General features: G+C 36.4%; 3 protein-coding genes across 7 annotated transcripts; 1 reads left to right on the top strand and 2 right to left on the bottom strand.

Annotated features, from left to right (window-relative positions):
• Window positions 1–8,887: 8,887 nt before the first annotated feature.
• On the bottom strand, window positions 8,888–46,447 carry LOC128175873 (S phase cyclin A-associated protein in the endoplasmic reticulum-like). 2 transcript variants are annotated; one of them, XM_052841729.1, is made up of 30 exons: window positions 46,192–46,447; window positions 44,947–45,061; window positions 41,915–42,162; window positions 41,478–41,581; window positions 41,024–41,155; window positions 40,474–40,700; window positions 39,596–40,137; window positions 39,117–39,293; window positions 38,676–38,745; window positions 38,412–38,535; window positions 37,813–37,924; window positions 37,291–37,431; window positions 35,677–35,778; window positions 34,664–34,860; window positions 34,136–34,217; window positions 33,867–34,025; window positions 33,554–33,655; window positions 32,619–32,749; window positions 32,234–32,299; window positions 31,971–32,097; window positions 31,623–31,735; window positions 31,216–31,339; window positions 30,659–30,918; window positions 29,871–30,017; window positions 19,362–19,599; window positions 17,376–17,477; window positions 17,225–17,272; window positions 14,067–14,258; window positions 10,460–10,514; window positions 8,888–9,917 (listed from the first exon to the last, which is right to left on the bottom strand). In XM_052841729.1, the coding sequence occupies exons 1-30, from the start codon at window positions 46,318–46,320 to the stop codon at window positions 9,820–9,822; spliced, it is 4,464 nt and encodes a 1,487-aa protein (XP_052697689.1). In that variant the 5' UTR covers window positions 46,321–46,447; the 3' UTR covers window positions 8,888–9,819. The 2 variants fall into 2 exon arrangements, with proteins under 2 accessions (XP_052697689.1, XP_052697688.1); XM_052841728.1 differs by lacking the exon at window positions 17,225–17,272 and having other exon boundaries at window positions 17,328–17,477.
• LOC128175874 (heat shock factor 2-binding protein-like) lies at window positions 42,214–59,502 on the top strand. Of its 2 annotated transcripts, none has more exons than XM_052841733.1 (10): window positions 42,214–43,424; window positions 47,395–47,514; window positions 48,014–48,152; window positions 50,239–50,342; window positions 51,183–51,332; window positions 51,548–51,680; window positions 52,318–52,441; window positions 52,810–52,913; window positions 53,000–53,100; window positions 59,253–59,502. In XM_052841733.1, the coding sequence occupies exons 3-10, from the start codon at window positions 48,020–48,022 to the stop codon at window positions 59,361–59,363; spliced, it is 960 nt and encodes a 319-aa protein (XP_052697693.1). In that variant the 5' UTR covers window positions 42,214–43,424; window positions 47,395–47,514; window positions 48,014–48,019; the 3' UTR covers window positions 59,364–59,502. The 2 variants fall into 2 exon arrangements, with proteins under 2 accessions (XP_052697693.1, XP_052697692.1); XM_052841732.1 differs by lacking the exon at window positions 42,214–43,424 and adding an exon at window positions 46,638–46,705.
• Window positions 59,503–59,576: 74 nt separating this feature from the next.
• On the bottom strand, window positions 59,577–66,398 carry LOC128178879 (uncharacterized). 3 transcript variants are annotated; one of them, XM_052846265.1, is made up of 9 exons: window positions 65,117–66,397; window positions 64,883–64,975; window positions 64,621–64,749; window positions 64,069–64,298; window positions 62,798–63,908; window positions 62,203–62,374; window positions 61,552–61,838; window positions 60,888–61,073; window positions 59,577–59,909 (listed from the first exon to the last, which is right to left on the bottom strand). In XM_052846265.1, exons 1-9 carry the CDS (start codon window positions 66,284–66,286, stop codon window positions 59,865–59,867), a joined length of 3,423 nt encoding a protein of 1,140 aa, XP_052702225.1. In that variant the 5' UTR covers window positions 66,287–66,397; the 3' UTR covers window positions 59,577–59,864. The 3 variants fall into 3 exon arrangements, with proteins under 3 accessions (XP_052702225.1, XP_052702226.1, XP_052702227.1); XM_052846266.1 differs by having other exon boundaries at window positions 64,895–64,975; XM_052846267.1 differs by lacking the exon at window positions 59,577–59,909 and having other exon boundaries at window positions 60,418–61,073; window positions 64,895–64,975; window positions 65,117–66,398.
• Window positions 66,399–66,698: the final 300 nt, after the last annotated feature.

Raw genomic sequence — 66,698 nt, 5'->3', positions numbered from 1 at the left:
TTGCAACAGTATTCTAAGCTCTTCAGGATTTTTTTCTTCGCACACTGCAAAAAAAAAGGAGAGTATTCGAGACTTGAACGAAGAGAAATGCGTTATTTTGACAACTTTGAACTCTCTGTGTGCAGATATTTTGTCACGGGGTCGTTCTTGGTGGTCCATATGTTAGCATGACAACTGATAAATCTATTTTGAAGATTTTACAGAAATAATTAAATTTACATACATTCATCATTTTACATTCTGTAGTGCATATGCGCATTTAACCCGGCTTCAATTATTCACATGCTTGTTGTGCACAAAATCACAGCAAAAATGTAGCAGACTTTTATTTATTTTATTATGCCGACGTTGTACCGAAATTCATATATACATGTATTAATTATCATAATTCTTTTTAAAAATTCGGTGAGTGTACAAAAAAGAAAGAAAGAAAAACTCCATCAAACGTATTGGAAAAATAAAGATTTCGATCTCATCATGAGCAATTACTTTATAATCATTTTTTATCTTCAATGTTTTAATTTCTATTTACATTATTCCTCATTGATTTTCATCTTTTACTTCAGTATTTACCGTAAATATTACAAATTAGAGGATTTATAAATTCTTCTATGCATGCACACGGATTATCGTTTAGGTTAGTGAAAGTCTGACTAACAACATAATTATGGCCAAAGGGAGTGTATTGGTGTGAAATGCATCTTACAGATTAATTCTGAAGTATTTATTAAAAAGTAGCATGTGTAATGGTAAACACATATAAACACTCAATCAAATCATAATTACTCTAACGAAACATATATAATACGCATTAAAGATATAGTTTAATGAATAAAAAATATTTAAATAAAATAATTTGAAATAACTAAATGACATCTTTTTTCAGATACTTGAATGAATATATGATCTGTATTTGACATGAACACAAATTATGTTTAATAAGCAGTTTTCCACTGCCATCAACTTATTATTCTTTTTAACAGTTTAAAATCAAGGTAAAAATTATTTTCATTTATATCACAGTTGTACAAATTTTTCAAAATTCTTTCTCCTGGATGATGAAGAAATATGTCAGGGGGGTTGACAGATTCGTCAGTTAAGTCACCTTGATTCCAACAGAATCTGAAGTCGGCCATCAATTTACTCCAGTATGCCCGCGTGCAAGTTGTCTATACAAAGTCTATGTACAAATTTCAAGAATGAAAATCGTGAAAGATTATGACAAACTTGAGGAAGATTTTTTGTCGAGCGGGTTTTTTATTTCCGTGTGCAGGAGCAGACGATAAATCAGCTTGGCTGGTTCCCGCCCCTGTGTTGCTACTGTCGGCCAACTGGAGGATGTCTATATTAATTTCTATGACCGTACACATAAAATTACCCGCTCTGATCTTGGTGGAGTAACACCATGCTATTCCTTTATATGCCATATATTATAAATTCTAAGCATGAACTTTGACATATCAACAAAACACCGCATTCTGCATCAAGAAATTTAAGAAAAATGCAATACCGAATAACCTTTCTTGTAACGGCCAACCAACGTCCCTTCAAGAAGCTTGTCATGGAGTTGTCACAGCAGCCAAACTTCTGTACCACCAATGTATGAATCGTCATCATTAAAATTGCCGACGGGGAAAACTAATATCTTCTGAAGGTCACCGGTACTGTAGACTGTGGACGACGTGTCATTCAGTGTAGTCTTGGAGTCAGTGAATATTAAAAAAACAACGAAATATTAAAAAAAAATACTACATAGAAAATGAAAAAAAAAAAAACAATTTAGAAAAATGTCTGGATTTGACTGTTGAGTACCCAAAAATTCCAAGAAGTTCCTAATTTCTAACCTTTTCCAAGATTAAACATCAGAATTTTTCTTTGAAAATACATTACACGAATCCTCTCTCCTTGTCGCATGCGATGGCATTGTCCGCCTGTGTCCAGTTCCTTGTTAAATTTCTGACGGTTGTCAGATACGATGACCTCCCCCATGTTCAGTTTGCTGTTAACACAATCTGTCCCCGTCCCTTACAAGTCTGAACCCTTGTCTGGGGAGGAAGAGCAGACCGGAAGTGAAAGAAAACACCGGGATGACCCCGAGATTTACGGACGCGAAGCCGCAGTAAATCTCAGAGTGTTTTCAGAAAAATAGGGACATGTAGAAAAAAATGTTTATTTTTGGCTTGTAGTATTGTATGAAATGATAAATATATGTGCTCGGTACATGTACAAATATATCATATACGCTAAGGAACTGGTACTTGTTTCGGAGTCGGACACATAATTATATTCTGGCAAACTTGTAAATAAGTAAAATAACGGATCCAATTAAATTCCATACCTATTAACTTTTTTTTAAATTTTGACATAAGAAAATATAGCTACATATATAAGTACATCATACGTCAACAGGTTAACTTTTTACTTTCTGTTTCTTTGATTCGTATAAGTATTCTCTCTCTCTCTCTCTCCCTCTCTCTCCCCCCTCTCTCTCTCCCCTCTCTCTCTCTCTCTCTCTCTCTCTCTCTCTCTCTCTCTGATCTCTCTGATTTGTAATGGACAATCCAGCATACCTTCAATGATAAAGATTCAAAAGTACAGAAGACGAATAGTGTCAAAGTATTGACAAGAACCATCATAACTCTGAACACTATTTATTTGGATACACCTTTATTTGCCGATATAAGTAGTAAAACAGAATTCCAAACCCGTGCGACTGTTTGTCTCCAGAAGCGTGAACGGAAACCAGGGTCCGACATTGAAGACGAATAAACAACGGCTCGTGATTTCTCGCCGAGCGCCATTGTTTGTAGAATTGATCTGTCATTGAAGACAATGGCTGACAAAACAAGGAACAATATTTATTTGTGAATTTATTGAATCACAGAAGAGTTTTGTTTGCGGAGAGTCCCGCTCCGGCCTGTATACGGGACTCTCATCCATTCAGAAGATAAAACTCAGAACCAATATTGTTCCGGCACTTGCCGCTGTATCAGATGTCAATATTTTAGCACCCGATAGTCGTCACCCCTAGCATGGAACGGGAAGACAGAAGAGGAGCACCCCTAACGCCCCCCGGTCCCGGCTCGATACGGCAGTCACGCAGCCATCAATAACGCTCGATCCCGGCCGCTACAGCACTTCCGGCAACCGGAAGTAAGAAAATGACGGACACATTGTGTCCGCTGTTTCTATTTATGCCCATTGTTTGCCTGACCCGGAACAAATACTCTCGTCGGCAGCGATAGATGTTGAATCAAATATCCACATCGCAATTTTTGAGAATTGATAAAACTTAATCTCAGACGAGTGAAAATCGAAGTCATTGTATACCGAATAGATAATATAGATTTCCATCGGAAATTTGCTTTCCATGCGGTATAGAAAACAATCAGCAATGTTTTCCGCAGAGGATTACGTAACATGAAGCCGTTTGGTGCTTGTTGGATTCTGCAGAAGTCGGTCGGGCCGGCTTGGAGAGATCTCCCCTGACGTTTGTTTGTGACGACTCGCCGTCTGACGACAACAACAGGCAATTGTATCACACAGCATCCAGTGCGGGGCACGGCCTGATTGCAGAATTAAACAGCATTACAGAAATACGTAGTCAATTTATTTAATTCACGATCTAAACCTGCTGCATCTGTTTTACAATGTAAAAATGCAACGTAAATTTTTTTTTGCAATATCAATCTTTTTATTTCATTTTTTGAAAATATGATAAAACCTTAAAGCATATTGGAATAAGAAAATATTAATTTAAATTTTTTGGCCTCGAATTTTGAGTGTGCAAACCTTTCAAAATGCATCGACCAAAATTAGGCGCACTCCGTTACTCAGTTTTTTTTCTCTCACTGCAACGGATTAAAAGCAAAGGAGAAACCAAATGTTTCCCTTTATGGGCTCAAACCATCTGCAAACACCATAAAGCACAGTCATTACAGATCTGTAGCATTACTTTAAATTCTACAACGCTTAGGCTTTGAAGTAATTAAAATATCATAATGCCTAATCTAGAAGAAAATATTGTACACGCATAAGTGCTGCAGCCATTTCATACTCCGAAAAAGCTCTTAACAGAGCATCTCCGTGATAACAGAGTTCCACCTGGGGATTTAATGGCGACCAAAAGCATGGAGCTCACGTCACAGGCGCGTCATCAAACTACTCGCGCTGTCGTCTGATAGCGTCATCCAATGAGAATGAAGAGAGGGGCAATGACCAAGAATTCGCCAATGGGGAAAACTCGCTACAAGTGTAGAGATAGTTTGCGTAAAGAAAATAAAGGTTTTTCTTAAAAAAAATTTTTTTGTTTGACCTATATATTTCTAAGGAATTCACAAACTACATTTAGCACCCTGTCAATGTTAACTGTTTATCAAACATTCGAATGGTAAATCAATATTTATAGTCTTTTTGATAATTCTTGTAGCTTAGAATTACATCTGTTTTAAACTGCATTTTAAAACGATATTAATTTTGTTAGATTATCCTATTCCATCAAGATTCCATGAATGTTGATATTTTCTTTATATTTCAGTATTTAAAATGACAATTTTTCAAATCAACAAATTCTTTGCACTGCTTGATTATATAAGTTTAACAAATGCCTCTAGTGAGGAAAAGCATTGATATAATATGCCAATATCCTATTGCAAATTCGGTGGTTTTAGACATATGTAGAATTAAATGCACTTTCCTCGATTAATTATATGCATGTATTTTCAAAGTCAAATTCTAAACATTGATTGTCATGAAGTTTCATTCCAAGAACTATGCTCAAATATGAAATAATATATATTTGTAAAGTGAGTTCTTAACATTGATTTTCAAAAAGTTTCATATTGGACTCTGTTCTTATCTTATTAGATAAGAATATATATTTATTTAAACTCAGGTTATACACCGATAAACATTAGTTCTGATGAGCTATTTCCCGACTATTGCTTTACTGGAGACGAGGTACTAACGTGTTAAAGATGCGCCCCATATACCGGTGTGTGGAAGTCGGATATAGATACACTACAGAGTCGTTATGGGTGTCAAATATAGATATACTACAGAGTCGTAATGGGTGTCAAATATAGATAAACCACAGATTCGTAATGACCGGATAACAATTAGCCTCGGGATCGGACCCCTCATTCCTGCGTCTCCAACCACCGCGGTGGATCGCCGTGTGCGCCCGCCGTGTCAGGAGGGCGAGAGACACCTCGCTATTTACCGTCCTCGGGCGAGTTAAATCGTTCGGCTGAATTTCTGTGATTGCCTTACTCCGTCTGTCGCTGGCCTCAGATGGAGCGCATTAATCTCTACCTCCGTCAATGTACACCCTTTTGCCAGGAGACAGTTATTTACCCACAGATTAAAATCAGATTTCCAAGACTTAAAAACTGAGTTTGACAACACGGATACCACTTTGAAGATCGGCACGGCGCGATGAAGCCGGGACCGCCGATAAATAAAGAGTTCCAAACGGTTTGCAATTTAAGTTAAAATAAACTTAGACCTTTTGTATTTGTATTGAAATTCAATTTATAAAAAATAATCTTGTTTTATTTCGGTCTGCCTTTTTATGCTATATTTCATTAAATGTGATAAAAAAAATCAATAATGCTGTTTCTTTTACATACAAATATGAAAAAAGTTTGGATTTTTTTCATTGCGGTTTTATAACAAAACACAAACAACTTCAAAAGCGATTTGCACTTTAACAGTAAATTCTAATAAAATCTGCTCCGTCACGGCCCTCAGATAAAATAATGTTCGTAAAATCTCTGAGTAATCGATGTAAAAAAAATATGATAAAAAGTGGAATATTGGAGAGGTCACAGTGCTTGCGTGACAGCCGCCGCATTATACTCTCGGGCGTTCAGTCGTTTCAATATATCTGAAAGGCTCGTCTTCCCACCCTGCACTTCACCGGAAGCTAATTTACCAGTCCATGCGTCTACACGAAAATGTAATTTGTGATAGTCTTGCGCTATTTCCGCTTCTTCGCTCACCTTTCTCACATGCTAAAGAAGAAAACAAAGCCCGCTGCGGGTGTTCCATTCGCAGGCCGCCATTTTTCTGTGGGACCGGAAGTTTATTCGGAGTGCATTGGGTGGAACTGATGTCCTCGGTGAATCGGGATGCTTTAATGAGACGTTGTCAGAGCACAGGTATCTTTGATCTGATTACTGCTCCACAGACGGGCTGATGAAACAAATTATTAATTAAACCTGATTTATCTCGCCTCCCCGACCCATCATTTCCGGGTCGTGCGTAACGCCAATCGACCTTTTATCTTTCCAAAACAATGCAATTTGACGTCATTATGTAATCAACGTACCCGTTGTGATGTAAACCTGCTATTGTTTTCCAGTTCACAGTCAAACATAAAGCAACAGGGAAAACGAGATATAATTATACTTTAACTTATTCAGTTTAAATAACTACATGTACAAACCAAAAAGAATACTATTTCATCTTCGTCGTAAAGCTTTAATTTACAAACAGTTCCATCTTCGCTCTCCTGACGTTTTCGGTACACTCTGTTTCCCATAAATGGGACTAAGTGTATTAAAAACCCAACAAAGTTGAGATAGTTATTAAAGATGAAACACAGAAGAACTTAACATAATAATATTTAACCTTTTTATTAGTACTTATAGCATACGGATCGACCTCCAAAATTTTTGGAAAGACTTTTAAAATAACACAAACACCCCACAATCCATTCAAACTGATATTGTGTTTCCGGTACATGATCAACTTCCGGTCTACATTGTTGATGGTCACCAACGAACAGAAGGGCGGCGAAATAATTAGTTGTACATGTATGTTTAATTAATAAAAGAAGTAAGTAAGTTTATCCTGGTTTTCGTTGTTTATTGTTTAGATTTTATTCAATCTGTTAATGCATTAAAAAAAATAAAAATATTCTTGAGAAATAACTAAACTCGTAACATGAATACATGTAATACATACTCAGACCTCGGTACATGTACATTTATACAGGTATGTTCATGTTCTTCTTGTACAAGTACGTGTACATATGTACTTTGATCGAGACAAGTTATGGTATACAAAAAGGCTTGGCGGTCAAAAATTTAAATTTAAATTTCAAATTTTGAAATGTGATATCTTTGGGGCCATAAACTGTTAAGAAAATATCCAAATACGTCGGTTTTAAATTTGAACATCTTTATACAGAGATCTTCCTCTAACGAAGGTAAAAATAGCCTAAAAATGGCTGGGATTATCCAGCTCCCTTAAGTCCTTGTAGTAATTTCGTTGTATATGTAGGACAGCGTGTTACAATATATTGGTCTACTCGACCCACTGCAACTTCAGGATTCCGATAAAGTTAAAACACATTTAGTTAAGCATCAGGATTTTTTGTCATTAAGCGAATTCCTATCAGATTTTTCAGCATCTAGCGACGCAGTAATGTATCGACGTGCCTGCATTCCTCTATAACTCATTCCTAATGAAAGGAATAATAAACTTGGATGTAAATTTAATAAGTTCTATCATTTTAAGGATAATATGGATTTAGAAGCATTGCTTTTAGTCGTGTGATATTTCTTCGTCAAACAACGCTGATACTAAGCCGCCATTAATCTATGATAAATCTTGATCTCCGATCAAACAACAAGAATTTGTCTTTGGAATCGGCATTTCCAATGGCTGGAGAAATGTTATAAACACTTGTTATTAACACATAGAATAATCCAAAATTCCCGATATATCAGGGGAAATTCCCTCTTACATCGGCCTTCCTCCTGAATAGATGCCAGGGACGCCTTATACCCACCCCCAGTCACCGCTCACGATTCACTTACTTTTAACCAATCCCCAATTACCCGATTATCGGAGATTTCTCTCATCTTGCTTGGACAATTTCGTAACAGTAATTGGAAACAAATCTCCCATACTCTCTCTTGGAAAAATGATAATGCATTGTCTTTTAAATTTATTATACTTTCGGCGCAGTGCGAGGATTAAGTGGGTGCGTTCGATTTAAGCGAGCGGTCCCTCCGTCCTCACTGAAATCCCTGCTTCTACCGATGAATAATCCCTTTACCACTGAAGCAAGCGAGTCAGAGATTTATTAAGACTGCATTACAGCACTTTTGTATAACTAACATTCACTATAACGCAAGTACATGTTGGATTTTCGATAAAACTCCCTGGAGGGACAATTGCTCATCATTTAATTCCTCGACAAAATATTATTATCTCAGAGACATGAAAACTTGGTAATCCTGCCCATATAACTACATAGGAAACGTGTTTTATAATATTTTCTGGATATAAAATAGATCTGAACTAATTTGTTTCTTATGCTGTACAGTTTGCTATATTAAACTCAACTTTATCATACATTTTAAAACCATAAATTTAGATAACTTTTGTTCAATGCAATCATTAAAACGAAAACCAAAAACAGATATGAGTCTGAAAACTATCCTCAATAAAGTATGAGTTTCAATTTAGGAATAAGGAAGCATTTTTCAAGTTTTAGGAGGTGATCAAAACCCAAATAATCTTGGAGGGCTTTATGATAGATTTCATCAAGCCTGACCAGATTTAATATCCAGACTCAGACTATTATTGTTCATTTTAATTTAAATAATGGACATTTTTTCCTTATTTTTCATTTTGTATAATTATGCATATCCCGCGTGCGGCACCCAATACATGTACGTCATAAACGATATGTAACAAATTGGATTCTTGGTGTTATCACAGCAAAATGCACTGGAAAATGTAGACATATGAAAATCAAAGACACTTTTGTGAGAATTTATATGCTTGTTACACTCCGTACAAGTATAATAATGTACATACAGCTAGTATACATTGTAGTCTTCTTCAAGATTCTAGACAACAACAATAGAAAGATAATGCAGTATTTTAATACTTCAGAGTGATTGACAAACACAACAATAGCAGCAGGGTCTCCACAAAGTAAAAGATCTCAGTCCACATACACAAAGTAAAAACATAGCCAACCACACACTTCACAACCCTGGAACATTGCTCAGAATCATACATTCACATAAATAAACCCTTCATCTCATACCCATATTTCATCTTATACACACATATTGGATCTAAATCTACAAATATCATATCACAATTCTTTGTTTGGATAATATCATTTGTTCAGATCTGCACATACACATGAACTTGACCTTGATCTCCTCAATCAATGACCTTCAACCTCTTTTTATTCATCGTCACACTTGGCTAGTTTTGGTTTTAGAAACCCACTCAAAACACAAAGGTGTAAAAGAACAAACACAAAACAGCATGAATTCTGATACAGTGCGATGTAAATCATACAGAAATAAGGAAAATAAAATCTTCTGTGATATTTCAACCTTACAAACAGGGTATGCTCTATGGCATACAGTATCTCAACATACATCTATGTTATCAAATAATGTAATATAAAAATAAAAAATCTTCAGTCAAATGATTCTCAAAATCAACAAACATAATTGATACAAACATATTAAAATCAAAACAGCTAAATCAAGTGGAAATAAGCAGGTAAATAAAAACCCACACTACAAATGAAACTACATGTAAAAGATCAAAACTGTGGATTATTACTGATGGACGGATTCAACAAATTGAAATAATTTTGTTACAATGATACAATCAGAACACAAACACCAGATACACAAAATAAGCAGCAAAATAAATGGTCCCATGTAAAAAAATAAATAAATAAGATAAATAAATTAATATCTGACATGGATTGATCAAGTGCTCAGATCTCTTTCAAAGTTCATCCTTTGTGACTTTTGACCCTTGATGATATCACTAGGAGACCTTGAAGTACTCCTGGGCGGCGGTCAGCTGTTCCCGTGGAAACCGAGAGAGCAGGGACATCCGCTGGTCCCCTGCTTCCTTCTCCTGGGCTGATTACAAAAAATATAATATAACTGTTATAGCAAAATAACAATATAACTTTACTGTTATAGCAAAACAAGAATGTGTACAAAACTGCATTTACAAATCTTTACAATTGAACATTGATAAGTACATTAAATACATGTATGTAAAAGTTGGAGGTCCACAAATTTTTCCTAATAATATTTTAACATTAAAAATTGTTCATTTTAGCTTCACTGAATTAAGAAGGTTTGACTGATTATACATGTACATGTAATTGTCCCGCTCTATTACAACTGTGATGTTGTAAGTAGGGGAGCTCTACTGTAGATTGCTTATTTTACACGGTTACTTAATTTCGCGATCACGGTGTTTTGTATCAAAACGTGAGAATATAAAATCCCGAATGCGGAACTTTTATCCTTATCTCTTATAATTCTCAAATCTCAGAAAATAAACGCGAGATTTTAAAATCCGCGAGGGGTGCTTATCGCGATTTTACGCGGATATTTTAATTCCTTGCATTTAATTTGGAATTAACAGTATCTCTGCTATCCCTAGAACTAACCTTTCTTGGATGTGGAACTTGGTGAGGATTTAGCCTGGTTCTCCAAAATTTTCTCCTGAAAAATTATTAAAAAAATTAAAAAATGTGATTGGTATGATTGCTTTTATAAGGACCAGATGGGATGTCATGATCCTCCATATGGGGAATGTCACCGCCTAACCCTCCGAATTTTAATTTGTCGGTGGGTAAAACACAAGTACGCACATCCCTCTCTTCCTGAGGTTTATGATTGCAGTTTTTGAGATTCCACACTTTGTATATACACATCTGGAATCGATACTGTCCAGTAACAACACAATCATTAACGTAAAAACACGGAATAACATTCCAGGCTGGTGTAGAATGGCGTAATAAATACACGACTACGAGTGGGGAGGCTGAGTAGTCAGCTGTGGGGGAACACAACCTCTGGGGGTGGGGGAGTCTGGGTGCTTGACAGCCTCTACACAGAGAGCAATCAATCTGAAGCACTCACTCCAGCAGGCCCTACTCTAATCACCTTGCTTTATTGTTAACATGATGAGGTAATCGTCTCTTTATGAGGGGTTCAAGATTTTAAACAATTTGAAAAATATTATTTGCAAGGTTCCCAAAAGGTATTTACATCAATTTCATTTCTACATACAATTCAAATTTTAAAAAAAATTTAAAGTTCAGTTTATAAATTTTAACTCTAACCTCCAAAATTTTAAATAAATGAATGCAACTTTTAGTGACATACATTTAACTGGAAATTCTAAATAATGAATGCTCCCTCCATTAGCCCCGGTTACAGGGTAATACCATTTTTTACGAGTTTTTGTGGGAAATTAATCAAATATTTTGACACAGTGAAGAAGCTTTGCCGAGAAATCAGAAGTGGATCCCCAGTAAGTATCTAGTGAGCCCGCTTCGACTTGCGACAAATGTGAGAGGCTCTTGATGCAAGATTCAGAGTGTGTATTAGACCAACACTGTAAGTATTTGGTGACAAAAAAACGAAAACAGAAACATGGTATCAAGACTTCACTGTGACATTCATTCATCTGCGAAAAGAAAGACTCTCACAATATGAAGTCTTACAGCTGTTGATATAGACAATGCAATAATCACTAGACTGAAACCAACAAACACGATTCAATACGTTACAATTTCTTATCCTGAGACAGGCTGCAACATCATAAAACAATCCCTGACATCCACCTACTTCTGTTGGTTTCAGACAACAGGATAAAATACTCATCCAAACATTCAAAGAGATTTTCATATTTTGAATAAAAAATCAAAGACCTCTCTATGCATTTGATCATGTACTATTACATATGACAACAGCAAGAGATTTAACGCTTCACAATGATGCATGCATATTTTATGCATTTATGTATTATTTTCAATAAAAATTCTGTTTTGTGACAATACAGCTTTGAAAAAAGCCTAAAATCAACTAATCTGAACTAGCTACCACAATAAATGACTGCTGTACACAAATAAAAATTTGATAAAAATCAAAGTACTATACGATTCCCCGAAGGATCCATGCAAAACACACTGAATAAATATTTGACAGCAATACAAAGAAAACATCAGGTGTAACATTGTCAGAGATTACAGAACATTAATATTGCAGCTAGCTTATTTTTCACTGGCTGATTTCAATATTCTTTACTTTTGTGTGTGTGTGTGTGGGGGGGGGGGGGGGGGGTAATGGGGTAGTATTGTCATCTGAGACTATGATGGAAAACCTGGTCCATAGACAGTCAAAACACACTCAATTGTTGTCAACAAATATCAAAGAGTTATGTAATTTGCAATAGGGCAAATATCTATACAAGTGCTCAAAATTAAGGTAGAAAATATAATTTTTTGGTATTGTCTTGAGAATATCTTGTACATTATCCTATTTGCTGTTACATTTATCTTTTCCATTTTATCATTGTCATTATAGTACAGCAGACTATTTCAGATTGTAAATACTTATACGTCTATATATTTTGGTACAACTTATTTATGTATATACGTTAAACCTATGAACTGTATGGTTCTCGGTAATAAACAATACAATAGGACCAGTGTCTCAATACGCCCCCTCATTATTAGGAAATAAAACAACGACGTGATTGGTTAGTGTTTACACCTTTACAAATATGGATGATAAGAGAAAGCAGCGTAACTCACGGCTGATTAGAAGTCCATAATATGTACAGATGCCTTGCTTTGTCTTTTATCAGATTTTTAAATTTGTGCTGTGTTTAATCAAGTCCTCTGTAATTACTGCTGTAATTAGGCTGAACTGACTGTGACTCTGATTGAGACAAGCTGAGTTATGATGATTATATGACTGAGCTCATCTCTCTCTGTCAGAGTCTGTAGAGTTTAAGTCGAGGCTGTCCAGCAACGGAGGCTGGATAAGATACCAGTCACTAAATCTTCAACAAACAGGATTGAATGCACTAAACACTGATGTATAGAGAAAACTGCATGCCCACTGTGGTAATGCAATAATTATACAGTACCACTGACTTTGGTCAACAAGAATACCCCTGTATGTGCCTCGCTGTATTTGGCAATAAATATACTCTTCTGTCTAGTTCTATAGAAATATTAAATTTTCAGTGCATCAATGAAGTTGAAAAACTTTAAAACCCCTAAATGTACCTCACTAAAATTAGGATGTCTGATTAAAAAAATCAGCTTTTGTCCTTCTGACATTGAAGTAAAAAATTTATTACACTCCAAAAAGTCCAACAAAAATATAAACCTTTTTCGAGACCAATGACACACCCTATACTTCATAGAATTTTAAACAAAGCCAAAACTATGCACAACTTATTGTGTGCATTCAATATGCAGTTTTTTATTTGGATGGAACTCTAGCTCAAAGTTCTGTCAAACCGAATTTCCAGTGGATCTACAGTTCTGCAGCTATTACACACCCTGTACATACATCAGTGACAAACCCTGTATGTTCCTCAGTGATACACCCTGTATTTACCTCAATGACACACCCTGTACATACACCAGTGACACACACCAATGACATATCCTGTACATACCTCAATGACATGCCCTGTACATACCTCACTGACACACCCTCTATGTACCTCACTGACACACCCTGTACGTATCTCAATGACACACCCTGTATGTACCTCAATGACACACCCTGTACGTACCTCAATGACACAACCTGTATGTACCTCAATGACACACCCTGTACGTACCTCAATGACACGCCCTGTATGTACCTCATTGACACACCCTGTACGTATCTTATTGACACACCCTATACGTACCTCAATGACACGCCCTGTATGTACCTCATTGACACACCCTGTACGTACCTCAATGACACACCCTGTACGTACCTCATTGACACACCCTGTACGTACCTCAATGACACACCCTGTAGTACCTCAATGACACACCCTGTACTTACCTCAATGACAAGCCCTGTATGTACCTCATTGACACACCATGTACGTACCTCAATGACACGCCCTATATGTACCTCACTGACACACCCTGTACATACCTCAATGACACACCCTGTACGTACCTCACTGACACACCCTGTACATACCTTATTGACACACCCTGTACGTACCTCACTGACACACCCTGTACGTACCTCAATGAAGTTGGACAGCAGGGCACAGCTGAGTTCCTGCTCCAGGATGACTGTGTTGGACTTGTTGACATAGCAACAGGCGATGAGGGTGGGGAACAGAATGGCGGTCAGGCGGGGGTCACTGAAATACTGGAACGGCAGGGAACACATCTGTTGAAGGACGGTGGGTGACTGGCCGGATTGAATCACTACCTGTAATACACATGTGTACATTTAACATTTACAACTAATACAGGTAATATAGTACTGTGTCTGACTGAAACACTACCTGTAATATACAGATGTACATGTAATATAGATTTATAGATATTACTGGTAAAAAAGTACTTTGTCTGACTTAATCACTACCTGTAATATACAGGTGTACATGTAATATAGATTTACACCTATAAATACAAGTAATAAAGTACTGTGTCTGACTGAATCACTATCTGTAACATTCAGGTATACAGGTTAATACAGGTAAAATTGGTAATACAAATACAGGTATAGAACTGTGCAAGGACTGACAAAAGAAATTGGTTTGATTAGAAACAGTGTATTATTTTTCAACATATATATTTTGTAAGCAAGGTTCAATAACTCCTATAATATATTTCATGAGGTGCTGACATAAATTTATATTTGTAGTGATTCACAGTCTCAAAGATTGAGTATACCATTGCTTGTGACTCTTCACAACGCATCTGATCTTTTGAATTTGAGAGTGTGCGATATGTTTCTGCATTGCTCCTCTTGCATTAACACATCTCACTGACTAGTCTTACAGATCCTGGGGGTCAGGGGGTCTTGATTCCTGTTTAACACCACAGTCAGCTCTCATTAATAAGATGTTAAGAACTAATGCACATTTCATGAACTCCCAGAAACCTTATATCCAGGGTCCTCATAACAGCTTTTCAAACTCAGTGCCTTCCAATTGAGGGGATATTATTCCTGGTAATAGCTGAACCTACTTTTGGAAGTCACAAATCTGAAGAATTGAGCTTGACATTAGGGGGATCATAATGCTATGGAGTTGTGACAAGAAAAGCAAGATGGATGTGTTTCTGAGGCAGATGCACATTGTTCAGTCAGCAGACAGTGTTTGTCCCCAGCGATTCCCTGGACAATTGTTCAGCGCTAGAACAACAGTGACTCCATATTGAGTCAGAGTCATAAGAGCCCTTATTACCCTATATTAACAGCTTGTAAACAGAGACGGGGGTAATGAAGATGGGTGATAGAACAGCAGGAGTTCCCATGATTCATAGATCTCAACTCCGTGGGGACCATTGCTGAGGCTGATTGTCAGTGGACCATCACCATGGTAACCCCTCACAACAAATCACTATGGTAACCCACCTCCATAACACCACCTCAAGATGCCACAATGAACTACCACATCAATCTTGCTACCTACCACAAAATGAGAGTGATGAGGCCACAATGTAAGAAAAGACTGAATGCTGCATCTCTTGGACTACAACCAAATACTACCTCTGTAAAATCTGAGCAAAGGACACCACTTACATCAACTTTGAATTGACCCCCACCTATAGGGAGGGCCACTAGTTTACTACTTACATGACTATACCACTAAAAAGCCACTTAATAGAGGGTTAACGGATACCCATCCATTTGACTTTACTTTATGTTACATAATAATCTGGAGCAAGTTTTTTTGTAAGTCATCAGATTAGTTGACAAAGATACAAAGTCAATGTGCCTTAAATTGCTGTGACTGAAAGACTTATCTAGCAACTCTCTCCCCCCCCCCACCCCCCAGGCCTGCCTGTCAACTCCCACACAACCCTGAAACACTGCAATAGTGCAACTCTGGCACACATCAACATTCATGATAATTTTTATCCCAGGTTCTTACTTTTTCCTAAGCTTTAGAGCTGCTTTCAAGCATGTCAGGTGTGAGATGTCTCAATTATTACCTGACAAAATGGAAATAAATTTGTAAAATTTCTGCACCTTCATAAAATATCATTCAGCAAGTGTGTACATCTCCTAGAGACAAGTAGTAAACACTATTTATCATAGCAGGCCCTTCAGAGTCTACATAAAACTCCTCCTCAACAAATCCTCACCACGCTACAGGATGGGATAGAACCCAAAGATCTCGGGGCAAAACAAAGTGCCTCTCTTGACAACATGTGTCTCAAGTTGTAAAATCCCCAACTTCACCGGACTACTTCAGCTTTCTACAACTTTCCCACAGTTGAAGTAAACTTTAACACAAAATCAGGCATGTACAAAATGTTCAATGATCATTGAGAAAAAAAAATATAAACTGTTAGCAAGCGAACGACACAAGAGGGTCTGAGTACAATATGTTCATGTTTTCAGAGAGAGAGAGAGAGAGAGAGAGAGAGAGAGAGAGAGAGAGAGAGAGAGAGAGAACAAGCATCTAGTGAGGAAACTAGATATAGAGGGATAGAAATAAAGAAAAAGTGTAAGAAATTGAATGAAAAACACCTATTGTTTGATATTTATCTCTTTATTGGGATTAGAGACTTTTTTTTAAATTAAATACCAGGTTTTGCACATGAGATCAGTGTCGGATTGTTATATTTGCCTGTTTTTGGTGATAAGTACCTGGTTTTTGGTGATATATTGATATGTACCTGTTTTTGGTGATATGTACCTGGTTTTGTTGGTAGTATTTTACCTGGATTTCAGGTTTAGGGAGGGTGTAAATGTGCAGCATTCAGGGTTAAGGACTGATATCTACCCTCTAGTGAGTGTTTTTTTATTACCTGGTCTTTGAGTTATTTACCTGGTTTTTCGGGTTTAGGACGGTAGCCCACACACAGAACCACCTTGTGTAGCAGCTCCTCTGAGTTCTTTTTTTATTACCTGGTTTTCGGGGTTGAAGACCGTGAAGTAGCCCACACACAGAACCACCTCGTGTAGCAGCTCCTCTGAGTGTTTTTTTTATTACCTGGTTTTTGAGATATTTACCTGGTTTTCAGGGTTGAGGACGGTGAAGTAGCCGACACAGAGAACCACCTCGTGTAGCAGCTCCTCTGAGTGTTTTATATTACCTGGTTTTTGAGATATTTACCTGGTTTTCAGGGTTGAGGACGGTGAAGTAGCCCACACAGAGAACCACCTCGTGTAGCAGCTCCTCTGAGTGTTTTATATTACCTGGTTTTTTAGTTATTTACCTGGTTTTCAGGGTTGAGGACGGTGAAGTAGCCCACACAGAGAACCACCTCGTGTAGCAGCTCCTCTGAGTGTTTTATATTACCTGGTTTTTGAGATATTTACCTGGTTTTCAGGGTTGAGGACGGTGAAGTAGCCGACACAGAGAACCACCTCGTGTAGCAGCTCCTCTGCGGTGAGGCGGCTACAGTACCAGATCAGGTAACTTGCGATGTGTCGGAACTCCAACGACATGCCCTCCTCACCTAGGGTTTTCTGTCACAGAAAAACAAAACACAAACATTAGTGAATGAATAAGTGATATGCCCTCCTCTCACACAATTTCTGTCAGGCACCAATGAAATAAGAATTAACATTTACCAAACCAGACACCTGCAGTAACATTTTAAACCGGATTTAAGTTTCAATCAAAAATGTTATAATTATGCTTTTAGCGTGTTTAGTGTTAGTTATGATTATGATAGTCTTTTGTCTCAATTCATTAAGTCACCAACTTTAATTTTATATTTTATTTACCGGTAATCACTTTTGATGAAATGATACAACTGCCTAATATATGTATGAAAATTTAAAGGTCATGATGGTGATATGAAATGGGCCTATCTCAAAAAATTGAAAAACGTGTTAAAATTATCAAACCTTTGCAATCTTTTAACATTATATATGAAAAATTCTAGATTGTTTAATGTTCATATACATGTGTTTTCATGGACTGAATTTCAATTGGGAGAAAATTACAGCAATTACATATGGCCTTTATAAACTTCATGCCCTAAATTTCCATTTCATAGGAAATATAATTTTGCGTAAATTTAACTCAGACAGAACCCAGTGATGTATACATAGTGATACAGATATACAATTGATACAAAGTTCTGTACAAGGTGCAAAGACACCCTCCTTGTAATAAATTATCCCTGAGATAAATATAGCAGAACGAAGGCCATTTACTTCCCCTGTAATGTAGACAATATCACCAGGGACAAACTTCAAAGGAAACAGAGTTTGTTTTTCAGAGCATGAGAGTTTCAAGGCCAGATCCATTGAAACTTTAACATTGATTACAAAGATCCTTCCCTGGATGTATACATCAGAGCTATTATAAGGTGGCAATGCTGCTTTCTGCCACTATTAAAGATGACCTTTTATGTAGTTACAATATTCTCTGAAGTTCAGCTCGTGCTACTAAAGACCTAAACATCTCTCCAATCATAGAATGCTTTGTCCAGCTATCAAAATAACCTGTTCTAAGACAATCTACAGATAACCAGATTCCTCATTTAAAAGTTTAGCTGTACATTCTTAATTAAAATTTAAGTGCAGAGAAAATATCGTTTAATTTTTTTTAATTTTTTTTTTTACAAAACAATGTTTTACATACGGTACCCTTTTACATACATTAAAAACATCAGTATTTGAATTATAAAATTGTCCTTAACAATAACCAATAGTGTAAAGAGAAAAATATTATAGTACTTATTAAAAGCTGCATTTTACTTCATTAAACCCTGATTAAAATGCAACTTTTAATAACCATTTGATTTTTACCTATTATGCCCCCTTACCCTCATTTGTACATGTATTTTAAAATCATTATTCAAATGCAATTCAAATGCATAATAACTACAGTGTATTACATTTTCATTTTTGGGATCATCACAAGAGTTTAACAGTTACCAAGAGCATATCTTTATTACAAACTGTAATTCAAGTTACCTGTAACCGGTGTGTAACATTACCCATTGTCTACCTGAAAGTTGTAGCACTTCACCAGTTACTCATTATCTTTACACATTGTTACAGTACACCAGTTACCTGTCATATTACACATTAGTTACCTGTAGCAAAACACCAAAGAGTAACCCAGCTGTAACAGTTGCCTTACATTACACACATGTTACCTATAACAGGTGTCTTACATTACACACAAGTTACCTGTAACAGGTGACTTACAATACACATAAGTTACCCGTAACAGTTGCCTTACATTACACATAAGTTACCTGTAACAGTTGCCTTACATAACACATAAGTTATCTGTAACAGTTGTCTTACATTACATATAAGTTGCCTTTAACAGTTGCCTTACATAACACATAAGTTATCTGTAACAGTTGCCTTACATAACACATAAGTTACCTGTAACATCTCCAGACTAAAGGTGGCCATGTTGTTGAGCATCTTGATGCCGGTCAGTATGACAGCCATGGTGTGCTGGGGGAGTTCGGGCGGGGACAGATCCCCCCTGCTGGGGGCACCCGAGTGGAGCAGCATGCCATACAGCAAGGACACGATGCCCACCAGCTCCGTCGCCTCGTACGTACTAATCAACTGGGTAGGGTCCTCCTGTTTCTTACGCTCAAAGATGGCCGCATTTCTGGGAACAGAAAATAAAAGTTACTCAACTGTACAGTCAATGGAGAGAACACTTACATGTTCTGTAGAAACACTAGAATCTGTCAAAAAGGCTCAATTTTTTTGTGAATTTTTGTGGGTACCCATATTCATTAATGAAAACCTCAAATGAATTATGAAATAGCACTCATTCTAATTTCTAAATAAGTTCTAATTTCTTCAATATCTCAACAGTATTTCAAATATTGTATATGAAAGATATCAGAATTCAACTGTATGATATGATTTGACAATATTCCAACAGAAATCTTGTTGTAATCCTGAACCACTGAGGTTTCATTGACTGTACTGGTCCACTGAATTAGATGAAGATACTTAGGTCTGTTAAAAATGAGTTATTATTCATTCAGGTTTTTTGAAAGTCCACAGCTGAAAAAAAATGGAATCAGACAAAACAACTGAAGTTCCTTTAACAATAATTTACCACAAAATCTTATTATGGTCAGATACAGAAGATAAAATGGGGGGAAATTTCTGTAGAAAAAAAAGGAGATAAAAGGAAATCTTGCATCAGATGTGAGCACAAACTCCGGAGCATAAACCACCGGGAACCGCTACATTATTGGTCTTTATTTACAAAAAATGATAGTCTTAAATAGATTTATCAGATCAATGCGACAGCTATAATTATATCTTGTGGGCCTTAATTATATTTTCAGTATGAAAAACATATTATTTTCTATCCATAAATGAATCATATTTTATCAATATTATATGAATCGTAGTCACTGCTGAAGACTGGTGTCTTGGGAAGATGGAATTGGATTTAAGTCCGGAACATAATCGAATGTTCGGGCCGCAATAAGCCCCCCCAAACGCACCATTAGGCAATCCCTCCGAGACTTGGATGGGGACTTCTAACTGAATCATTCTGTGCAATATAATTTGGTAAATTTAAGGTTGTCATATTTGATAGAGATTAGGACTATAAAGCCGGGAATTATCCTGACAGCCCTAATGTGTTATCTTTGTCAGTGGTCATTTGAGCAGATAATTTAATATCTGCGGTCTTTGGCGGGTACCGTGTTTACAATTAAACTGATTTTCTATCTCGCACAGATTTTGTTTTTTTTCCTTGCATGTGGACGCATGCAACAACGGCCATATCATATGTGTCTGCTTAGAAGCCCATGAAACATTTCCACCACAAGATGCACGATCTGCCATAAATCTGATATGAAACCACTGAATCCAACTGAGTTTAAATTGAATATAATTGGACAGCAGAGGCATATAATTCTGGCTTAAAAACTGCCAAAAATTTATACAAATGCATAGTGTTGTACATGAAGCTCTTTATTTTTAATAAGTGTGTTTATCTGCTTTACAGTTGAGAGAAGTAACATGGGTGTATAAAAAAAAATATATAAATATGAAAATTATCCAATAAAATCTAATGCTGTATCACTGTCAAGAAATGAATTGGCAAAATCAGTGTGGTCTTAAATTTAAAAAAATTCAATTTCTATAGAGAAACATTATTACTCTCTTTTTTTCTTTTCAACTGTACCTTTAATAATATCCCTCTCAAATCATCTTTCACTTTACATACCAAAAAAAAAAAGTTATTTCTTTCGTTTGTTCTGGAAAATATTGCTGACTGATGTACAACCTGGACCATAAATTTACAGGAACATAAGAAAACAAGTTCTGTGGAACCGTGGATTGAAGCCAGAATGGATATTTAATTTATTAACTAAAATGGCCTCAAAAGTGTGAAACTGTAAATTAAATTATAAAAAATTCATGCTTCAGGTACAAACAGAATATTTATCTGCATTGATTTCATTGAACGAGAAAATTGGACGACTAGTTTTGTTTGGTCTACAATTTCTCATTCACCTGCGACGGGATTACATCAATTGAGACATCAACTGTGAAAATACAGGAGAAAACACCTGCATCTCCACGATCTCATCAGTGATTACTGGAGCAACGTTACGTAAATGTTTTGCCTTATGCCACCAACAATACAACTCATTATGTTAGCCCTCAAGTTTTTGTGCCATTGAAAACACATTTACTCAAATTTTCCAAAATTATATTATTTTCTCAATTCATTTTCTCTAAGAGGGGTATGAAATATGAATGGTTTTGGTCACAGAATTGGACGCAAGCTTGACTTGAGCTAACGAAGGCTGGTTAATTGGACAATAAAGATATAGCACACAAATACATTTTAACTCAATTTCATTACAGGAAAAGACCACTCTGACAGATGCATTGATATCGTGGTCATGGTTAATGCTCATCAGAGGGGGAGAAAAAATCACAAAGATTGCAATAAATTAAAAAGATTGAAATATGGCAAAACTTGGAACAGTTGGGATGTAATTAAAAAGCAAACATTTCTCGCTCTTCGTAGCTTTTTTCTCTCATTGCAAATTATGATAAAATGAATTAATGTACATTTTCAAATCTTTCATTTCATTTTTTTGTAGGGATGGGGGATGCCTGCCACCTGACTGGCTGTAGCAATGTATTACCTTTAAGAATTTTACTGTCAGCTTTTTTAGTCAAAATCAATGTGATGTGTTTTTTTTCTAGTTTATAAATAGCTTTCATTTTAATATCATAGAATACATCTTAACCACAGGAAATGTTCCTAAAAGATCTATGTGTGAAATGATTTTTTTTAGCTTAGAATATTTTTTTTAATCTTTAATATTTCTTTTTTTTTGTAACTACATGTATCAATCAATATTGCTGACACAACATCTCAACATTAAATGAGATGATAACGGCTAGGTCGTTGACATCGCTATGAAATGCCCACTTTATGGTTATATATTAAGATATTGTTTCATTTATCAAGAATACATTGCATGATCATTCAATGAGTTGTCAAGGCCACAGTTAATTGAGATCAGGTTTCAGTAACATCTGTCATCATACACTAGTATTTTAAGAGTGTAACAAGTGAAAAGCTGTCAATGTGACAGCAAACTGGGTTTTCTTTTATGTGAACTGTATCCATAATCCACATTAACCCGTATCCAGTGAAATGGATAAGGTGAAAGGGTACCCTATATGCAATATTTTGCCAAAAAATGACTAAGTTCAAAAGCTGGTATTTTTTTCATAAATATGCATACCTCTGATATATGTACAATTGATCTGCAAAAGAACAACTTCCTATCTTGAAAACTGTAGGAGGAGTTATCCGTACATTGAGGGTACCCTATATGCAATTTTTTGCCAAAAAATGACTAAGTTCAAAAGCTGGTATTTTTTTCATAAATATTCAGAAATCAAAATCCTAGCAATATGCACACCTCTGATATATGTACAATTGATCTGCAAAAGAACAACTTCCTATCTTGAAAACTGTAGGAGGAGTTATCCATACAATGAGGGTACCCTTTTGCCAGCCGCCTGCCATTTTCACCATTTTAATAACCGGATTTTTTCGTTGGAAAACCCGGTTAAAAATGGTACATTGTACAGGAAAAATAAGTTATAATGAAAACTGAATAAGGATATACTTTCTAAAAAGGTCAAATAGATAGCTGATTAGTAAGAGTAATTTAGACGTACAATCTTTGTCTGTGTATTCTATTTAGCGCTTTTAGCAGCTACCCCTAAATTATGTACATCGCTAAATGCCATGTATATGTAAGTCTCATATGCTAATTCAAATCCACGCCAACTTGTTCCAAAACTAGTTTTTCGCCAAATATATCATACCCTCCAAATGTAATACATTTACAGTAACCTTGTCCATTTAATCAGGTATTAATTACCTGTACTAAGGTAAGGTAAGATCCCTTTATCTAAAGTCTGTCCCTAGTAACAGCAATTTGAAATTTATTCCTGTACACATTATTTGAGGTACCGTATATACTCGCTTATAAGTCGGTATTTTGGGAGTAGAAATTTGAATTAAAAGTAGGGGTCCGACTTATAGGCGTGACATACAATCAGATAATTTTTCCACTGAGTAAAACTTCGTTTTTGGGTGCCATTTTGCTTCCAACTTTTGACTTGCGATCCATATACTTGACATTTTTTTTTTAATTACTAAAAAGATAAACACTTAATAAATACATTGAATTTTTCAACTGTATTTCTTAAAATATGAACAAGGTTTATTTGATAGTATTTTTTATTTAAACAGGCAATTATTTACGCCTGAGGTGATAATAGCTGTAGGTATAACTGTACTTAAAACAACACAAGCCAACACTGAGTTTAGGAGGCTAATTACCAATCCTAATCAGTCAGTAGGGGATAAAATCACTGTCATTTTATTTCCAATAGCATTTAAAATAGTTTTTGAGCTATAATCAAGTTGTAATGAGTGTTTAAAAAATATAATGGCGTCCAAAATCGTAAGTTACAAACTTCAAGAAAGATAACTCTGTTTACAGAAAACTATTAAAAAACATGGCGTCTAAAAGCGATCTAGTGGGATTACAGAACAGCAATTTCTGTTTAATACTTAAAAATTAAACACAAGAATAATTCCTGGTCTGTTTAAAAAAAAATAAAGATCGATTTATAATTATTCATAATTAATTACACATGAGGTGATAATAGCTATATTGGTGGCTGTAGGTGGCATGTCACCTAAAACAACACAAGCTAACACACCACTTTTAAAAGGGGCTATACCATCTTAATCAGTCAACAGGGGATCAAAATCACTATCATTTAATTTTCAATAGTATTTTAAATATTTTTATAGCTTACACCAAGTTTTCATCAGTGTATCATTAAAAAAAAATGGCGTCCAAAATCGAAAGTTATTCATCCAGGATAGATGTGTTAACTGAACACAACACTTTTAATTAAAATGCATTGCAGCTAGAAATGATAACAGAGGGGTCAAACACCAATATTTTTTATCTAGAATATAGTCATGCTTGATAAAATGTGCTTATTTTATTGGCAATCTGTAGACTGATTATCCAGAAAAAATTACCCAACTTATAAGAGGGTCAATGGCAAAATCTTGAAAATAAACTTGAAAAATGGCAACCGACTTATAGGCGAACAATACTTATAGGCGAGTATATACGGTAAGCTCCATCAAAACATGACCTTCATCTCTGTGGCTCTAGCTTGGGAGTGTAGGACATAAAATAATGACCTTGAAATAGGGATTTTATTTTTTTTGGACCTCTTTGTTTGGTTATTTTGTTTGACCTCTGTGTGGGGTTATTTTGTTTGACCTCTGTGTGTGGTTATTTTGTTTGACCTCTGTGTGGGGTTATTTTGTTTGGCCTCTGTTTGGGGTTATTTTGTTTGACCTCTGTGTGGGGTTATTTTGTTTGACCTCTGTGTGTAGTTATTTTGTTTAACCTCTGTGTGTAGTTATTTTGTTTGACCTCTGTGTGTAGTTATTTTGTTTGGCCTCTGTGTGGGGTTATTTTGTTTGGCCTCTGTTTGGGGTTATTTTGTTTGACCTCTGTGTGGGGTTATTTTGTTTCATGTACTCAATGAGGTTTTGATTCATTACTTTCACACTTAGACACATATAATATGGGTCAAGGACATCAAATTGATATAGGATGCAATATAAAAATTGCCATGTTATGATTTTTATATCATATACTTATAGTTAATATTAAAGAAACATTAAATAACATCATTCGATGAATGATTATTGTTAACAAATCGCTCCGTGTCTATATATTCCATTTCTAACAAACTTCCCTGAAAATTTTGCGCCAGCTGTTTGTATACCAAGTTGACGCCGATGTAACTATTTGACAACATACTTGGAGATGGGTATTAAATGGTGCATACCGAACTCTATGTCATAACAGCCGATGATTAACGGATAGGGATGTGATATAACATCCGAATATTGCTGGAGAGGAGTGTGATATGAATTTTATATCACACCCCTACGGTTTATATCACACGGGTAGGAAAATTTTCGATTTATATCGCACAGGGCGGAAAAGGGTATATTTTCTGTAAGTCTAAGATTAATAATGAGTCATCTTAAGTCAGAAAAATACTAATAAATAACATATAAGTTCAGAATATCAAAAATTAAATGTACCTATTTCAAAATTAAATCACATATTAAACTTATGCCCGCAGAAAAAGAAACTTAAAACAAATAGTTTAAAACAACAGAAAATCACACAATTCAGCAGTAATTCAGACTGCTCAATATTGATCCCTTGCTTTCCTGAGGGACCAGTATTGGGTTTCTTGGTTCCCTCCCCCTCACAATGGTTAATTACAGATCGGTGGAAGCCCTCGCTCATCATTGTCATGACTTGTCACAGCCCTCATCAGATAATAACAGGTCCCCACTCATCTCTGGCCAGATAATTACAGGTCCCTACATGACCCTAAATACCAGACAAATTATACTCACAAACGACCGCTGCTCAGAGAGCTACAGACAGAGAGTGCTTACAACAGCTTAAAGGAAATCCCACAAAATACGACGGGATCCTCATCAGCTCTGAAAAGGAAAGCTGGTCGGGGTAAAGGAAGAGACAAGATGACAGTGAGAGTGGTGTAATGTCAGATCTCTGAAGGACAGAATGGACAGTCTCAAGACAGACGTCTGGCTCTCATGGATTCACTGGACCAACTTTCTACCTTTCTGAGAACTATGCTGAGCCATACCCCGTATTTCTAATAATGAGCAAGTAGACCACATTCTTTGTGTTTACATTTCAACATCCTCTTTGTGATAGTAAATTTGCATGAGTAATACATATAAGAAAATAAAATCAAAATATCTGTATGCTGTATTGAAATTTTTGTAAAACATTGTGACAGTAAAATATTGAATTGAGTGGATGGGGTCCAGGAAGGGCTGAATGAGATTCTATTTCATCATAGGAATGTACCATTTTAATTACATGCAGCTGTTTCATGATCAATCTGGAGTAATACATATAAGAAAATAAAATTTAAAATATCTGTATGCTGTATTTAAATTTTTGTAAAACATTGATATTATTAAAAAGTTGAATATATTCCTGATAGTATGTTTTGAGTGGGCGGGGTGTAAGTTGGGCTCAATGAGATTCTATTTTATCATAGGAATGTACCGTTTTCATTACATGCAGCTATTTCATGATCAATCTGAAAAAAAAAAAACCCTTGTGCGTGGTGATGTGACTGCTCAATCCTACTTGTACACATATGTATAAATCAAAGTGGGTCACTTCCTATGACCTCCCACACCTAAATGGGTGAAGGTTCTTTTTTTTTTGGAGTCAAATGATGGATCGTTAATAAAATCATAGCATGAACATCCTATATCTGTCCAATCAGCCATATTTGTTAAGCCACATTTTCCTTCTGAAGGCTTAGACATTGGCAACTGCTGATCATAAGAGAATCAATGACATTATCTCACAATTATCTAGAAATATCATCTATTAGTATTTGTAAACTTATGCATGAATTCTAAATTGAACTAGAGTTAATTTTATGTGTGATAAACATATATACCAACATTGTTGATTTAAGACAGATTATTTCAATTCTCAGAAATCTTCAAGGCAAATCTTTGTCTCCTGATTGGAATTTCAAATATGCCTATATCTCATAATAAAAAAACCCATTTACAACAAACCGCAACTTTCTTATTTCATTATCACTGCATTTATTTGACGCGTTATAATTTTTGTATGTTATCGTCATGGTGACACAATTTGATAAAGCATCCTTTTTTTCCGGTTGCTGATTTTTTACCACTGACTTAATTGAATATGGACCTAATTTGGACTTAAAGCTGAATACGGAGTATGTAACATATGTATAATTGTCTTATTGTCTGAATCTGATAAAGCCATGTGTTTAATACTAGTAATTCTGTTTTGTTTTGTTTGTCAGTTTCTTTTATTGTTATATTGAATTTATCAAGGGCACACAATAAACTTGAAGATCGGTGTTGCAACAGAAGGGGCAACATTTTTTTTTAATTCCCAAATGTCATGAAACATTTTGCCATGAAAGACATCATTGCTATGAAGATAAATTTTCAAAAGTTGGCATCACTTATTAGAAAAAAGTGAAAACAATAGCCCTCAACATTCTCACCAGACACACACTACCATCCAACAAATGAAGACATACATGTGTAATAAAGCATGGAGCCAGAGAATTGGGGGTCAGGGGTGGGGTTGGTTGGAGGGTCAGAAAATGGGCTGGGGTGGGGGTTGGTTATACCTGTGAGACAATACATGGGACTCTATATGTAGTATTGAGAGATGTGAAGCAGTATATGGCTTCATAGAATTATATCATTAGCCAACTGCAGTGTTCACATCCTCAGATACCCACCGGTGATTGCACTTTTTACTTATCACCAGTGATAAGCAAGACACGATCACCCGTGGGTATCCGACAATGCAGTGTTCAGCAACAACCTCCAACCATCTACACATTGTCTCTGAATCTGTATCTCTTTGCATACCAAGTAAACTACCTTTTGAGATCATATTTCCCAGGTCAAAACAGTACCACATCAATACTTATTTAGCACATGGTACAATATTTATCAAAGCATTTACTACATCTATACAATATAAATGAAAAGTCTCTTTTGTTCACAGTATATTCATGACTAAGACGTTTTTGAGAACCTTTGTTTATATTTCCTAGATGCAACTGATAGTCTGTAAATATAATTCAGGTCTCATCTTGATGAATAAGGATTTTTCATGTCAGAACCCCCGGGCTTCTCCCTGGAGGCCTGCCCTGGGGTTCAGATGATGAGGGATTTGTATGAACTTGTGTTCATCTTTCTGAGAGATCATGAACTGGGATTAATAAACAAAATAAAAATTGTCAAGTTGGCTTTATTTTTGTGTGACTGAGTGATTGTGAATGCGTTAATAGTCAAGTAACGCTAAATAAAGTATGTCAATAATCATTATACCTACTGAAATGGCGACCTGATGCTCAAGATTGGACTTAAACGACAGAGAAAAATGAAGATATCAACAGAATTAAAGCTTTATCTGATTTTATTTCACATTTCATGGCTAATATGCAGATTTAAAGATGGCCACTAAATGGAGTGAAGGGTGAGGGGGAGGTCACATGGCCAATGAGATCGGGGAGATCTGGGATTTACCGACAGATCGGATACATTTATTTATGTTTTCTATTCAAACTTCTAGAAAATCTGATTTAATATTAACAAATGAGTTATAACCGGCTTATTTTCTAGTGAAATCACTGGAGCAAATTATCAATCTTTTCCACATTAAATTCAGACACCTGCAGCAGTTTAGACCAAATAGAACTAGAGATCTAATTATATACGTTCACCTACAGTTAGACGGTTCACTGCTGACCCCTGTCACCACTGATAAAGCTTAACTGCTTACTTTATATCTACAGATCTTAAAATCAGAAGATGATATTTGTTTGTTGGTGTATGATCAGAGTCGCAGATTAAGAACACAGACAGGAAATGACCACAAACTAAAATCACAGGGATCAAGCCTGGCTGATTATCTATACACAGACCATTCAACGTGAGCAGAGGTGCCAATAAAAAAACTGATTTGCTGGGACTTAACCACTTTCTGCTACATGCAGTACCCTAAACCTTTAAACTTTCTGGATGCAGAAATTTATCTCCTCAGACTGTTGTACCCAATGTTTGCCTTCACACTTCACTGCTTTATATCTTACAGCTAACCAGTTACATTTGTGCATAAGCCTAACTGCCCTAATCAAAAGTTAAACATAGAGAAATGATACAAATATAAGATCAGCAGTAAATTAAACAGTCTTTTTTTCATTAAAATTGGTATGATAACCTGCAAATGCTATGCAGGCATACTAATATAATGGTAAGTACCGGTAAAAGTGGCTTTAGATAGGAATACATGTGCAACCTATTTCAAACTGATATGCAACATCAGTATTGCTACAAGTTCCATATAATTTATAAACCATTGCTTGTTCCTCTCGGTCAATGAGAAAAGGAGTTTTTGTCTATTTACTGAGGTAAAGGTTTACACATGTGTAATTTAATAAAAATAAGAGTTCTTTTTGACCTGTGTGGTCTGTAGAGATTGATACACATATATAAATACATATTCACTGTACATACTTTATATACTGATACAAGAATACACTGTCCATACTGAAACAATAATGGCTGTACAGAAATCCTCCAACTTACCTAATGCCATGACCTTTTTCATGGCTACCATGATTTACAGTAGTGGCTATCTCACTACACACCACTCAATAGATAAACTACAATCCCCCATACACTACAATATCCCTTACCGTTTCGACATGATTTTGGTCATGGCGACGAGAAGTCCTAAGCTATGCTGTAAGAACTCGGCTCCGTCTTTGTCATCATCGATCGGGCCCTGGACCTTACGGAAATACTGGGTCAGCTTGTCCACAATACCCACACTGACCACGTAGCTGTATAGAGAACAACATCATCAGTCCATGTGTACAAAGAGCAGTAACTCTGATTTGATACATGTAATCAAACACACATATCAATAAAACAAGGAACCAACTTCAGAGAAAGAAAGACAACTCTGATTTAAACTTTATCTTTGCATTTAACTAATAACTCATCACATCATTCAGGCATCAAATGAAGAAAATATATTGAAACATTGATATTTGATCCAATGGATTCCATTGGATTAATATTATTGCAATATTTGAATCTCAGATTCCAACCCGTACTCTGTGTGCTGCTGGTTGAACTTTCTATGCAGTCAGCTAATGGCAACATTGCATGTTTTAAATATAATTTTTGATTTCTTCAATTGCCATAGTGAAAAAAAAAATAGAGAAAGGTTTTAGACTTCCAAAACCCTCCCCCCCCACCAGATGAGAATACTTTCTTGTCTTGTTCACATCCTCCTCTCACTTGACCCGACTGCCCTCTATATACTAGATAAGGTTATTGCTCTACTTCACCCCTCACTTGATGAAGTGATATAAAATGATATCTTAATCACCTGACCATGTCGTTACTAATGACACACCTGATCATGTTTTTACTAATTATGTGTACTCACCTAATGAGGTCGTTACTTATGACTCACCTAATAAGGTCGTTGCTGCGAGTGGACACCGTATCCACGGTTCCACTCATCCGTTCGGCAGACGCTTCGCTGACGTTAGAGGCGGGGCTGTGCTTAGCTAAGCACGAGAGCACGGTGGCCAGGAGCTGCATCAGACTGACGGCCAGGGGGTCGTAGGGCAGGCGGCTACCTGTGGTACCACTTGTGGTGCTACCACCAGACAGGGAGCTGACAGCTGATTGGCCGGATCCAGGGCGAGGCTGGGCATCAGGTAACAGGTACTACAAGTGTATTTATGTTGATTCATTCTAAAATCTGTGGAAATTTTGCTCAATGACAAAACTATGAAAGAAGTCAGATATCTTTATAAAACAAACGTAGCATCTATCTTTTGTGTGAGGATGTTCTGCTTAAACATTCCTAAAGTAACTACAGTAAGCGTTTCCCCATACTTATTACTAAATATAAGCCTTCAAAAGGACTGTTGATTTAACTGTATTGTTTCTGTATGTGCTTATACACAATATGTATGAGTAGATAATTTTCCCCTATATGAACATTTCAATGCAATAACTGACTGTGAGCCTCTGTATGAGTAGGTCGGCGATGACTCCGATCTTGTTGGTGAACAGCATGTAGTGACAGTTGTCATAGTTACTCTTACACGCCTGTCTACACACGGTGCTGGCCAGGGTCAGAGTTCTAAAACAGACAGAAAAGTCAGTAGGGACAATCATACACTGCAATTTTCATTCTTGGTTTTTTTTTTTTGCCTCAATCCCAGTCAATGTCAGAGAGCAAAATAAATGGAACTAATTATTAACAATAAGTTAATGTTGCAAGCCTTATTAATCCTTAGAGGAATAGTTGAATTCCAGAAAATGCAATATAAATAGATATGAAGTTGGACCACTCATTCCTTACTTATACATGACTTTTTAAAGCATGACCGAATTAAAGTAGGTCAATGTAACATGTGACCTACTTGATAGGGATGACAGGGGGTAGATCTGGGGAGGGGTTGTCCAGGACATGGAGGATCCTACTCAGACTGTTCAGTCCCCCCAACACTCGCAGCGCCCCTTGGTCATTGGCACTCTGTCGATAAAAATAAATGGACTCTAAAAATCATACAAAATGAAATTGCTTTGAAGATTTTGAATTAAATTGCAATAATTCTTCTTATCTTATTTTTATTAAACCATCATTGTTTCCTACAATGTGAAGTGATTTTTTGTTGGACATAATTTCTTCACCTCAATCTGGTGTAAAAAGTTGACCTATAGAATCATTGATATTGCGTTTCCTATCTGCACCTTAGAATTGACCTTACCTTTTTGTCCATGATCCTGCCGATCTCGCCCAGGGCGCGGTCCAGGGCGGACACTTTGTTCTGGGGCCAGGGCCCCGAGTCCTGGGTCTGTAGGTACTTGTTGAGGTCACGCACTATCTTGTGTATCCTGTCAATAACCAATTCAATTTACAGCTTTATCAACAATCAGGACTTGAGTGTGGACTTTGCTCTCTATGACAGTTACAATGTAGATGAGGATCATTCAATGATATAGTGACTTGACTCACATGAGTCTGACTTACTTTGCTTTGTGCTCGGACTCAACTTGCTGCTGTTTCTGGGACAAAGAATTCTCATACTCATGTCCTCTGTAAACAAGAGAATGACTTGAGTCAGAAACTCAGAAGACTTGAATCAGAAACTCGAAAAATGCTTTAAACGTAAAGCTAGTGTTATCAGAAAATCAGACAATGCTTTACAGTTTGTGCTAGAGTTATAAATAATCAGAGTGCAAAATTGTTGATGAAAACACCTATAAAACAAAACTTGTAGGCTTTTGCTGTACTCATGTCAGACATTTATTTTGTGCATCATTTTAAAAAAATTCAAGATGCATAATTAAACAAATCAAATAATTTCTCTTTATAAACAGTAAGCCTAAATGAGGTAATGTGAGAAGAGCTCCACCTAGTGGTCATCCGCTGTCGGAGTTTCTTGGAGCGCTTCTTCATGGACTTGAGCCGCTCTTTCTCCGACACTATCTTGGGGTGGGTGCTGTTTGTGGGAGCATTCACAATGTGCTTCAGGTTAAAGTTCTCCTACAAGACAAGAGATCGATGGTTGTAATCTTGTGAGGTCATGTAACAAATTTCTGAAGATGTTGACCAAAATTCTTCTCATTATTTGCATATAAGTATAAACAAAACCAAACATTTTAAACTTGTTAAACACTTAGGCCCCTTAGTACGACCACACTGAATGTGTATGATACCTTTAAGGTTATTTTGACTTAAGTTAGAAGAGCCCTATTTTCCTGATCTCAAATGCCGAAAAATGAAGTTTAGATTGCTCCATTGATAGAACCAGAGTGGGAGACTTACGATTTCCGATAGAACCAGAGTGGGAGACTTACGATTTCCTGCTTTGACAGAACCAGAATGGGAGACTTACGATTTCCTGCTTTGACAGAACCTGAGTGGGAGACTTAACATTTCCTGCTCCATTGACAGAACCAGAGTGGGAGACTTACGATTTCCTGCTCCATTGACAGAACCAGAGTGGGAGACTTACGATTTCTTGCTCCATTGATAGAACCAGTGTAGGAGACTTACGATTTCCGATTGAACCAGAGAGGGAGACTTACGATTTCCTGCTTTGACAGAACCAGAGTGGGAGACTTACGATTTCCTGCTCCATTGACAGAACCAGAGTGGGAGACTTACGATTTCCTGCTCCATTGACAGAACCAGAGTGGGAGACTTACGATTTCCTGCTCCATTGACAGAACCAGAGTGGGAGACTTACGATTTCTTGCTCCATTGATAGAACCAGAGAGGGAGACTTACGATTTTCAATAGAACCAGAGTGGGAGACTTACGATAGAATCAGAGTGGGAGACTTACGATTTCCTGCTTTGACATGGCTTTTCCCGAGTTGTTGTCCTGTAGAGCCTGCTGATGTTTCTTCCCTCTCAAGTGGCTCAGCAAGTAGACTTCTGACGTAATCTGCACAAAACACATTAAATTTTGTCTTATTCATTTTTTTCATAACCTTTGAAAACGAGCCATCAAATCAAAACATGCCATATTAGCCGAGAATATTTGTTTAAAATAAATTCAAATGATTCCATATCAGAATTTCTGCATATTTTCCCTTTTAATCTCAAGAATGTAGAATAAATCAAACAGGGGAGCAGGTATCCCGAGCTACACCCACCAGTACGTTACAGATAGTACACAGTTTCTTGTGGTCGTACGGTACAACGTTGGGTGCCTCATTGTGTTCTTCGGTTGAATGCTTCAAGATACTCATCTCAAACGCCTTTTCTCGGATCTGCTGTAGATTCTCCTGGTGGCGCTGGCTCGTCTCGTCTTGCTGTAAAAAACAATTCTCTCAAATTATAATACTCGCAATTCAGCATTATCATTGCAAATTTTTCAGTAATAAGGTACATATCAACAAAACTTGAATCCAACTCCTCTTACTTTCTGTTGGATCTTCTTTTGTAACTCCTGTATATGCTGCTGGTGTTGTGCATTCAATACAGCTAACCTCTCCTCTCTTTCTCTGAAGGCAAAAAATTACTTGTTCATTTCATGTTCTTTTAGGTTATCAATATTCTTCTGCATTTAACAGAGCATTTTTAATGATTTTTTGCACACTGATAAAGTAACGTAAAGCCTTATAGCATGAAATCTTATTAAAATTAAAAAAGAACATAAAATGCAGGTTATAACAAAATTCATAACCAACATTTAACGAATATCAAAATTTAATGGGTCTAAAGCACATTTCTATTTTTTGTGCAGAGAAATTTTTTTTAATGTAAGAAGAAATAAACTGACCCTACTTTCCTTTGATTTTGACCCTGACCATTTCTAGGCCTTGATATTTTCCAATGCTTATGTTCCCTATACCCTTCTTAACATTAATATTCTTGCGACCTTCAGTTCTCTGTGTCCTGACCCCTGACACTTCTATGGCCTTAAGTTCCTAATACTCTCACTACTGACCTCTCTTTGGCCCTGATATTCTCCAGTCTCTCCTTTTCGCGCTCCAACTGCTGCTGTTCCGCCCGGGCGGACCTCTGTTTCCGTTTTTCCTCCATCTCCTTTAGCCTGGCCTGTCGGTCCGCCTCCAGAGCTTTCCGCCTCTCTTCCACGGCCGCCTCCTTAGCCAGCTTTTCTTCATGTCGACGCTGACGCTCATCCTGATGTGAAAATGATTTACATGGTCAAATTCAATATGTACTGTGGAGATCTAAGCCTTACAAGAGTTTTAAACATCAGAAACTTCAGTGTACAGTTCTTTACATATATAGATAAATAAGTCTTACAACAACAAAATAATAAACATCAGAAACTTTGTTTTTGTGTACAGTGGATACTTGGTACAGAAGTGTTTAACTGTAACACTGCTCTGAATTCTTAGTACTCTGTCACCAGAGACTGAAATACTTATGAAATCAATTCTTCCTGTTTATGAACATTTATTTTACCTGCATTTAAATTTTAAACAATCTTACACCAGAATTTAACAAGGACAACAGCAAAACTCAAAAGCAGCCATTAACAATTGACCTGGATAAAGCAGATATTATTCACAAAGCAAACCAAATGTTACACATGCAAAACTGTCTATCATACCAGGTATTATAATAGTTAACTTTTTCTTCAGTTCGTACTCAAATCTGGTTGATTAAGTTTTCTGATAACAATATTACATGATAACCAATTTATTTTTAGAATTAAAACTTGAGAGGGATTTGCATATTGTGTATCATTAAGAATTTTTATGCTCACAAACATAAAATAATATCAAGATTCATGTAACTAAAACCCATTCCTTAATCTAAAGGACTGTTTAAGCATGAACAAAACTGATTTTGAACAGTGAACATGAACAATAATGTGATGTGAAAAATAACACACATAGTGTAGGATGAGGAGTTTACTGGTGCCCTCTACATGACGTCTGTGTGACCCGGTGTCAGCCTCTCTCTGACACACACACCTGTTCCACTCACCTGTATGTCCTGTAGCCGGGCCTCAGACACCTGGTGCTTGGACATGATCTCATGCCGTTTGTTCTGAGCCTCCAGAGTGTTGATAAATTCTATTTCTTTGCCCTTAGAAAAATTACAAAGAAAATAAGCCCATCCCTTCCGACACAAACTCAAGTGTTTGCCATGCAAACCAAAATCATGCCGCAAAAGCTTGCAATTCAGAAGCCAAATTAAAAATTTTTTATTGGACACTCTGTAACCTTTCTAAAAATTGAATTTAGGAATATCTTTGGATATTTCCAAACTCATCTAATCAAAGGAAAAATAGTTGCTACACATGTTGTAAAAAATGTGCTCAAGATTGTATTCAACTTTGATATGCATGGATGTACATCTCATCAAACAGCTCAAAATTCAGAAATAAATTTATTTTCATTTCAGTTCAAACTTCTCAAAATAACACATCCACTGTAATTCAATTCTTTGTTCCTCAAAACTAAAGAAATCCCAAATATCAATAAAATTCTTCGACAAAATAAAGCCTAAAATACACTTTTCAGTCAGGGGTGAGACTGAAATCCATCATATTGAAAAATAAATGATTATTGTCATCTCTACAACTATGTAATGTACATAACTTTATTAAGCTTGTAAATTTGAATTATTTTCATCATAATTCCATTCCCAAGTTTAATCTTCTCACCCATATACTTCACAATGAGATAAAGTACACTATCCTGCCATGATCCCATGTGTAGAGAAACGTTTTGCCACACAACTGAAACCAGAATAAAGTAGTGCGCCCCGTAAAACAAATGAGATAATCAAGTGTGCCCAGACTTAATAATTTGATAAAAAAATGATGAAATAGAGTCTTATTTATTTTCAAAATAAACTCCAAATAGATAAAACTGTTTTTCATCATTATTCTAAAAATGATGAATTTCAGTCATTACTAATTAGTTTAATGATCAGAAATCATTTAAAAAAGAAAGAAAGATGAAATTTAGTCTCATTCCTGACTGTTTTTAAACTGAAAGAAACAATAAGTAACTAAGGTTTCTGTCCACAAATATGAAACACAAACCACTTTAAAACGTTCAAGTAATTATTAGGTTAGCAACCTAATGTTGATGTTATTTACACTGGAATTCACTGTTTCTGATACACATTTTCTAGTCAAACTCAACCAGTATAACCTGCTTTATACTAATCTAGTTAAACTTGGTATTTAATGTGTAACGGTACAGTTGGGATTTCGACCTTTCTTTTTTTTCTCATATTCAACGAGTACACTGCAATATGGTATTTGACTTGCATTTTCGTTGTTGAATGCCCTATTCCTAAGAATTGTGATTCGACTCTCCCTTTGTGTGATCCCTGATTGACCTTGATCTCCTATGCGTGACCCCTGACTGACCTTTGCTTTCTATGTGTGACCCCTACATGGATGTTTGACCCCCTCTCCTTACATGAATGTATAAGCATGACCCCTTCAATTAAATGTGACGCGACTGACCTTGGACCCCTTTGTATCACCCTTGACTGACTTTTTGCGACTCCCTCCCCTCCCTCATCGACCTCAGCCTCCTATGTGTGACCCCCTCTTACATGTATATGTGACCCTTGACTAACCTTGGCCTCCTCTTCATGAGCTTTCTGGGCCTTGATCCTGATCTGTAGCTGCCTCCTCTCCTCTGCCTTGGCCATCTTCTTCTGTATGGTTCCCTTCCTCTGCTGGAGCAGCTCATCCTTCCATGCTCGCACCTCCTCAACCTAACAGGAACATGTCAACATTAAACTGTAAATACTACATAACAGACAAACAACAAACAGAATCCTCCACCTGTCAGAGGTACTGGTTAAATACATATTTCAAAGTTACATGATTCCATCAACAAATCCAAATGACAGTGGGCAAATACACATAGTACATACACAACATACTCTGAAATACCTACTAATATCATCAAGGCAAACATGAAACCCAACCCCGTACCTGATCTTACAAATCATTTCAAACAATGGTATTCTGATAATGCATGTACTGTACATAACAGGAAAATCAACTGTCAACAATGTTCTTTAAAAAAATGAATTTTTCCTGTCAACAGAAAAAAAAATCAGTTACATTGATAAGATACATGAATGATGTACCTTTTTTGAGATTTCTTTGAGTCTCTCTGCTTTTTCCTGCATCAGCTTCTCTCTCAGCTGCCTGGCTTTGGCCTGCTTTTGTTCATGCCTCTTTCTCGACTCTGTAGGGGATCTATATTTTTATAAAAAATAAATAATAAAATAAAAATGAAAATTTGTCAAAAGGTCAGTAGGAACTACACAAGCCATGCGTAATATATCACTATAATTAACAACTTATGTCAATTTAAACTTTAAGAACTCAAATAATTTTGAAATAGTCCCCCATTTTCTCATAAAATAAGATTTTTAAAATCTAATATTTTTGAGAAAGCAGTTGAACGAATCTGTAGAATCCTTGAAATTTGAGATGGCTCATGGACCTTGTGGCCTCTACTCATGAATTGATGAAGGTAAAACTCCAAATATTAGGAGAAACGTTTACTGTAATTATTCATTAATAATACAATTTAATCCACTTAGTAACATTACCATAAACCTGTAAAAAATTGACGCTTTACAAAAACTGGCTCCATACAACTTCAGAAGACCATTTTTACCTTTTGCGAGAGGGTATGGACAATATTTACCTTTTGCAAGAGGGTGAGGTAATTTTTTACCTTTTACGGGAGGGAGAGGACAGCTTTTCGTGCATGTGCACGGCGTGGCCAGGGGTCCTGACTTCCTGTTCATCCTCCTCCACCATGTCCCCCCATGACTTGCTCTTCTCACTGTCTGACTGGGCTATAGTAAAAAACAATCCATGGAATATAGAGCTTCAGTAATAAAATAAGACACATCAATGACAGAAGCATATTGTTTTCCAATTCCATTTCTTCAATAAGATAATAAGGTGTTCAGTGTTTGTTGGTTTTGGTTGTTACCTTCATACTGAGCACAGATGGTGTCCCAGTCCAGAGATGGTTGAGAGGATTCCAGGGAACTCATGGTGTTCTATAAATATACCATAACATCAGAGAGCATCAAATGAAGGATAATCTTAACATTTACACAAAATCTAAACAAATACACCACAACATTAGAGACGACCATCAAATGATGGATGTAAGTCTTAATCTCAACAACTTTTACGACTAAAACAGAGCAAGCTCATCGAATAAAAGAAATAAATCAGGGATAGAAATGATTGCTCATTAAATTTAAGAATACATATAGATATCATTATCCAAGCTCTACAAAAAAACCCATCTGGGTAAAAATATTCTTCTTAATGAGATTTTCATGAAATTAATATCAGAGAATGATGTCAGACAAAAGATGATGAACAAAACAACACATGACTATATTGATGGATCTGAACTTACCCCGAGCTCATTCTCCGTCTCTGTCTCGGTCTCGACATCGATGACGGTGTTCTCCTCCCGAGCGAGCTCCTTCAGCCACGACTCCTCCTCCTCGATTGCTGTCTGTAACGCCTGCTGCTGCTCTGCCTCTAGCTCATTGGTCAGTTTCTCTTCCTCGTCCATCACAGACTCCAGCGCCTGCAGAGTTGAATGTAATGTGTTGAAAATGAGTAATTCAGAAAGTTACATCAAAGTTATGGTCTATGATTAAAACTACAAAATTACATTACCAAAGACATAGTTAGAGATAATAACCAGTGATTCTTTTGTCTAATATAAGTCTCCTTAATAGACTCTACTGAAGAGCAAAAGTATTCAATTCTGTGTGAACTTTTTAACAAGAGTTCAAATTTACGATTTTATGGTTTGATCATGCATTACATAAACATTTTATTATACATAATTATTGCTATTCATATCTTAAATGACCTTGACCTGACCTTGTCAATGACCAGAGCCTCCTCGTCCTCTGTAGCAGACTCCTCCATCACCGGGGAAACCGCCTTGACCTCCTCCACCATCTTGTTAACCAGTCCCTCCTGAGCTCTGGGGGGTTCTCTCTCAGGGGCGGGCTTCCTCTCCCCCCTGTTCTCCTGTGTGCTGACTGTGGGTGGGGACTTGCTGCTCTGTGAGACAGAGCTACTGTAGGACTTTGTCAGTTTACTTAGGGTTCCTGTTGACCAACTTTTGTTGTAATCCAGTCTTGATTTGGACAAAGACAGGGTCTGAGGACGGTTTTCTTTCTCGCTGTCTCGGCTCTCTCCAAGTGAGGACCGTGTTTTTTGGGGTGGGGTTCTTCCTTTCCCACCCCCGTGATTCCAGGGCGGTCGCCTCAGACCCCCCGCATGAGGGTCGGAGTAAGTGCGCTGAAGTTTGGCCGGGGATTTCCCCACCCCTGTTAGACTTTCCAGAGATCTCTGAGAGGGAGAGTTCCTGGCCCGACCCTTTGTTGGTCTGACTGTCTCCCAACCCTCATCATCATCTACAACAATACACCAAACATATTATATTTATCCTTTTTGAATGTTCTTACTGTTATTGTTGTGTATTCCTACGTGCCTCTTCAATGTCATCATTTACATTTTTGGTGACTGTCACTCAACGTTTTTATAATTTAATAAAAATGAATTTAATAATTTTTCTTTTGATCAACGTTTCAAAGAAAAAATTGATCAGAAACTTTTTTTATCAATGTGTCATTCAAAAGAAAAATTATTACATTCATTATTTAATTCTATGAACTTTTTACAATATCACAATGCAATAAATTGGTAATTGATTTCTCTACATAACCCACAAATACTAAATAATTCTATACCTTCTATAGTGGTACTCCCATCCGTGTCAACATCGTCCATGTGACCGTTCTGTTTAGGCGGTGGGGAAGGTAGGACTGGCCCCGGGGACACAGGTGAAGAGTTGTCTTGTGTCTGAGGGGAGGAGGTAGAGGGGGATGGGCTCCCTCCTACCCCTGGGGAGTCGGAGGGAGAGACCTTTCCCCGTACTTTGTCAGCCCAACTGTTACCATTCCTCTTGGTCTCTGGTCTGTAACCCCAAATAATGACTTCATGAGAACTTCATGAACATTTTTGGACAATCATTTGGTTAAGAGTTTTCATGGACATTTTAATGATCTTAAGGTCAATTATTTGTTAAAGTTTCATTCCTTATTTTCATCTTATGTTCACGTATCAATATCAAATTTTAACTTCTGTTGTAAAATAAACATTAATGAAAAAAAGTAACAGTAAAATTGAAGGACAACCATACATGTGTTAACAGAATTATTTGTTATATTCATTGAACACTTCTCATGCCAGTGATTTGAAACAGTTCAGACCATTCTAATAAAAGCAACCAATCCCTACTCTGTTTTATTGGTGTCTGTAAATAGTAGCACCCGCTGGGCGGGGCTGGTGGGAGCGTTGACTGGTCCCTGTCCCTGACTGGTGGTCTTCCCTGGAGACATTTTCCTCACTTCCCACGCGATGGAGTTAGGTCTGTAAAAGGTGAAAGGTTTACTGTATTCAGTTGATGAGCACAGGGACACAATTTCTCAGATAAATAAAGTTAATCAACTAGGTAGACACAAAACAAAGATTAATTAAACCAGTTTACATTTTTTCTTAGTCTCCCATATCATGTGGTAACAGTCTTGATTATAATTTCAGATGGGAGTATACTTTGCAGACATACCAAAATCTACTGTACAGTTATGTTTTATCTCAGGCAACGTTGAGAAAGAGGAGAATTAATTCAGTACAAGCTATCTAACTGTCTAGATGGATAGAATACTTCCGCTGACTTCCTCTTGCCTCTCACCTGTCTCCGTCCTTTGTGGCGTCCTCATACGCCTTCATTGTGTGGAGACGCTCAATCAGCGACTTAAAGTCCCGGGTACTGTTGTCCAACATCATGATCACTTCCTGTGTACAGAATCAAATAAATTAAACTTCTGTACATACAAAATCTTGCAATTTACAGAGCACAAACACATCAACACTTTTAATTTAATAATCTTGCATTAGGAACCTGAATTTTTCAGTTTTGCAGATCTCCCCACTGTGGACAGATTTTGTAAGTTAAACTTAGATATTGTGTGCTTTTTCCCAACCCCTCCAGAAACACCTGATGACTTGATACAAAATTGTCAACACTTCATCAATACTGGTGTTTAATACTGTATTTTTGGGAAAAAATTGTTTGTTAATGAGCAGTAGCATGCATACGACACACAAAAGGTTTCCGTAAGCTTTTACCTTGCATTCTACAACACTTTCGTCTGTCTCACAGGTATCATATATGGCATCCACAGCTCGCTGCAGGTTGTCAAACAAGAATTTCCAGTACCGGGCTCGCCGATCAGCTTTCCTGGTGCCCGAGTCGGACTTTGGAGATTTGGTCAGGTCATGGAGACTCTTGGAGTCGGACTCGGACACAGACCGAGACTTGGCTCGGAAATTCTTCTGTGGGGTTTGGTCTTTTAACGGTTTTTTGTATGATGACTCTAAAACAGAAATAAATATCGAAATTGAATCAAAACTTTTGTGGAGTCTGATTTCTCAACGGTGTCTTAAAGGATGTATCTGAAACAAAAAAACAAAATTGAAACCACGACATTCTGTTTGAAGAGCTCCAGACAGAATATGTTACTCTGCACTAAAGAACGATAATAAATTAAGCAAATAAATCAACACTGAAGCTTACTGTTAAATCATCATTGTTTGTGGGCCCCTGGGGGACCAATGTTTGTGCCCTTGCCCACAAATTAACTTCCCCAAGAACATATGTATACAAGCATTTGTTTGATATTTATCAAAATTATCCGGAACTTGCGAAAAACGAAATTACATCCCCACAAACCAGGAAAATTTCGGCTACCAACAAATATTAACCCACATGAATAAAAAAGATTCCACAGTAAATATGTTTGGGAGTTAATTTTGCTCATCCCACCTCTTTCACTAGATTGATTGCCACAACTGGAAGTATCATAAGTAATTATGAACGTTTATGAATAAAATATGATTGCAGGAATTATGTTTCCCGATTCATATTGTAAAGTTAATAGAAATTAGTTTACGGCTTCATCCAACAGTGACTAGCTATACAGAGAACTGCAATTTCAAGACTCAGAGACTTCAGAGATAAATTTGTGATTTATTAAAATCATTTTATTAATAATATAATATCTGAGATAAGAGATTTCCTGACTCAGTCATACCTGACAGCTGAGAATACCCAAGATTTAGGATCCTTGCATGAAAGCAACTGAAGATATCAAATACATTGATCATGTTTGTTAAAAAGATTTGACATACTGAAAGTTTCATTTGAAAAATAGGGTCTGGTTTTGAGAGCCTTACCTGAGATTCGAGATTTTGAGAGCCTCATGACTCATGCTCACAATCCAGACAGTAAACACAGACGGCTCAGTGAGATATGATAATAATATGTCGCACACAACAAATTTCCTGCTATGAACCACTACTGAACTCGAGATTACGACAGAACTCGGGGTTCACACTCAGCAGGCCCTAGACTCACTCTCACAGACCAGATCTCTCTGGGCTACACTGCCACTACAGGGATACGAGACTGAGGCATATCTGTGTGTATTGATATAATAATAAAATCAATATCTCCAAGAATAATGTCCCATACACAGTCTCCACTTGGATCATTCTCTCCTGTTATAATTGGGTTACCGATTCCCCCTGGATTTATTTTATGTGATTGTTTCTTACATCAGAGCTGAATCAATGCCAGGTAGGAAAATTGTGTCAATATAAATGCAGTTTTTATAGCAGTGCATTCATTAAGGGAATAGTCATGAAATATTAATAATTTCTAAGAGAATTTTCAATTCTGGGTAGTGATGTCTAGTAAACAATAGACCACGAAGCCAAAGAACCCACCACTTCAGACACACTGGCTGGGCAGCTCACCTGTCTCAAGTCCCAAAACTAGGTCAAGCTTGAGAAACTAGGTCAGACAGTTATACTTTTGCAATCTGTTAAGTCACAACTATCATCCAATTTTTTTCTTAGCTTGAATTTATTGGATTTTCTTGTATGTTTTGGTTGTGTGTGTATTTTTTTTTATTCTAAAGATTAACTTACTTCATCCTCACCATGCTCAACCTTAAAAGTTATCTTTAACATTTCCTCTATAATAATAACAAATATTTCTATTGGCTATAAGATTTTTTTGAGGAAAGTACAAAGTACAAAAAGGTGATAAATGATGTGTTATGTGCTAGGTTGGGGTCCAGATTCAGATGTAGACTGGCTGCAGAAAAATTACTTGTATGGAGATCTCTCTTTGAAAATCACCAATAATTCTTGTCAGACTAGCGTCTAGCCAGCCCCCACTTATTCATTTTACTGAATAACTGAGGGGCTGGATCTAGTCAGACAGCAGTAATTTGGACAAGTGACTGTTTATCTGTGCGAGTTGTACAGTTACTTGTTATTTGTGAACTGGTCTAGTGTTGTCACAATGATTGAATTTTAAATGATCTGTTGTAAAGGTTGTCAATTTATGAAAATTGACTTGGGATTTATAATCGATTAAAACCAGTTTATTACATTAACATGATTATTACTATATTTACTGTTTTGTTTTTCATCCTGTATTTAATGAAATGAAAACTGTTGCAAAACAGTGTTTTTTTTCTAATTTCAAAGATATGTAACTCTTTAATTGGTCACTATTAAGCAATGCATAAGCGAGAGCAAATAGCATTTACTGGTAAATGTTTCAAATTCAACCATAGCATAAAATTAAGGGCCCCATTTTGATGAATTGAATACAAATTGTTATCAATTTGTTTATTTAGCAATCATCAATTAATCAGGGTCAACCGATTCTGCCAATAAATCCATTTTGATTTTCAACTGATATGACAACACTAGGATGGTCCATTCACCATTGTCACTATTCTGTATGTATATGTATTTAGCTGTGTTAGGTCACTATCTGTGTGTTGTCTGACTTGGATGTTTTACAGAGGTAGTAAAGTTTTTGAGACAGTCCCTCCCTGTGTGTTGTCTGACAGGGATATTATATAGAACAAGACATAGATTGTGAGGCGGTCTCTTCCTGTGTGTTGTCTGACTGGAACATTTAGATTTCTTTGGTAAGACGGTCCCTATTTGTGCGTTGGATGACAGGGATGTTACACATAAGTACTTGGATAAAGTTTGTGAGACAGTCCCTACCTGTATCAGTATGTTGTATGACTTGGATGTTATACAGAACAAGACATAGATTGTGAGATGGTCCCTACCTGTGTGTTGTCTGACGGGAACATTATACAGAACTAGATTTCTTGCAGTCCTTCCTTCTTCTTGAACTATTTTGCGGACATGGTCGTAACTGTTCATTCTTGAGGAGTTATGATGCTGAAAACATGAAAAATTACTTTGAAAAAAGATACATTTTTATGCTTAAACATTCAGTACAATTATTTCTTCAAGAAGCATATCACAAATTAATCATAATCAAGTGACTATGGTGACCCTACTTTACTTGCTAATCAACAAATGCAGATTGGAAAAACAAAGATTTGTCAAAAGAAAGATAACCTCTACAGATTTTAGATCAGAGAGATAGGGGACCTGGGGGTTACTCCACCATCAATATATGCACTACTTGACAGGCATCCTGGGTGGTCACAACTTTATCTATGAACAAGACATGCAAGGTGTCCATGCTTGTGAAAAAAAAAATTAACAACATATTTTGTTTTCTTGGACATTTCATCAAGATTTTCATTTATGTATCATGTATATATACAACCTAAGTTTTTATCATAAATCATTTGCTAATAATTTGCTGTTATTTGATGGGAAAAATTCAATAAAATTTTTACTTGTTTGAAGTGCATTTTAATAATTACTGGGCCAGTTGATTGCTAGTCTATCATATGCATACAAAATTGCTCTTGTTCCTGTGAGAAGGAACGAGATGTAAACAAAAGATGAACACAGTCGAAATTTGGACCCTGTTTATTTTAGGACCTCATCCATACACCAGAGGCACAAGAGTATCTTTATTATTTTACACAGTTTTCATGATAGGTCATTGAATTATACCAGGGCTGAGGCCATTTTAACTTCCAATGGACATATTAATGTTTGTGTCAGATGGTAAGATGCTTTCAGACAAACTGCTATTTATTCATTATTATGATCTATATATGAACATGCATTTTAAAAAACTTTGACAAGTGGCTATTAAAACTAAAATGCAAAAAATGATTTAAACATTATGAAAAAACATAAAATTCATGCTCATGTGCATAAAGCTTTTGAATGTATAGTATATTAATTAAAGTTTCTAACACGTGTGAAGAACGATTTCAAGAAAACAGGTCTGAACATATAATTTATTTTGTACGAGTGCTTATGATGCCACAACTAAAAATATCAATTATACAACCAATCATCGGTGCATTTTCCAGAAAAACATTCAAGATTATTAATTTGCACCTAAAAAGACACTGCAAACCAAAAAACACCCGTCCACTTACGCTGGATTGTGAATTGTTATTCCGACTTGATCCCCGCAGAGGGGCAGACGAGATTCTGTGGTTGTTTTCTCCGTTATCTGGCCGCGTGCGCTGCCCTGGGTTGTATCTTTTTCTTCTGTTATCACTCATAGTGCTATACAGTCATAGACATTAAGGTAAAAATCGGTCATAAGTCATAGGTGCCAAAAATACACCTGATATATAACAACAGTGTTATCGCGATGCAAAATATTTATGCGGAACTCCTCGCGTCTGTTTGAACTTCTGGACCGCAGTGAATGCAGTGCATGCAAATAAAAAAATATTTACAAAGCATGCTAGAAGCATGTAAACTATTTCCATATCTTTACTAAGAAAATATTCATACTGCTCTACAAAATAATTATCGATTAAAAGTTAAACAAGATCGGATATAGGCCTATACATATCATTCGGAGTGCCTCAGTTAATGGAAGTACTTTTTTGTGGGAAATTTAAAATGGAAAAGTTTTCAGATGACATTCAGAAGACTTTGGTCAGTTTCACGTATAAGTTAATTATTAACATCAATAACGATATTTTAGCGTTAAATGCAATGGGATTTCAATGGAAGTTTTATAAGCATGTAGTTACTTGATAGCTCATTAGCCTTTTTCAATTACATGTTATATGTATAGTCTGTCCCAAGATATTTATGCTGCACGTTTGGACGATTTTTAATAAAAATACACATACCTGTGAAAGAATGCAATTGAAATCGATGAAAGAGAAAATTTCCAAGATAACTTCATTCACACATTATAATTTTCCCTCGTAAAAAATCACAAGAACGAAATAGATTTCCTACGGAGATTTATAATGGGGACTGTTGACATCTTTTCTCCATTCGGAAATTACTCGGAATATCTCGCACAATTTTTCAACGTTAACATCTGAGCTTCATTGTGGCTGATGCAATGCAAAATCCCCGTAGACTTTCTATTTTTAGCCGTGTATTGAAACCTGACAAGCTAGAGGGGGCGTTTTAAAAGTAAAATCTTGCGATTTTTTTAAGACTAATGAATGAACATCGTCTGAATCAAGAGGTATTCATAAATATCGAATGATTTTTTAAAGAAAATATGCGTCAAAAATATCTTGGGAGAGACTATAGAGTGTAAGCCAGTCATAAAACGTTTAATGCCACATGTTCATTTTCAACAAGATCATTTTCAATGATTTCAGAATAATTTTATCATCGATGTGAAAAAGAAAAATGAATATTTGCCAGAAGACGAGGAAAGGTCCAAAGAAGGAAAACGTGTTGAAGATGCAACCAATTCTAAAACCGAGGCAAAGAGTTCGGTAAACTCAGAGCACAGGTGCATCTTATCCGCTCTGCTCTCAATGACATGTAACGTTACATGTAATTTAATATATGCATGAGGAGAGCGGATTAGATGCTCCTGTGCCTCTGAGGTTTAGTGACAGAAGCCTTACAGTATACCATACCCCAACAAGTGGCGGGAATTGTGGGGGTTTTTTTACCCATCCGTCAGTCGATCAGTGCTATTTTTTTTTAATTTCGTCGATGTCTAACAGTACATGTACATGTATGTAACTCCCTTTAAACAGCCGCAGAGAATTTCTGGAAGCTTTGTAGGCAATATAAGGAAACAATATAATGTAGATGTGTGTATTTGGAAAATTAATTTATAAAACAACTTGCTTTTGTTTATAAATATGTCTCTGATCTACAGGCAAAACGATTAAAAACTTAATCAATGTACTGATAAATATTTGTTCAAATTAGTTGCCTTGCTAAATTATAGATTGAATTCTTGTTTGTTTATTATTTATTAAGGAATTGATGTCGGTGAGTCAAAGTGATTTGTGTAGGCTTGTCGCCGACATTAGAAATCAGCTGAGGAAGAATTCCCCCAAACCAAAAGTGTCCCCCAGCACCGGTCCCCAGGCACGTGTAACTGAGACCCTGAGGGAGGGTGAGCCACACTGCTGGGTGTCTTGGTTTAGCCCAGTCACACCTCACCGGATAGCGCAACCGGACGTCCGACGGATGGCTGCATTTTTTTTAGTCCGTTCGCATGCGTTTAATTCTTGTCTTTTCTTGTTCGGAAAATGCGTTCATGTTCTAGCTGTGAGGTCCAGCAAACCCCGCTTGACTCGGCAAAGGAATTTGAGAATCCATAAAACTTAGGACCAACTTTAAACCGAAAGGCTATGATGTGCACTTAATTAATGTACGGTATGATGCGTATTGAACGTATGCAGAGCCCAATACGTATTCTATAATCAACATGAACCGCTTCCGTTGATGTTCGTTGATCAATTTGTCCGATTTAGAAACGGACAACGCCGACCGTATACAGGATGAACCGGACTGGTCCGAAGTGAACGGTACAACGGCCGGTCAAAAACCGTTGTGTCGACTTTCTCGTGACCGAAACGAAGAGGTCCGTTAAGGCCTTGTCACACCAAGCTGCGCCCCCTCGGCGTGTTCACGGCGTTGTAAAATTCACGGAATCGCCGTAAGATCGCAAGGAAAATCAAAAAAATGTACAGTTTTATTTGAAAATTTTACAAGTGGAGATGTCACGGCGTCCTGACGGCGACCGAGGCATTCTTACGGAGCTCCCACGGCGTGTAACTGCGTTTCCACGGAGTTCTACTTGGCGATAAACTGCGCTCTCGCTGAGTCTCCGCCGAGCGCTCACGACGTGCTAGGAGTTTTTACAGCGCGTCCACGGCGTGCTCTGCGCGCTGACTGCGTGCACAAGACGTTCTTTACTTCTTGGTAGGTTAATATTAATTTGTACAGTTATATGGTAAACAAATAAGAATTTACAACTACTAAATAAATGACTAAAAAAATGTTTTGATTTTATGAAAAGGTACATTGTAATTGAAACATAACTACTTCTAACCAATTGGTGAAGGACTAGGACAAAACTCTAAGTAGTCAGGTTTACAAAAAAGATCCGTTATTAGTTGTAAGAAAACATAGAAAAGATATGAAAACATCAGAACCAAATGGCATGAATTCCATCTACGTCCATTGATAGATCTTGGAATATTAGCAAATGCTACTTTTAAAATTTAACATAGTCATCTACATCCAGTTTGATAATTATTACATCGCTTGCTATTGTACAACAGCCATTGTTCGATTTTTCGTGGTCTTGATGACAACGCACTGGAAACGCCGTTGGAACGCGGTATAAACACAGAAGAAACGTTACGAGAGCGCTCTTTGGGGTCGCTGTGTATACGCAGCCAAATGAAAAACAACTTGTTCAAACGCTGTGGATGCGCAATAAGAGCGCGATAGAGATGCAGTGAGATCCCAAATGACACCGTGCAAGCGCAATTGACTTACCACTGCGTATACACTGCGGTTAGCTGCGTTTCTTGAGCGCGCCGACGGAGCTCTCTTTGCGCTGTTGGAGATCTTATGGCGCTGTCACGGCGACCTCACTACGCTTCTACGGCGTGTTTATCAGAACGCAGAGCCACGGCGCGTACTTTGTGCAAGTTCAAAGTGCGCGGCGTCGCATGGCGTTCTAAAATGTTCAAGGCGATCCCACCACGACTTACGAAGATGCCGTTGCGTTGTTACGGCGCTGTAGGAGACTCTAATGCGTTTACCTTGGCGTTTTACATTATTTAAGGACGCAGCGGGATCGCCGTGAGGATGCAGCTCCAGTGTGACAGAGGTTTTAGTGGCCGTTGCTTGCATGGGACCGCGATTTGACGCCGTATTTATCGGTCGTTAGACATCTGTTAGCGCTATCCGGTAAGGTTTGACTAAATTACATAAAAAATTAACCTTTACAATTTGAAGTACATATATTATATACATTATACAAATATTGTGACATATATGCTGTATCATAAATTTATAGTAATATATACACGTATTACACATAAAATAAAATTTGAAATTTATGCACAATTGTTCCATTAATCATGCACTCAATAAATAAAATTTAGCAACTGTTCGGTGGTTGTGTTTTTTAAATCAAACGTTCGATCATTAAGAACTGCTGATTTTATTTCATTGACATTTAGAATTGAAGCAGACCAGACAACAGATACAGAATGACCTAGCAGAAATCTCGTATCTAAGGACGCGCTGTGAGACAGCTGTAACCGAGTGTCAACAGGAGAAGCAGGTCAGAGAGAGAGAGAGAGAGCTATCATATTATCGCACTGCATTCAATTTAAAAATCTAGGTTGTTATTTGTGTAATACTATCGTATAAAACGCAATCAAACTAGAACATCAAATTGCATAGAATGCATGCACATAATTCTGCCACAAATGTAGATTGTAGATGAGATGGTGTTCTTCAAAGTTTCGTTTTCAAATCGAGTCCCTCATTAAAGATATCCTATTTAATTACGCATATGGATGAATCTATATTTGTTGCATTAAACACTGACCTTCCGTATATTTTTTTTACTAATAGGTTGTAAGATTCTAACAACATTTTAAAGAAATTATTGTGTAAAATGGCAAAATATATGTTTTCTGCATTTTATTTTAAGAAAAAAATCTTGATCGCAACTTTTCAGGTCAAATGGCAGAACACGAAAAACACCCATGTAAATAATTTAATGAATAATCATTACCGGATGTTGAAATTTAGATACAAAATGGAGCTGCTTTCCATCAATTTAAGTAATGGCTAGACAACCTTGAATGTTTCTTCATTGGTGTATTTTAAATCATGTAGTGAATCATATGAAAATAAAGAAGCTTAGCACAGCCTAAAATCTCAACAGATAAAACAATACCCATCATCTACATTTATATCAAGTTTGTCATAGACGCCTATAACAGATGCATTTGATTGGTTTATCTGCTTGCCTGGATGCGACCGAGAAGTTCTTCATTTCCTCAATTGTTCGAACGGCCTGAGAACCTTAGATTGATATTTACTACAACAATTTGCGCTTTTCAGGCCTTTTTTGTCTTTCATTTTTGTGGACTCAATAGCTGTTTCGTTATAGGAGAACATCCGGTTACGTCACGAGGTTGAGGTGCTGACTCAGCAGTTATCCCAGCAGTCCGAGTACTGCTCCGGTCTGGGGGCCGCGTGTTGCACTCTATTGTGGCGCGTGTCCAGGAGCGAGGACACCATACAGTCCTTACTGATAGGGGTGACCAAGATTATCTATTTATAATCTTCCTCTGATTCCTCTTCACTATTCCTGTACAAATCAATCGAAAAACACACAAGATCAAGACTTAAATGTTTAGTCTCATTTAAATATTTAGCATTGTTCAAAAAAGGTTAAAAATCAAAAAAAAATTATTGGCATGAAGTGCTTTTAATATTTAGATTAAAAATGGGAAAAAAAATTCACTGTTTCAGAGTAAGGTCGAGGAGTTCCTAACGTTAGTTTCGAACACACTGAACAGTTACGTCACCACCTACAAATCTGATTGGCCGGGAATGGACTCGGACGAGAGCCAGTTTGTTCACGCACTTTGTGGTGTCATCACCAGTAAGAACTTGTGTATTAAATCTTGTTAATTACAACTCAGGTAGAAAACTCCAAGAACTTCATATCAGTTTTATGAAAACGCAAGCGAATGCCGTTTGATTTCTTTTAATTAAAACAAAAGTTTATATCCTACATATCGTTACATTGTAACTTTAAATACGACGCCAATAGTTATCTTTCGTTACTCTTTCTTATTTGTTATACTTTCATGTTAAATACTGAAATCTGATTGGTTAAGACGCAGTTAATAATATTTACTATTACCCTCAGCGTTAGCAACGCACTTGGCAACGGGTAACATTAAAAAATGTCACATGCGCTAAAATTATGCGCGTACGGTTCGCTGTAGAATTCACGTTATTCCTATATAAAAGCAGTAAAATTTTCTTAAAACTTTTAAAAAAGACATTCAGTATAACAAAATAAATAGTGCCTGTTTGGGAGGATAACAGTTGAAATTGACACCCCTCGAAAACCATTGTCAACCTCCGCTTCGCGTCGGTTGACAATGGTTTTCTCGGGGTGTCAATTTCAACTGTTACCCTCCCGAACAGGCACTATTTATATAATATCAGTCAATCATTTTATCAACCAATCAATCAATGTTAAAAAAATTAAACAAAAACCTTTTTGCCAGACATTGCTGCCTCTGCGTTTGGTCGTGATTTCCTGATAACCAACCCCCGGGGACGTCAACTAGTGGACACCTTCATCTACGTGCTAGAGGAGGCTCCCCACGGGAAAAGTGCACGACTCAAAAAGTCAGTGAAACAAAATAACAAAAAATAACTAGAAAATATCAGCTTAATAAGTTTTATTAAAAGGAAAGTGTTCGTCTCAAACAGTGAAGTGTAAAAAATTGAAACAAGCAAAAACTCAGCATCAGTCTCAGCAAAAATCTACCTTGCTTCATTCATCATTTGATTTTTAATATAAGAAAATTTAAGAAATTAAACTTACGATATTGTAAAGGGTATTGAGAAGTTCTGGTAAAACTGTAGTTTCATGTATGTGAAATTACGGATTAAACATACAATACTGACTACCTCTAATATTGTAGAGTTTTATGTTATGCGTAGAAAATTTTACACGTAAATGATTTATCAGTTAAAATTAATTTTTTTTACAGCCTAATCCTGATGGCACTGTATAACCTGAGCATTAATCAGAATGGAATCAAGTACTTGTCCTCAAAGCGAGGAATCATAAAACTCCTAGCCTGGCTGCTGCAAGGTATGTATAAACGAAAACATACATGTAGTTGACATAAAATTATCCTTTCAACTGATTAATTAATTAATTTTTGTGTCTTAACAAAGAAGAGGTAGCTACAGAGAACCAGGTGAATAGCCTGAGATTGGTCCAGTCCCTGATATCTGTAGAGGGCAACCTCAACCTCATTCACGAACTGTTAGAAGAGGTATGTAATTGTCTCTATATATATACCTAGGCAAATATATGAACTGTTAGAAGAGGTAAGTAATTGTATCTAAATATATACCTAGGCAAATATATGAACTGTTAGAAGAGGTATGTAATTGTATCTAAATATATACCTAGGCAAAAATATGAACTGTTTGAAGAGGTAAGTAATTGTATCTAAATATATACCTAGGCAAATATATGAACTGTTGGAAGAGGTTTGTAACTGTATCTAAATATATACCTAGGCAAATATATGAACTGTTAGAAGAGGTTAGTAACTGTATCTAAATATATAGGGCAAATACACGAACTGTTAGAAGAGGTTTGTAACTGTATCTAAATATATAGGGCAAATACACGAACTGTTAGAAGAGGTTTGTAACTGTATCTAAATATATAGGGCAAATACACGAACTGTTAGAAGAGGTTAGTAACTGTATCTAAATATATAGGGCAAATACACGAACTGTTAGAAGAGGTTTGTAACTGTATCTAAATATATAGGGCAAATACACGAACTGTTAGAAGAGGTTTGTAACTGTATCTAAATATATAGGGCAAATACATGAACTGTTAGAAGAGGTTTGTAACTGTATCTAAATATATACCTAGGCAAATATATGAACTGTTAGAAGAGGTTTGTAACTGTATCTAAATATATAGGGCAAATACACGAACTGTTAGAAGAGGTTTGTAACTGTATCTAGATATATACCTATCCAAATATATGAACTGTTAGAAGAGGTTTGTAACTGTATCTAGATATATACCTAGGCAAATATATGAACTGTTAGAAGAGGTTTGTAATTGTATCTTAATATATACCTAGGCAACTATATGAACTGTTAGAAGAGGTTAGTAACTGTATCTAAATATATACCTAGGCAAATATATGAACTATTAGAAGAGGTTAGTAACTGCATCTAGAACTGTTAGAAGAGGTTTGTAACTGTATCTAAATATATACCTTGGCAAACATATGAACTATTAGAAGAGGTTAGTAACTGTATCTAAATATATACCTAGGCAAATATATGAAGTGTTAGAAGAGGTGTGTAACTGTATCTTAATATATACCTAGGCAAATGTATGAACTGTTAGAAGAGGTTTGTAATTGTATCTAAATATATACCTAGGCAAATATATGAACTATTAGAAGAGGTTAGTAACTGCATCTAGAACTGTAAGAAGAGGTTTGTAACTGTATCTAAATATATACCTTGGCAAACATATGAACTATTAGAAGAGGTTAGTAACTGTATCTAAATATATACCTAGGCAAATATATGAAGTGTTAGAAGAGGTGTGTAACTGTATCTTAATATATACCTAGGCAAATATATGAACTGTTAGAAGAGGTTTGTAATTGTATCTAAATATATACCTAGGCAAATATATGAACTGTTAGAAGAGGTAAGTAATTGTATCTAAATATATACCTAGGCAAATATACGAACTGTTAGAAGAGGTTAGTAATTGTATCTAAATATATACCTAGGCAAATATATGAACTGTTAGAAGAGGTATGTAACTGTATCTAAATATATACCTAGGCAAATATATGAACTGTTAGAAGAGGTTTGTAACTGTATCTAAATATATACCTAGGCAAATATATGAACTTTTAGAAGAGGTAAGTAATTGTATCTAAATATATACCTAGGCAAATATACGAACTGTTAGAAGAGGTTAGTAACTGTATCTAAATATATACCTAGGCAAATATATGAACTGTTAGAAGAGGTTAGTAACTGTATCTAAATATATACCTAGGCAAATATATGAACTGTTAGAAGAGGTATGTAATTTTATCTAAATATACACCTAGGCAAATATATGAACTGTTAGAAGAGGTTTGTAATTGTATCTAAATATATACCTAGGCAAATATATGAACTGTAAGAAGAGGTTAGTAATTGTATCTAAATATATACCTAGGCAAATATATGAACTGTTAGAAGAGGTATGTAATTGTATCTAAATATATACCTAGGCAAATATATGAACTGTTAGAAGAGGTTTGTAACTGTATCTAAATATATACCTAGGCAAATATACGAACTGTTAGAAGAGGTTTGTAACTGTATCTAAATATATACCTAGGCAAATATATGAACTGTTAGAAGAGGTAAGTAATTGTATCTAAATATATACCTAGGCAAATATATGAACTGTTAGAAGAGGTAAGTAATTGTATCTAAATATATACCAAGGCAAATATATGAACTGTTAGAAAAGGTAAGTAATTGTATCTAAATTTATACCTAGGCAAATATATGAACTGTTAGAAGAGGTTTGTAACTGTATCTAAATATATACCTAGGCAAATATATGAACTGTTAGAAGAGGTTAGTAATTGTATCTAAATATATACCTAGGCAAATATACGAACTGTTAGAAGAGGTTAGTAACTGTATCTAAATATATACCTAGGCAAATATATGAACTGTTAGAAGAGGTTTGTAACTGTATCTAAATATATACCTAGGCAAATATATGAACTGTTAGAAGAGGTATGTAATTTTATCTAAATATATACCTAGGCAAATATATGAACTGTTAGAAGAGGTTTGTAATTGTATCTAAATATATACCTAGGCAAATATATGAACTGTAAGAAGAGGTAAGTAATTGTATCTAAATATATACCTAGGCAAATATATGAACTGTTAGAAGAGGTTTGTAATTGTATCTAAATATATACCTAGGCAAATATATGAACTGTTAGAAGAGGTTTGTAACTGTATCTAAATATATACCTAGGCAAATATACGAACTGTTAGAAGAGGTTTGTAACTATATATACCTAGGCAAATATATGAACTGTTAGAAGAGGTAAGTAATTGTATCTAAATATATACCTAGGCAAATATATGAACTGTTAGAAGAGGTATGTAATTGTATCTAAATATATACCTAGGCAAATATATGAACTGTTAGAAGAGGTTTGTAATTGTATTTAAATATATACCTAGGCAAATATATGAACTGTTAGAAGAGGTTTGTAATTGTATTTAAATATATACCTAGGCAAATATATGAACTGTTAGAAGAGGTAAGTAATTGTATCTAAATATATACCTAGGCAAATATATGAACTGTTAGAAGAGGTTTGTAATTGTATTTAAATATATACCTAGGCAAATATATGAACTGTCAGAAGAGGTAAGTAATTGTATCTAAATATATACCTAGGCAAATATATGAACTGTTAGAAGAGGTAAGTAATTGTATCTAAATATATACCTAGGCAAATATATGAACTGTTAGAAGAGGTAAGTAACTGTATCTAAATATATACCTAGGCAAATATATGAACTGTTAGAAGAGGTAAGTAACTATCTCTAAATATATACCTAGGCAAATATATGAACTGTTAGAATAGGTTTGTAATTGTATCTAAATATATACCTAGGCCAATATATGAACTGTTAGAAGAGGTAATTAATTGTATCTAAATATATACCTAGGCAAATATATGAAGTGTTAGAAGAGGTAATTAATTGTATCTAAATATATACCTAGGCAAATATATGAACTGTTAGAAGAGGTAATTAATTGTATCTAAATAAATACCTAGGCAAATATATGAACTGTTAGAAGAGGTTTGTAATTGTATCTAAATATATACCTAGGCAAATATATGAACTGTTAGAAGAGGTTTGTAATTGTATCTAAATATATACCTAGGCAAATATATGAACTGTTAGAAGAGGTAAGTAATTGTATCTAAATATATACCTAGGCAAATATATGAACTGTTAGAAGAGGTTAGTAATTGTATCTAAATATATACCTAGGCAAATATATGAACTGTTAGAAGAGGTAAGTAATTGTATCTAAATATATACCTAGGCAAATATATGAACTGTTAGAAGAGGCAAGTAACTGTATCTAAATATATACCTAGGCAAATATATGAACTGTTAGAAGAGGTTAGTAACTGTATCTAAATATATACCTAGGCAAATATATGAACTGTTAGAAGAGGTTTGTAATTGTATCTAAATATATACCTAGGCAAATATATGAACTGTTAGAAGAGGTAAGTAACTGTATCTAAATATATACCTAGGCAAATATATGAACTGTTAGAAGAGGTAAGTAATTGTATCTAAATATATACCTAGGCAAATATATGAACTGTTAGAAGAGGTAAGTAACTGTCTCTAAATATATACCTAGGCAAATATATGAACTGTTAGAAGAGGTTTGTAATTGTATCTAAATATATACCTAGGCAAATATATGAACTGTCAGAAGAGGTAAGTAATTGTATCTAGATATATACCTAGGCAAATATATGAACTATTAGAAGAGGTTTGTAATTGTATCTAGTTATATACCTAGGCAAATATATAAACTGCTAGAAGAGGTAAGTAATTGTATCTAAATATATACCTAGGCAAATATATGAACTGTTAGAAGAGGTTTGTAATTGTATCTTAATATATACCTAGGCAAATATATGAACTGTTAGAAGAAGAAGAGGTAAGTAATTGTTTCTAAATATGTACCTAGGCAAATATATGAACTGTTAGAAGAGGTAAGTAATTGTATCTAAATATATACCTAGGCAAATATATGAACTGTTAGAAGAGGTAAGTAATTGTATCTAAATATATACCAAGGCAAATATATGAACTGTTAGAAAAGGTAAGTAATTGTATCTAAATTTATACCTAGGCAAATATATGAACTTTTAGAAGAGGTAAGTAATTGTATCTAAATATATACCTAGGCAAATATATGAACTGTTAGAAGAGGTTAGTAATTGTATCTAAATATATACCTAGGCAAATATACGAACTGTTAGAAGAGGTTTGTAACTGTATCTAGATATATACCTATCCAAATATATGAACTGTTAGAAGAGGTTTGTAATTGTATCTAAATATATACCTAGGCAAATATATGAACTGTTAGAAGAGGTTTGTAATTGTATCTAAATATATACCTAGGCAAATATATGAACTGTTAGAAGAGGTTTGTAATTGTATCTAAATATATACCTAGTCAAATATATGAACTGTTAGAAGAGGTATGTAATTGTATCTAAATATATACCTAGGCAAATATACGAACTGTTAGAAGAGGTAAGTAATTGTATCTATATATATACCTAGGCAAATATATGAACTGTTAGAAGAGGTAAGTAATTGTATCTAAATAAATACCTAGTCAAATATATAAACTGCTAGAAGAGGTGTGTAATTGTATCTAAATATATACCTAGGCAAATATATGAACTGTTAGAAGAGGTTTGTAATTGTATCTTGATATATACCTAGGCAAATATATGAACTGTTAGAAGAGGTTAGTAGTTGTATCTAAATATATACCTAGGCAAATATATGAACTGTTATATATAAGGATTAGAATAGGTTTGTATCTGTCTCTAAATATATACCTAGGCAAATATATGAACTGTTAGAAGAGGTGTGTAACTGTCTCTGGTATCAGTAGATATCTACCTCAACCAGAACAGCTCAGGAGGCGAGTTACTGTCTCTGATATCTGTAAATATCAACCTCAATCTAATTCACAAACTATTTCAGATGGAGATTTATTGTTTGATATCTCATATATGGACTGTCAGAGGAAGTTAGTAACTAGTACTGTCTCTGATATATTATACTCTGTCCCAAGATATCCTGGATTCACATTATGAACTGTTAGAAGAGGTGTGTAACTCTCTGATATCGGTAGATATCTACCTAAACACCATACATGAACTGATACAGGAGGTACGTAACTGTCTGATATCTGTAGATATCAACATCAACCTTATATATGAGTTGTAAGAGGAGGCGAGTAACAGCCCCTGATATATGTAGATATCAAACTCAATCTCATATATGGATGGTTAGAAGAAGAAGAAGTAACTAGTACTGTCTCTGATATATTAAGATACCTTCCTCAACATATTACAGACTGATAAAAAACTGCTGATGTCTATTGAACTTTACCTCATCAAATGAACCGCTGTAGAGTGTAGCTTGTTAATGTGATTTCTCCAGATAAAGGGTGCTACTTTTTATATCCTAATTGTTTCTCACCATGCATATATCGAGAGTATTTTGTTTCATTATTATAAAAGCAACTTGTTAGTAGTTTATCCTTATAAAACACCATCATATATTGCAGCTACCTAGACATGTCTTACAGGAGCTAGAGAAGGATAAAAACAGAGAAATCCGAGAATTGGCACGAGAAATTACTTCCGATATCCAAAGTCAAGTCCGACACGAGCAGTGAATCAAATCTTGTGATTCATGGTTTCTTCCCAAGATGATATCTAATTAACTATTAAACAATTCGTTTTTTTCTCAACGTATTGTAATTACAATGTATTCCAGCAATAGCTTTCAATTAAATGTTGTTTTTGAAAAAAATATTTTTCCGCAGTTTGTTATATTTATGTTTACATGATAAAATGTTGAAAATAAACAAAACCAAAACTTGGAAAGCTGAAATATCTCATTTGTTTATTGACATTCAGGTATATCAACTATATATTTGTATAGAACAAGAAAAAAATAATCGGTTAAATATCATAATCATTGTTATACTCAATTTTCAAGTTACTTACCAAAATAATTTTTAAAAAGTTCTTCTCAATAAAACATTTTATGATTTTGATACAATACACGCACACTGATAGATATAAATGTTCTATACAGTCTGTTCCTGGAACCCCTCTATATAAGGTGACCCCCGTGAGACGAACTATTCCCTGGCCTCTGACGCTGTCACCCGTCAGGACGGAGTTTGCTCTTCGATGTCCTTAATCATGTTGATGGCCTGGGCAAGATGATCATAGATAAATTAATAGTTGATAATTAATTTCTTAGCAAATAACTGACGCGTGTTATATTTCTTACCAAATAGTTTATATATACACAAACGTGTTGCGTTTCTTACAAAATAACTGATACGTTTTGTATTTCTTACCAAATGATTGACAAGTGTAAATACAACAATTGTCTCTCAATAGAGAGCTATGTACATGAGTTAGGTTGGACCATCGTCGGAAATCCGCGGCCAGTCTTGCATACATTTACTAACCGCTGGTCAACTCATTGAATTTGTTGTTCAATATTTTTTTTTTTTTTTTTTTTTTTTATAAATTACTCAATTCACCAATAAAAGATTGAATTTAGATTTTATAGGAATGAAAACAATGATCATGCAGTAAACAAAGCACTGTCGATGGACACGTGCGTTAATCTTAACGCGATTGGCAAGATTTCCTTGAAAAAATGTGTAGTAACGGGATGGGAGAAATAATGATGGATTCGAACCCGGGCCCCTGAAAATCTAGTAAGGATCTCTACCACTGAGCTACCCAGGCCGATATCCCCGGTCCATATAGCCCCAACTACTACATTCCTCCCTCCTTAAATGATATTCGCCCTCAAAGATCACCCCAGGTTCTTCCCCTGGCAGGAGCAAACCTGTTAGTTCCAGGGGTAGGTCACGGCACCAAATGTAATAGGAATGGACGGATATTGAAAACATATGGCTGGACCGGGAATCGTACCCGGGACCGCTGTAACTCTAGTCAGGAGCTCTAACACCGAGCTACCCAGTCCGATATCCACGGTCCACATAGCCCAACTACTACAGAACGAATGAAATGCAGCGAGTTGACACACATTCTTAGATAAATGTTTGACCCACGGTCAGTAAGCGTACATGTATGCGCAGCTGACCTTAGTTTTCAGACTATGAGAGTCAGAGACTAGATTAATTGGACCCCTGATGGTTGATTAGCCTTACCCACAGGTAGAAGGTGGCTGCGCCTGCGCTGGCATCCTGGACGATGGACAGGTCGTACTGGTCCAGGATCTCCTTGGCCCTGTGTAGGGCCTCAGGCGGCACACCCCTCATATTAAAGCTCTCCACTCGTTTCTTCAGAGCTTCCCTGCCTGTCTTACCGATCAGATTCTGTACCCCAAACCAATGCTAGAAAATAATCCCGAAGTAATAGATGCTTCATTCGTTAAAATAGAAATATAAGTTTACATCTGTATGTCCATTATTTGCCCCTAAAATCGTTATATAAAAGTCGTTCGTTTTCTGTAAACCAGTTCATTTGTCTTTCTGTTCATTCAATTACAACGTATTTGTTACTTTCTTACTCTATCTGCATGTATTGATCCTGATGATTCTCGTTCGTTCGTGTTCTATATCTCCCCCCCCCCCCCCCTCTCTCTCTTCCGCCAGGGTTCGTTTGGAGACGCAGACTATGGGTAGTATGCTCTCTCTCTCTCTCTCTCTCTCTCTCTCTCTCTCTCTCTCTCTCTCTCGCCCCCCCCCCCCTCTCTCTCTCATCGGTGACGAGAGACAGAGAGATGATAAAAGTGACGTAATACTACAAAGTAATTATACATCTCTGCTTGAACACAAAATACCCAATCACTGAATCCCATCTTTATCTCACCTGTAACTCCTTCTCCTTGACCCCAAGAAGGATATACGTAGCCACCATGACCCCATGAACTGCCAGAGGGGGTTTGGTGTAACTGCGGAGTTCGGCGATCGTTTGCGAGTCCATCTCTAGAACAGCCGCGCGCAGGCGCCTCAGTCTCTTCAGATGGACCAGCAGCTTCTCTCCCTTACTGACATTGTCCCCCAAGTCCACCCCACAGGACGGTGGACACGCCCTCACGCTCTGAAGGGCCTTCTCTAGTTTGTCCAAGCTTCTACATTTGATGGCTGCGAGGAGGTCTATAACAGAAAATTGCAATTCAGAATTTTAAAAATTAAAAGGTCTCTAAAGTGCCGTGAAGAGATTTGAAAATGGCTATGCCCGGTGGTTAAACATGGACGAAGCGTTTTTAATTCGACAAGAAGCGAGAGTACTTTTATAAATGCGATTCAACCATTTTGCATCAAATTGAAAGAATAAAAATATAATATATAAAATCGCGAACGCCGAATTTTTTATTCATTCATAGTTTTATCTGTCCAAAATTTTATAAGGCAGATTTCAAAATCCGTGAGATGTGCTTCTTGCGATTTTACGCGGATATATTAAATTCCTCGCGTTTAAATAGGAATTTACAGTTGTAATCATTCATTAAGAACTTGCCTTCTCTGAGCTGCAGCTGTCCGATTTTCTTTCTAGCAGTTTCCACCTCTCCATTGTCTGCAACGCCGAGTCTGTTAAAGCTCTCCAAGACTTCCGAGAGTTCCTCTAGAGACAAGTCGTTCCGTAACAGTGCTGTAGCGAGATTTCTCCGGACTTCAGCATGAGCCTTTGACTGAAAATGTTTAAAGAATATTGCTACAAAGACTTTTGGCGTTTAAAAAAGCGTATATATCATTAAAAGGGGTATCTTTAGCAATGAAAGGACGCGCCTTCAGTGGTGGAACTTTACAATGCACTCAGTACACGATATATAAAAAAAAGTACGCATAATTATATGTATGCATTGACGTTGAACAGAATAAAGGTCATGCGCGGATCTAGAGGGGGGGTCGGGGGGGTCCCGACCCCCCCTGGAAAATGAAAATTTATTAAATTTACATAGTAAAATTATCGCGAAAATATGCCTCGGACCCCCCCTGGCAAACACAATTATCCTTCGGACCCCCCCCTGGAAAAATTTTCTGGATCCGCGCATGAAGGTTATGGTTGTTTAGTAACCTTTAGAATGTTCAGCCGGTAAATTAATTTCACACACCTCAGCAAACAGAGTTCGTTTCAGGAGATAGTTGCAGACGTTGACGTGATTTTGAGACCTTTCCTGTCGACAGAAAATCTGCAAAGCGAATTCTCCCGAACATGGCGGCTCGACGGTTATAGAAACATTTGCTCCATTTTTCTCTATTGTGACGTAGTCTGCAAACTCCGACCTGGTGCTTTTATGCTTCAGTAACTCAGCATGTGGTTCAGTTTTTCCTGGAAAGACGAATTCAAACCTAATGACCCCGTCGTCTAACGAATAAAGACCGTCTGTGTGCGAAACAGCGGTTATGTGGTGTTTTGCTAGTTCTGGGTTAATTCCCCATCCTATCCGTGGTACGACCGGAAGTGGGATACTGATTTCCATTCCTTTCTTGCAGACGATTTTAAAATCGCATATCCATTCGGACGGAAGACACACTTGATTGTCACGGCAAAATATCTGGAGTTTGTATTCGCCTGCGGAAATCGGGGGGAATCTGATTTCAAAGAAAGCCGTGTCTTTTATGCAGTAATGGAGGGTGAACTTCTCCAAGCTAGGATAGTCGTATTCTCCCTCGTCCAGAGAGTTCCGCAGACGATACAAGTTGTAGGAAAATCGCAGCCTGGTTCGACTTTTGAACGGCATTTTGATTTGTAGAACATACTTATCGTTAGTGTACACAACACATGAAAGCGTTTCGTCCACTAGCTTTAGATTTAATGCATAAAAAGCTGGTTGCAAAAAAGGACGCATTTCAAATTCGTCTTTTGATAATTTTTGCAATAACAACTGCCACCGATCATCGAATGGAAAGCACTTGTTTATAAAAATTGAGGGGTCAGTGAAAAAGTAATAGTCATTTATGAGAGAACTGACGATATAAGATCGACTCTCCCCCTCTATTTCATCAGTACGGAATTCTGGACAGTCAACAGTAACCCACTCTCCTGAATTGTATCCCCTCGCTGACCTAGATGCCCAGTGACAATGGACGAAGCGCCAGGTCTCCTCAACGTATACCGCGTTCCATGAATTTCCGTGTCTATCTTTGCTCATGACGTCACCAACGTTATACATCACGCCTTTGCTTAGCCCATGTATCACTACGCAGGGTATGTCAACAAACCTATGAAAAATACACAGAAAAAAGGTTAAGATATTTGGCAAAAAATCGTTGACTTTCTTTTAAAAAACCAATGGAGTGTTTTGCTTTATAAAACTGTATTGCAAAGTAACGCAAAATCGCTTTCGAATACCTTGCAATATAATACGAGTAGAAACATTACCTGCACATTTTACAGAACATTTCGGAGTAAGACTTTATTCCCTGTGTAATCAGGTACAGAATTCCTAGCGGAGATTCGTGTGACGGAAGGTCTTTTACGTCATCAATCACCGGAAGTCGCTGGCTAACTATCCAGCAGTAAATGGCGCGAACACGCGACAAACTGGATTTGAGATCATGGCACAGGTACTTCAGCAGCGATTCGAAACTCTCGGCATCTTTAGGAGTTGCCTGTTTATATGAATGTAAAAATGTTTCTATATTATAGTGTACATATCCAATTATATGAATTTTTGATAATCTGATCTGATATTTTAAGTTTTACATCCTCTTAATGGTTTTTAACTGAGGTTGTGGTTTTTATTTTTGAGAATTTTGAAGTTTCTGATATCTAAAATAAAGAAGACGACTGTATATGATAGGTCGAATGCGTAGTTATATAGCAAGGAGCTGATGAAGCCAAACAGGAGTCCCATATCGGTCTTAATTTTCATACATCTATATTCATTTTTCAAAAAAATGCTTCTTAGGGATAGTTATGTTGTTTTCTTACCTTAAGGACGTGGTTTGCAACCTTTGATAGGTCCTCATTATCCAATGGAATCCAGAAAGAAGATGACAAGTCAGGCTCGGGATACCCTTCTAAAATGTCGTCTTCTTTGTAACGAGTTGAATAAGAGCTCTCAAGATAGACAAAAAAGAATGAAATCAGGCACGTAGCATCGTAATTGAAATTGAAGGGGGGGGGCAGACTCGCCCAAAAATTCCTGACAAGCAAAAAATAGTTCTCGTTCCACTTCTTAGCATTTACAAACCTGCGTTTTTACCTGTGATTCGGATTGCTTCTTAGGACGTCTTTTCCATTCTCTTTGGCATGTTCTCTCGACTTTTTGTTCCGAATTCGGTTTCTTTTGTGAAAGACAAACAGAAAAACGACACCAAACTTTAGTTTCAAGATCTGACCTTTCCACGAATGTACATAGATAACATACAGCTTGTAAAAATATAAAGGTTTACCAACGATCATCGATTGATTATTGGATAGTTACCTCTGCTGGACTGTCAGGGGTTGAGAGCGACTGATCCGGACTTCCTGTTGACTCTTCTATCATACCGAGATCCCCCACCCTCCCTGTGAGTTCAGTATCACTGCCGATCTCTGTTCTACCACGGTTAGTGCGATCAATGACCAACGCGTTGCCGGAGTTTTGGTTATTACTGCCCACAGTCCGGGAGTACAAACATGAGCAGTTTTTAGCCCCTTCCTGTTCCTGTTCCGGAGGGTTGACGGCTTCCGGTCCGCTCTGTCTTCCTACACTGCGCACTCCATAGCTTGGTTTCGCTGTGGGTTGTTCTGCATTGGTGACTTTTTTCTTTAGTCGCTTTTCACTCGGCAATTCTTTGGCCGCAGACAAGGTTTGTGCAGACTCCTTACTTGGTATCTTCAAAGATTTGTTGGAAGAAGACTTCCGCTGTAAACTGTGTGATGACGATAGCTTGATTTCCATGTAATCATCAGGCACTTTGATATCTCGTTTATCTAAACTTTTGCAAGGGGTAATAGAAGATTTTCTTTCACTAGAACAAGAAGATGTAATTTTAGTCTCCTTTTCACCAGATCTTAGATGCATCCGGGTATTTTGGAGTACCGGAAGTTTGGATGCCGACTCTTTCTTTTCTTGTTTAGCAAAACTCGATTTGGGAACAGTTTCACTTCTGTTATTTGTTGTCCTTTCTATCACTCTACTTTTTTTGCTTTTCTCTTCAAACTGTTGTTCATGGTTAGATTTTTCTACTATGATTTTTGGGAGGGCCCTCCTCTCGGGATTGGCCCGGGCGATCTGTTTCACATTACCATTCCATTGCACTGCACCACTTGAGTTTTGTGTCACCTGATTTAAACTGCTCTGTGGTGTTTTGTGGGACATCTCCTGTCGTTCTTTTAACGCCCCACTTCTGGTGTTTGTAGCAGTGGACTCTTCGTGCAGTTGTATTACAAGCGTGTCATTCGTTCCCGCTACCGAGTTATTACGAGTTACCACCCTTAGCTGACGGCGTGCATTACCCGGATGTGATCCATCTTGTATGACGTTTTCTGGATTTGAGCGGCTTCGCTTTCTCACGCTGATTTCTGCTTTTCTTTCTCCAGAATCTTTGCGATGGTTTGTTGAACTTCTCTCCTTTATTACGGGTTTACCCCGGCTATCTCTGGCCATCATACCTACATTGTAAGAAAGGCGTGCACATATATATGGACAGATGAATTTCACATGTACATGTAGATCCAACTGAGTAAAACAGATTGATATGTTATATGTACATATATATGTTTACATACAACACAATGGTGGAGATATGGCCCACACAAGTACACCCGCTACTATAACTTATCAGTTTGTTATCGGCGTGTCCAACATGTACATACATAATTTGTATTCATAAGTACATTGCGTTTTTGTTTTAAGTGGTTTATCGATAACGTTACACTGTAGTCCATATTCTAACATTTTTTATTGAGTTTTATTTGTCTTCTTCTTTTGATACCAAGTATCTAGTATATACTCATAAAATCGCATATGATATATATTATACATGTACTAACATGAAATAAGTACTTAAAATTACTATGTT

Source organism: Crassostrea angulata, chromosome 3 (assembly GCF_025612915.1).
Source record: "Crassostrea angulata isolate pt1a10 chromosome 3, ASM2561291v2, whole genome shotgun sequence".
Lineage (NCBI taxonomy): Eukaryota > Metazoa > Mollusca > Bivalvia > Ostreida > Ostreidae > Magallana > Magallana angulata.
Note: the sequence above shows the minus strand (reverse complement) of the source record. Positions and strands in the feature narration are given on the sequence as shown.

Bases quoted from the DNA above. Each gene is read 5' to 3' on its own strand.
- LOC128175873 (XM_052841728.1), bottom strand. From the start codon at position 46,320: ATGAGTGATAACAGAAGAAAAAGATACAACCCAGGGCAGCGCACGCGG. The intron at 37,925-38,411 runs GTAAAAAATTAC...ATAAAAATATAG, and splicing joins TCCTCTCCCTCCCGTAAAAG to ATCCCCTACAGAGTCGAGAA. The intron at 34,218-34,663 runs GTCAGTAGTGAG...TTTTGCCTTCAG, and splicing joins AATATCAGGGCCAAAGAGAG to AGAAAGAGAGGAGAGGTTAG.
- LOC128175874 (XM_052841732.1), top strand. From the start codon at position 46,640: ATGGAAGTACTTTTTTGTGGGAAATTTAAAATGGAAAAGTTTTCAGAT. The intron at 47,515-48,013 runs GTAAACTCAGAG...TTATTTATTAAG, and splicing joins AAACCGAGGCAAAGAGTTCG to GAATTGATGTCGGTGAGTCA. The intron at 53,101-59,252 runs GTATGTAATTGT...CATATATTGCAG, and splicing joins TTCACGAACTGTTAGAAGAG to CTACCTAGACATGTCTTACA.
- LOC128178879 (XM_052846265.1), bottom strand. From the start codon at position 66,286: ATGATGGCCAGAGATAGCCGGGGTAAACCCGTAATAAAGGAGAGAAGT. The intron at 64,750-64,882 runs GTTTGTAAATGC...GTCTATCTTGAG, and splicing joins AATCACAGGTAAAAACGCAG to AGCTCTTATTCAACTCGTTA. The intron at 63,909-64,068 runs GTAATGTTTCTA...TATTTTTCATAG, and splicing joins ATGTTCTGTAAAATGTGCAG to GTTTGTTGACATACCCTGCG.